We start from the raw sequence: 69,650 nt of genomic DNA, 5'->3' as shown, positions 1-69,650 counted from the left end.
CAAAGCAGGGGCATGAAACCAAAGACTCTCAAATAAAAACATCTTTAAACAGTGACAATAGTTCTTTTAAAAAAACTGTGCAAAAGGCACAATTTAATGAAAAGTTTGCTTCAAATGCTGCAAAGCTCACAAATCATGTGTCGTAATCATCATGTACAGTCATTGTAATAAGCATCTGTAAATGAGCATGAATCAGAACTCAGCAGCTATAAGACTACAACCACTCAGTAGCCAATTAGTTAAACTAAACCTGACAATTAACCATTTATATCATTATCAAGCAATTCAGAGACTCTAGCAATGATGCAGCCATCTTTGAAAATGAGCTTGACATTTTCCCACCAAAATGGGACAAAAAAACCCCCAGAAATGCCCCATTGTCTTCTGTTCCAGATACTGACATTTAAAAAGACAGCACCACTGCCTTTCTCTCACATCTTTCAATTAAGGCTGAGTCCATATTTTAGCTGTCTGTTTTCACTCACAAAGGAATTTTGATAATGGCCATTCTGGCATTTATGAGGAACCGGCTCCCAGGGCAGGAGCTACATTTACACACCATCTTGGAGCCTAATTGGGCAAGAAGTGAGGCCCCATTAAATAATGTGCTTCCACATAGTATATGCCAAGAGCTGAAAATGAAGTCCTTCCATGAAAGTAGCCCTATTCAAGAAAGATGTGGTTAAAAGCGCCTATTCTGCTGTGACAGAATCCTTCAAATCCAGCGAATTTTAGCTTCATGTGCCCACTAAGTAGCTTTTAAAACAGAGAACAAGTGAGAATTAGGAGAAGAAGTTGCTTAAATAAAACAAGAATTTCCAAAACATAGTATATTTTCTGACTGCAGTGCGATAGTATCACTGCAATTATTATCGAATGAAAAACGCCTTAATCACACACTGTTGCACGTCACTGGCAGTGAAATGGCCAACTTCAAGCTCTTCACGTCACCGACTGTCAACAGTTTCTTCAGCTGTTGTGATGTGTTATAATGAGGCTCTGCTGGATGACAACATGACACCTATTCATCTCGAGGCCTTCTAATTTCTCTTCCTATTCACTCCCCGCCTTGCATTCAGCCCAGGTACTTGTTTTCTTGTGGTTTCTAAACTATAATCCATTCCCGGGCTGCATACAACGCAAGCCATGCTACTGTAAACGCAGCACCTAAACACTGCTGGCAACATATGATTCATTTTGGGATTGGAAGATCAATAACCAATTTGAAGATGACCTGGTGGAGAGGTTCCAGATTGCGAGGCTGTGCTCCAATGTGCGGCGTAAATCTCGGGTTGGTGGATGTGTGTCTGGGCCTGCCACGGCTCCTGCCCCGGGGGAATGATTTATGCTTCGGCCCCGCGACAGGTCCAGCAGCGGTTGGGCTCTCATCGAACAGCCACGGCTAATTTGAGTGGCCTTGGCGAAAGAGGTTTTTCTGAGTGAATAGTGGGGACGATAAGCGAAAGGGTCAGAGTGTTGCAGTTGGAGAAAGTGCAGAAAGTCGGGATTGGTGTAGAAGAATCATTAATCATTAGCTTTATCATTATCATAAACACACTGTGCAGCTCAGGGTAGCAGAAATGCCTCAAGCAATCACATGCACTTCATAGATTTGAGAGCATAAACAAAAAAAAAGGATGTAGGAAGTGAAAGTTACAGCCCTGGAAGGTAAGTGGTTGTGCCAGGCCATCATCTGAAGACCAGAGTCAATCATCCACAAAAGCCCTGCAAAGAGACAAACGTTTAAACGTTCTCCTCACATCGGAATAACAACCATTCGTCCGCCTGCACGGCCTCCTGATTCAGGCCGAGAGCTGGTTGTATAAGCGCCCGATATGAACGGATTCGAGGTGACAGGAGGGAGAAAAGTTAGATGGAAGGAACTCATTAGGAGAGCTGCACTCTCCTCACAAACCCCATCTCAGTAATGCAGGGAAATTTGTGAACTGGCCATGAGTTCTGAAGGATATCTCATAACAGTTGACAAGTGCAAAGCGCCACCAGGCAGCTAATAGCTACACTGTCATGAGGGCAAATAAAAAGGCATGGCTTTGCAGGCATGTATGCTTTGTGGCTCTGGTCATGTGAGACACAGTTTTGCAAAAAGGCAATTCTCTCGCTCCCTAAGTTCCCCTAACAGATCTGTTCTGCTGCCAGGGCCAGATGTGAGATGGAGGGTTTACTGGCCTCAGGAAAAGAGGTTGAATGAGGAGAAGAAGGGGTAAAAAAGGTGTGCTTCATTAAGTGCTCGGCTCCCAGGTGGCCGTTTGTCCCAGTAGCATCGTCCCTGTGGAGCCGAGCTGTGAGGGTTGGTGAGGAGATGAACCGAGGCCCACAGTGAGCAAGAAAGCAGCATCTTGGAGAACACAGCTGCCAGTGACTCCATCACTCTCCAGACTCCAGCAACTAAAGCACACACCATGCAGCAGCGCTCGCTTCCTGCCAATTACAGTGACCCATTAAGAGGAACAAACGCCGCTTCAACAGATGGGAAAATGGAGGTGTGTTCATTTGCTTGTTTACGGAAAGAAGAGACAAAGCTGATTTTGACACAGATGGGCTTTTCTTTGGCCTCGTGTATAACGGACGAACAAGGAGTTTTTCTTCAACTTTCTATTTCTATGAGACATCATTTCTGTGGTTAGTTTGCCAGAATGTAGTTTAACCAAGCATAAATTTAAAAAGTTACACTGAGGTCCTGAAGAACAAAAATGTCCCCATCAAAAACAATGCCAGAAAAACAGTATATATTAACATTATTTTAGATGTCAGTGATTTATTTCTTTAGATCTACATCAGTCAAGATCAGAATTACCGAGTCATTCAATTTCAGGATTATAGACCTTTCAATGTCAGTTATTATGTCATTGTTATTTTTTTTATTAAAAAAACAAAAAAAAATCATTACTTTCTATGAAAGAAGTGCTAAAAGCATGGAGTAGTGAGAGTGGCAAATTCCAAAAATAAATCTATAAAAATTGCAAATAAAATTGGAAATATGAAGATGAATGACTAATAAATGAAAAATAAATAATGCTGCTATATAAAGAAATATTAATCAAAGAATGAATCCATAAAAGAAAAGGCTAATAAACGTAGAAATTGAAAGACAAATAAACAAAATAATTTTAAAAAATAAGAAGATATGCACTTGTAAATAAAATTAAAAATGAATAATGTGGGAATACAAAGCAATATTAATAAAAAAAATTAATTCATAAAAGAAAAGGCCAATAAAAGTAGAAACATAAAGACAAACAAATAAGAAATGTGTTTTTCCTTTGCTTTTAAAAAACAGTAAATGTCGCTTTAATAGCAGAAGGATACAAAAGGAATCCCAATTGAGGAGAAACATGGCGTTTCTTGTAATCAAAGAAAGATGCATGTTTGACCTTACACCTGACAATGACCCTGCATATCTGTCATTTTGAGAAGTTGAAAAGCTTTAAACGGAGTCTTTAAAAAAACACTTAAAATAAATCTGCTAATAGAAAAACATGAGCAAATACCCTGAACTACCAGAAATGAGTAAATGAGTTCTGTTCCCTCTTACTGATAAAGCAAATAACACAGCTGAAACTCAAACAGCACCACGGGGAACACACACACGATGATCACAGTAGTTCACAGGGGAGCTGGCTGTGATATAAACTTAATCCAAGCACTAAGAGGCATTAGGAACTTTATGAGCCACACAGCTGTGAAGTAATTCTGTGTGGCCACTTTTCACAAATTCTGCTTATGTGTTTTTCTTTTCCTTTTTCATACATTCCTTAGCTCATTTGTGTTTATTTACTTCCAGGGGGGCTGTGCAGGCAGATGACTGGGAGGAGGCGGGGGAAAGCAGAGAGAAAGTAATGGTTCCACGTTTAATGAGCTGCTGGAGATCGCAATATCTGGTGACAGAGAGAATCCTTCTGCCGGGTCTCTGTCGCAAGGGGAAGGGCTCATCCTAAATCTTGCTCGTATTGCTACAAGCAGCGCGACGATATCTCACACTGGAGACAAAACTTCAGGTTTTTATGGGTGCTCAGGTAATTGAACAGCAGGAGGGGGGGAAAGGTCTAATCCACTTATCTGTAAAGGAAGTGTATTCAAACCAAATGACTGGTGAATTGATACTGGGAGTTACTCTTTACCCTAACTCTTAGTAATTTGTCAGTGAGATATGTTGGTGAACCAGCAGTGTCTGGCACCGGAGTGATGGTATTATCTCGGCTACATGCGTCCTGGTGTAAATAAGCCTGTCAGTTTAGCCACTAGTTCATATGTAATAGAGAACAGGGCTGAGGGATGGCGGCAGCGTCGCTTTATGGCTCCTCTAGCCACACTTGTCAAGGAAACTAGCCCTACAAGACAGCTCAGATGCGCACAACAAATAGGCTTTGTCTCTGTAGTTTACAATTACCTAACGCAGAGACAAACTCTACAGCATCCTCAGTCTCTGAGCTGGCTCAGAAATATCAGCTGACCAAGAATCAGAGTTGCCAGTAAGAAAAAAAATCTGAGTTTTACTATATGGACAAGTATATGGAGCATTAAAATGATTCAAATGTGATAACTACCAAAGTGACCATCAAGGTGCTCGGGACATGATGAACTATTGTACACAAAGAAGAATATAGCACATTTTCATCTGAATGACGAAAAGAAATGTGCAACAAAAAATCAGTTGTAGCTGTAAATGCACCTAATTGCCCTTTTTTTGGTCTGCTTTAATCCTATGAGCCTCTTGCAGCTATCAGTGTAATTTCCCTGGCTTTACTTTCAAGCTCTTGTCTTGTCATTTTGGTCTGCATCTTGTTTTTTTGTCCAGGCTGTCCAGATCTTTTTCAGCTGGCACAATAATACTTGTAGATGAGATTATTAGACTTCATATGAAGGAAAAATGCTTTGTATGATGAAACTATTATGGCTTACCTGTACTGTCAAGATACAGATCTTGACATGAAATGTTGAATCTCTAGCTGATAATATCGTAACTGTAGCTGAAACTAAAGATGCATTTTCATAATTGTGTAGAGGAGGTTGTCTACAATATTTCAGTATCTAAACCATGAAGGTGGGATACTCTTTGGGGAATTGGGAAAAATATATGTGTTTAATGCCTAACGGAAATACATTTCATTATTTAATGTACATGCTCACATACCTACTTGCGGAGGTGGCAAACCAGGCAAATATTTAATAGAGCATTGCAATGACAGGTTCATGAGTAATTGTGGAGATCATATCAAAAAGTTCTCGGCCTCATCTGGAACTAAGGGGCGGAATTCCGATTTTAGGGCATAACTGTGTACTATAAAGCTTTATATCACTGTCCACAAAGACTATGATGACAAACAATGCAATCTTTCTTCAGTGAGGCTTTCTGGTGATGCTGAGAACTTTTTGAAGAATCCTCGTTTGCAGGTTTTAGCTATCTTTAAAGTTGATTTAAATTAAAATTAGTTTCATTCGACATTGATTTGTCGCACTGGCAAGCAAGTAGAATTGTTGGAAAGGTTAAGTTGTGCAGTTTTATTTCATATGCACTACACTTTGCTGCAATATAATTACGCTAAGAGCAACTTAGCTAAGAGACGGGCATATGAATTTGGGTTCCAAGTGCATCCGTTCAGCTGCATAGTTTAAATGTAGTTTTTGTAACTAGGGGTCTCACAATTGAAAACAATAATAAAAGACATACTTTCATGTTGTGGTGAAGCAGCTTGGGATCATGGGAGTTTTTTTACTGCAGGGCAGATGAGTAAGTTTATGCATTTGTATTAAGTTTAGTCACATACATTTGCATGACATCATTTAATTCTAATTTAATAGTTGCAACTAATGTTAGCTATTATACTATTGATGGCTAACTTACATCACAGTAGCTTAACTTAAGTTATAGTCATCTGCGATAAAAATAATAACATTTACAATTTATTATTTACCAAAATAATATATACTTTTACACTGAATAAAATGATGGACTTCTCTCAACTTGTAAATCATTGCAAAAATTTGACATAATCTAAATGTGCAAATCAACAAAATATGTAACACTGATGTAATGGATTTTAGACATTTAAATGAAGAAATATTCCATATTATAGCTTTAATATATCCTCTTGATCCCAAATGGAGAACTTGATCATGCATAAGATGTTAAGCAGAGTGCAAAGATAAAAGAATCTATCTGCGCACTTCTCCTCTCAATTAGAAGCCATTAATCCCCATGAGTTATGATATCACGTTAGTATGTCTCATTTATGTTGTGATTAAAAAGGATGTCTCTTTATGGACTGGAGGGCTTTTGCAGATGAAATCCAATTAATACTGAGCAAAAAAAAACCCAGCAGGGATTCACTTTTTAAGCCAGGAAATCCTCAACCCTCTGTGCAGCCTCACTGGTGAGCCAGCGGTGCATGTTTAAAAACACTGTAATTACAGCTCTGTTGTGGAAAACCAAGCGAGTTTCAGGTTTCTTAAAGTATCTGTGCGTAACAGCTAGCTTGTCCAACGTCCAGGAAAGTGAGTGCTGCATTTGTGCGCTGCCACCCTAACGGTGACAGCTCCATAACAAGGCCAGTGCACGACGGAGCCTCGAGGTCCATTCTGCCAGCGCTGCTCTGAAAAGCACTGAAAGCACATGCAGACAGCTCCGTCCTCTCTATGGACGCTCAGAGGCAACCTGCGACACGTGACAGGCCTCTGCCTCCAGTCATTCTGCTGTTCTATTCCCCACAGTCCACTGTCAAAGACTCCTCACATACATGAACAAAACAACATATCAAGCACTTTGGAAGCCCGCAGTTATGGTTTTCTTGAAGATCAAATGTGTGTCAAGTTAATGTCAGCTCTGTGAAGCAGTCAAAAACCTCAAACATCTTCAGTTGACAGTGATATAAAGCGAGGGAAAGCAACACATTCTCGCCCTTGAGATACTAGAATCAGCCGCAGTTTAATTCATCCAAGACTGAGTTAACGAACCAATTTAAAATATACTCAAACTTATTCTGTTTACTTTGTTTTTCCTCAGTTAACGGCAGCTGCCATGTGTTGGAATCTAATCATATCCTGAAAATGATCAAGGCCAAAAAGTCAGTAAAATGTCTCCTTTGAAATGGTTGGGAAGCATCTGTCTCTGGCACCTTTGAAACCCAGTGAGAGACATCTGCTTGATGCAATAACACAACCCAAAGCAGCCTAAAATCAACAAATACATAGATACACATCGATATGTCTCACTTGAACGTGCAGCTCTGTTTAAAATAGTTTTAAAGCAAATATAAAACGTGCGTCTCATATTCCTTAATAAGCTTCCTGGAGCACTTTGAAATCTCTGCCAGGGAACAGAATATATTTTTCTCTTTTTGAAATTATGATTGGTCTTGCGCAGACGCGAAACAGATGGTGTTCTCTACCTCCTGGGTGAGAAGAGCAACAAGTGTGCAATTAAAGGGCCTGAAGAGATGCTTCGTTCAGAACAGATAAACTCTGGAAAGTAAAACCAATTCGGCTGCATACCACGAAATTAATAGTTCCTACATGGTGCATTTGGAGAGTAAAAGTTGATGTCTAGAATCCTAGAACATGGCAACAATGAAATCAGCAAGAAAGCATGAAAGCTAATGACTAGTTTTTACGTCGTCAGCAACACGAGGAGGACTGTCTTTAAATGAGCAGTTTTTGCGATTGGAAGTGCTCATCCTTTTGCTATTGCCAATCTAGCAGTTTTGTTCTCCACAAAACATGCTGAAGTTGTGAGTTTTATAAAGAAAAATGAAGCACAGAGCTCAGACAGTGGATTTTAAATGAGAATAAATGAGAGACGATGGAATATTAGTAGTTAGCTCGGGCCTTTTTCTCTCCTTTAAGAGCATCTTTCATACTAGTCCTCACTTTTGTGTGCGAGCACCGATGGCCTTGCTCCATCTTTCATTCAAGCTGAGTCAGTATCAATCACATGACACCCCAGTGATAGATAGGCAATCTAATAACACTAGGAGCCGGAATAACTTCACTCACTCAGTCCTTGACCTTATGGAGCGAGCAGTCAGTTTGCTTAAAAGCTACAGCTATCACATAAAAATGGATTTTTCTTTTGGATCAATTGCAGTGGAAGCATTCGAGCTAAAATGGCCATAGAAAGCTGTCACTAATAAAGAATCGCTGTTGTCAACGACTTATACGCCGTCTCCACTGCAGGCTATTTAACCTCAATAAAAGACAATGCAAGCAGGTTTTTTCAGAGCGGTGAAGGAAACGCCGAGTGCAACCAGGAACCATCTCAGCATGTGTAGAGCCGGAGGAGAGCCGCAATTACCGTCGAATGATAGAGGCGATGCCACTGCTGAGGCGCCACACAGGACACAGAGGAAGTGGTGAAACATTTAGGTCACACCGAGTTCAAACACGGATACAGCAGTGTGAATCGAGGACATTTAGAGACAAGGTTTCTGAATTGTGACGGCACAAATTTGATTTAACAGAAGAGCAATGTTGAAATTTCAATAACTCGAGCAGGCAAACATCCTGTGGAACATTATGATTCATTGATAGTTTATTAGACTTAATGATGTTCAGAGGAAAATATTAATTAATGTGTGACAGAAAATTGTGTTTTGTCTTAGAGACTGTTCCAAAGCAACACATATTATATTATATTATAGCTGTTTCTTTTGATTAGTCCTAGCTTTACAATCACATTTTTGTGTCTTGCTGAACTTTTGTAACAGCAAATAATGACAGATTTGCTGTTAAACTTCACTGTGTCCCTCTCCAGTAATGTAACTGCTGTAACCAGATGCACCTGTGCTAAAGGGTCTTGCCAAAAAAACACCTCCTAATACATCCCTTTGAAAACTGCAGCACACAGATTAATTAGAGTAGGCAAGGAATATAAACACCTTAGAGGGAGCTTGTTGATGTGTAAAGTTTAATTTTCAATTTTCTGTAACAGGTGTCAAATTTACCAGCAGAAATTTACTGCGACGACAAATTTGGATCTACTACTTAATGCTAAACTGGTCAACTTGATCGAATTTTGTGTTGGACATATCTTGGTTTTCATCTATTTTAATGTAAGCAGTGACTACTTGTGCCAAAAGTGTAAAACCGCGATAATACCCAACTAGACGAGCCCCCAGTATAGAACCACACCCATGCATGATACTATGCATCAATTTTGATCATCCTACATATATCCCTTCCTACTTGATCTGGTGACCTCTAACTCCACAACTGAGCAGGGGACCTTAGACTGATCTTCAGTGCCAAGTTTGATTATCCTGACTTCAGCACTTGCAGAGATATCTGACCGGACATACCCACACACATACACATACATACTTACCCAGCCAGATACCGAAACGAATGCAGTAACCCCGCTGACGTACGTCAGGCGTGGTTAACTACATGTTCCAAGGTTAGAGTCCTTTGCAAATCAGCTCCATCCCACAAGAATGCTGATGTCCCAGGTGTATTTACAATATTCATCTTTTCATTTTTCATGGGATTTTTATCATGGAAAGGACAAAGTAATTAGTTGCTCATGACAAGGAATCCTATTTTTGTCTTATGTCTTGAGTCCAAACAAATGTAAGCCACAGCTCCCAGGGTTTCTACAAACATATCAATATTCAGCTGATAATGCCTTTAATCTCTGGCCAAGAGAACCTTGCGTAACTCCTCCAAACACTGCAGGGAGTTGCCACTAATGATCAAAAATGATACGGAAATACGATGTAAATACCTTGTAATTAATTTAAATAGACCCTTTCCATTCATAATAGAGCACCCTAGATTATCAGAGCTGACCTTCTTGGATGGAAACAAAGAAAAAGAGGAGAAGATTACATGGCAGCAGCATTCCAGTTTCAACAAGAATACAGTGATGAACTGTTTGATATTTGTCTGGGGTTTACTGCTATCTCAGTCAGTAGACTAAAGAAAAGTCAACAGTCTAAAGAAAAGCTAGAATAAATATAGTCCAGTATGTGTATGATCTCTCAGTGTAAATGTATGAGTGAACTGTACCTGTTCAAGTGCAGCTTGAGCTCCTTGTTGCACAACTCAAATACAACTTGGCCACTTTACCAGGTGACAGCTGGAAAGTCCGAATTCATGCTGCAACACAATGTTCCACAATCACACAATACAATGTTCCTCAAATGGAGAAAACCCATTTTACAACAACTAGAGGAGTAGCATTAATCAGATGGGGTTAAGGTGCACTTGTCACTAGCTCACTAGGCCAAAGATGTTTCTGCCACAACATTTACCATATTTAATCATACCATTAGTAGACACCTATAATAGCTTTAATTATGTTGTCACCAGACTTACTAAGATTCATCCTCTAGAGGCCGTGAATGTGTGAACAGAATTTCTTGGCAAATCTTCCAATAGTTGTTAGGATATTTCAGTCTGGACCAAAGTTGGGAAATGACTAACAGATCTCCCTTTAAAGCCATATCCAGAGTGTGGCCAAAAAAAAAAAAATTAGAAAAAAGAAAGTTAATCGATAAAAAACAAAGGATTTTAATCATGAATTAATAATATGATTACTCAAGGGTGGTAAGTTAACACTCACCGAGGAAACAGGGCTCTCACTCACACTAGAAATTCAACAGATAAATAAAAACAACAGACAGCAAAGAAGCATTTTTTCCATCATGACTTGCAACTACCACTTTCCACTGAGCCTTTACAGTTCAAAGTCCTATCTACAAAGTGCATTTCTATGTCTTCTATTACTAAACTGCATTCTAGTGATTATGCTTAAAGGACTAGACCCTGTGCATGTTCATGACTTTAGAACAGATGGCAGCCTAAAGGTCAAAAACACACATGAGGCTCACTGTAGAGGGATCAATACACTGGGATGTCTGTGGTGGATCCCATTGGGAGAGACGGCACCAAAGGCTTCATTTGAACTCGGCAAGCTACAAAGAGAGACCCCCTGCTTCTGGTCCTGATTCCATGAGGGCAGACTGTAGCATTAAGCACAGAGACGCCTGAAAGTCATTCATTCACTTATAGGCTCCCAGGAGCCCATTCAGTACCGCAAACACAACTAATTTAACATTTAGCTAAAAATACTCCTGCTAAGTGGATAATCTGTGAAATGACCGATAACAGCTCATTAGAAAGCAACGAGATAATCAAAGAGAAACGAAAATTTGATTGAAACACAAAGCATGTGTATTAGTGAGCATGCGAGGCAGAAATCTTGGACACCTTTTTTATTGAATGCATAACCAGGTTTAATTGTCCATCTATCCATAATCTATACACCGCTTAATCGTCATTATGGTCGCAGGAGATGGGAGTCTATTCCAGCTGACTTATGGTGAAGGCAGGGGACACCCTGGACAGGTCACCAGTCTATCACAGGGCTACATATAGAGACAAACAATCACACTCACATTCACACCTACAGATGGATTTAGAGTCACCAATTAACCTCAGCATGTTTCTGGACTGTGGGACAAAGTCAGAGTACCTGGAGAAAACCTATGGATGTACAGGGAGAACACGCTAACTCCATGCAGAAAGATCTCAAGCCCAGGCCAGGATGCGAAGACGGAATCTTCTAGCTGCAAGGTGAAAGTGCCACCCTGGGTTTAACTGTGCTCAGTTAAATGAAAGGTTACAAACACATTTGTTACTACTGTGAACTAAGTATGTTGTTATGTGCATATAAATGGCACACACAAAAAAAGAAACCCCAGAATAATGAAGTAATCGTCAAATTGTAAATATTTGAACTGAATGCTGTCGTTTTCATTCACCTGCATAGAGACAGTTGGTTGAAACAAACACAAATGTCATTCAGTCATTGTTGTCATGTTGTTTTCCATCATTTGCACTCTCTTCTTCTGCATTTTTAAAAAAAATATTACCATCATGGCTTTAGCTTCAAAGCAGAACACCACATCACCACTGTGGGCACATTCTGGTTTTAAGCCAAATAACAAAGAAGAGTACAATAAGTGGGGGAGGATTTTGATAGATTTGCAGCAAAAAGGTGGTTGTCAAAGGAAATAAAACCACTAATCTAGTACTAGTAAAGGCAAAGAGGCAGAAAAAGACATTTGAATTGCTATTATTAGTGTGACAATTAAATGTCAGCTGAAATTTTATGATTGTGATGGGCTTAATTAAACCTAATTACAAAGTGCTAATGGTTTTACTGCAAAAGAAGCTGTCTTCTGTCCAACAGACAGAGAATAACACAGGAGCCCCACTGCCCAACTCTCACATCTGACTGGATGTTCCATGATCTACTCTTTAACTTAATGAGGTGTCATGTACAGTTTATATAAAAGGTGTGACCTTATTAAACTGTGAGTGAAAGGGTGAAGCAATAGCTGGGGAAAGATAAATGGCAAGGCTGTATGGAAACTCATTTCGCCTGTAACGTCCATCAGAGAAGAAGTCTTCATTCTGATTGATTAGAGACACTTTACTGACATTTGTGGCTCCATTTAAATGTGGCTGTTGAATAAAATATATGCATCATTAAAAAAACAGGCTAATTTAAAACTGATTTTATTTAGACAGAAAAACAAAGTCTGTCAGAAAAAAAAATCTCATTTTTCATTGTAGTGCACCTTTTTCTTTTTTGGAAATATCAATTTTGTACAAAGATTGTTTGAAAAACATTGAAAAAAAATCTTAGTAATATGTCAAGTGCAATCACATACAAAAATGAACCCAAAAAAATGTATTCAAAATGCAACTAATGATTGTAACTAAGAAAATGCTGAAGTTGGGAGATTATTTCTTAAAGAGCCTGGCTGCTCTTTATATCAAATCACTTTTCCTGGGACTGCTCCAAGCTTTCCAAACACCGCGCTTGTTATTCTTTTCCTTTAACTTGATTTCTGACAGCCAATTCAATTAGGCTGGATATGTGTGGGTGTAAAAAAAAAAAAAAGCAACATGACAAACCGAGAAGATGGATGGCAACCTTTGCTTCACCATTAAAATCACAATTGCGTCGCACTGAAGCTCAATCTATTGCCGTATTACCAGCTGCAGTAAAATGAACACAGCTTGGACTGCAGCGTTAGACAGGGTCATAACTAACCACCGTCTGCAGTTCAGCTGCTTCTGAAAACGATCTGCATGCTCGTTGTTTTTATTTTCAGCGGCCACTTGTCAAGGCCACATTTGGTATGTCCTTCACAATTTAATAAATGTTGATGAGCAGAAAAAATGAGTTATAAAAATAAAGCTAAAGGCAGAGCAACAGAGCGCTGATTCCGAGGTTAAGGCACGGTGACTCATCGGCCACCTGACCTTAATGGCAGTCTGTGGGTTTGTGTTGTCTGGCCGAACCCCTGTCGGAGTCGTCGGGCGCCAGGGAGGAGCTGACCTGTCGGTAGATGAAGGAGTAGAGGCTGACGTCAGGGCGCCGACCGAGGCAGCTCTTACACACCGAGCTGTAGTACTGCCCCAGGAGATCATACACCTCCCCTGTGACGGAGACAAGGAGATTGTGTATATTGTCTTTTCTAAATGGTGGACAAGTTGACAAGTTTTCAGGATCAATAATTACCCATAGACTGCTTTCGTTAGATCACATCATTTACAACAAAATCGTAAGAGGATATATATTTTTTTTGCTCCACGTCCTTGAGAGTGCAATCGATAAAGTGCAAAAAAGAAAGGCTTAAACACAGTTTCATTAAAACAAGAACCCGACAGGATGCTTTACCAACACTGATGTTCCTCTGAGTGAGGAAAGAGTGCATGTTGTGTACATCTGTCATGAGCTGGCTGTCACCAAAGGTGAAATAGGCTACATCTCGGCCCGCCTCGGCAGCTGCCAGCATCTGGAGCAGAGCTGCAGAAAAACAAGACTGTGATAAACCTCAACAGTGAAAGTGACACAAAATATGCTTGCAGTGTATGGACCAACCAAGGATTTCTATAAATGATTTAGTAGTTTAAAAAATACATGAAAGAAAACTACAAAAGCTGAAAATAATCTGAGTGTACTTTTTCATGTTTTTCCGCATATTTCCATTGTCTTGCTTGAAAAAAATACAACAGAAAAAACATAAAGAGATGTCTGAAAATCCATCCAGTAGCTGATATCTTTATTAAAACTCAGTGGCACCAGCTTCCCCAGCCGTTACAGTAATGTGTAAGTGATTGGGGGGAATAGGTCTCACCCCCACTGAGAACTCTGGATTAGTTACAAAGGGAGGCCAGGTTTGGCTCCGGAGAGCTGTGAATATTTTAAGAGACGGGAAATATGTCTGCTGATTAATGAAGGTTGGGATGCCACGTTAATGAGCAAAACTGAATCAACATTTTCAAAAGGAGGCTAAGCTGAATATCTCCACATTTCAGCAGTTTCTCTCCCCTGCTCTGTTTGAACAGCTTTCTGGAGAAATTATTTGGCAATTAAAAAATACAGGTGGTGATGTGAGGCCACAGAAGCCAAACCCAGGCAGAGAGCAGCATCTGAATTACAAAGCTCTTCCCCGGAGACATGTCATTAGGCAGACGGTAGGTGACTGTGTCTACAGAGGGCTATACATTGCTATGGCTAATTAATAAACGTGCATGGACGTATGTATATTTGTACGCACAGGGGCTCTAAGCGAGTGAATGGGAAGCAGGGCTACTACAGCAAATGGTGAGCAAAAACTCTCATGAAGCCTCCTGCTCAGTGACAGTGATACAAGGCACAGACAGAAAGCTGTAACAGATTGATGGACTCAAGCAAGCGATCAATTTCACTATTAATGAAACATATTAACTTTGACGTATGATCAATAGGAGGAAGGCGACGAATAGGCCTTAAGTAAATGAACGCATTCCTGGAAGACAAATGGATGCCCACACTGATCTGCTCAAGCTTTTCAACCTGAAATTTATTCTGCTATATCCAGGAAAGAGAGTCCAATTACGCCGCAAAGTGCCCGAAGATGATCCGAGGCTTTTTCTCCACAAGATCCACTGATGGCAGCGTGACGTCAGTGCTTACCTTTGAGACGCGTGTCACCTCCAAAAACCCCACAGCCCCAGTTCCCTGTCGCCACAGCTGCCAGGTTTTCACTTTGTTCTTCGGGGCGTGCAAAGCCACAGTAAGCCTATATAAAGACAAAGTAAAGACAATATTGAAGGAAGCAAATTCGAGAAAAGGAATGTAAAAACAAAGAAAACCACAAACAACAGTCTGAAATCCGTTACAATTACAGTAATTACATACTGAGATTCTGGAGAAATATGTATTATGACCTTTATATAGTGTCAAATAAAAGTCATTCCAAGCACAGAATTGCACAGCAGGATATTTAGCAGGAAGCAGAAATTTCAATGGTTTATATCCTCATAATAAGTAAAGAACTCAAATACATTGAGCCATCACACATATGCTGCCATGTCATTCCAGTGCATGGGGAATTATAATTGTCATTTGGTGCATAAACCTGGAATCAAATCTGACAAGAATCAGGTCTCAGGATTGCTTTATTGGCCCAGATCACTGGTATGTTTGATAAAAAACCAGGCCAACTGAACATCATCATAACCTCAAACATAAATGGATTACACAAAGCAACAAACTAATTGCATTTTCCTGCAGGCCTGCAATTGGTATATCATAAAGGGTGGTTGGCCTCAGTAAAAATACTTCTTTTAACATGACTTTATTTGGAAGCATTGCACCACTTCATGAATCTTCACTCCCTTTCATTGCAGCTGGAGCGAAATTGATATGGATTTTACAGATTAATAATTGGACTAAATCCACGTAAGCAATTGAAATGGCATGGCAGGTGGGTTGTAAGTGACATGAGATCTAATTTCTAAAAGCAGAGCATGTTAAATTAAAGATCTGAAAGGGTCCTAGACATTAATTCTCACATAGGAAATGAAGTGCATATTGAAAATGAATTGTAAGTGCCCATCCTCTGGCTGACCGGTCATAAATTCTCCCTGTGAAAGGGCAGATATGACAGTTTTCTGAACAAAATTCGAACCGGGATTGATCTTTGTGGAGGTGCATTCTTCACACCCTTGTCAGAGCTGTCAAACTCCTCCATGTTTTCTGACGGCAGTCTTGACAACATCAACATCTTGATTTTGTATTACGAATGACTGCTGTGGAAGGATTACACATAAGGAAGCGTAACTGTTTTTTAAAAATTGTGATGTGAATTTAATAACTGTGATTAATTGCGGTGAGGTCAATTATGTTCATTAAAATTCATTCTGAGCCTAATGATCAATGCAATGAATGAGATTATGCTTATTGTCTATAAATAAAACAATCTATCAGTACATATTACAGGCATGCGACACGTGTCCGTAATTGATATATTTACCCTTAGAAAAGTAAACACGAATCAATATAATCTCAGCTGACATTTGTGATGACACGTTCCTTCCATTAGCAACTAAATGGATTGACAGTTTAACCATTAAATCCGTGCAAACCAAACATGAAGTGAAACAACAAAGTAAAAAATTACACTACTGCAGCTATAAACTCTTACGTAGACGAGACTACAGGAGATTAAAAAAACATTACATAAAAGAGTAATTGTAGAATTATCCCAAAATTACTGTTCATCTGTCTGATAAAACAAAAAAAGAAATTCGCATTTACACTCGCTGCGAAGCCAATACGTGTTTTCTCATGAGACTACATAATGTTTTGTTTTCAGTTATTTAATCTAAACCAGTGTCAAACACAGAAGCAAAATGCAAAACACAGTACTTATGTTTTGTGACGAGCACACCAAGACAACAGAAAAACAAGAGAAAGAAGCAGAGTTAAAGAAAATTTGAAACATAACCTTGTTAAGTTCTCGGTTTATTCTGTTTGGGAGAAACTGTTCAAGATGGTTCCTGAACTGCAGCGCATCGATGGCCACTATCTCAGTGCATTTCCTCTGCCAGGCGTCACTGAAACAAAGAAAAGAAATGGGAATGCACAGCTTTTGTACAACAAAACAAGGGGGGGTTGAGTCAACAGGGGCAACAGTTTCTATTAGTTATGTCCACACAAAAGACAGGAAGTCACACAAAATGAAGTCAACCCAATTTGAAGTAAAATTGTGTCTGAATTTAGTTTCAATATATGATATGAAGATCACTCCCATTTTAACTGGGCAGGGACAAGCTGCAATTTACAGTAATGCTCGCAGCTTTATGATGGCTACATTTAGAGTGCTAAATGTCAGTATTAACACGCTGACAGGCTCACAACAGCATTCTAACATTTTAATGTTGAGTAGATAAAAGTTTCAACCTGATGATGGCGCTAGAAAAAAGACCAATTGATCAATAGCAATTATTGAAACAGAAATATCAATGCAGAATCTGATTGTAATCCATGCATAGCTGGTGAGGTATTTCATTGAAAACAAAAAATGTCAATCCATGGGTTGAAAAAATATCATTGAACTCCATCTAATAAACATTCTAATCACACCAAGGGGTTTAAGTGGCCGATCGACCGAAGTAACTGGTTGTAACATGGTAGTTAAACACAGTACTTATTTGTTTTTTAGAAATTTTAAAGCATGCAGAAGCAACACGTACCTTGGAGTGAGGTCCTGATGGCTGCCACTCCACGTGTAGGTCTGAGCATAACCGGTGTATTTACTGTACTGCTGCGTTCCTAATCAAACAGTAAAAGCCAGTAACAACATCAACATATTAATACAGATTTTTCCAACATTATGGGAAGTGAAGAGATCTTCCAGTTGTATTTAGGAGGCAAAGCTGAAAGGCAGGTAATAGGACACTGTCTTAATCGGCTCAACAATTCCGTGTCCATTTTGGTGTCATGATGGTAAGCAAGCAAACTCTGATATCACTGTCATTGGGTTATGATTAGTGGCTCATACATTTTGCTATAAAAATGGAAAACACCACACTGTAAAATAACAACAGGCTCATTTCTAAGCCAAAGGCCTCCTTAAATATATTTAAATATGTATCCAATAATCAACCACATAACAAATACAAAGAAAACACATTACCTAAAAACAGCCACTTTTGGACAAATATAGAGATTTATTTAAAAATTATTCCAATAACACACTTTTCAGATGGTGTGTCAGTAACAAATCTGCCCGAATGAACCAGGAGCAGCTGTTTCTGACAAGAGTAAGGTCAAGTTATTACCCTCCTTAAAACGATGTGAGAAGCAGCGACTGACCGCCTGCCCACAGGGGAATACTCTGCACCCGTAAAGAGGGGGCAGGGCAGCGGGGGGAGGAGGGAGGCAACTGCACAGTCAAACAAATGAGGCCACAAATTAACTTCCCATTCATTAGCATCATTAGTACCTGACTGTTGAGAGCACTTGCGGAGACGCTTCATGCTGCAAAGTGAATAAACCGAATGATTAGCAGTGGAGCCTTGGTCAGCAGGTTTTAGGAGTTGTACATAAGCGGGGAGGGAATCTCTAGAGTGCTCTCCACTTGATAGACATTTCACTACTAATCAGCCAGCCTCTTATTTTTTTCTAAGTAATAGGAAACTATTACCTGATTAAGACACTGAAGTACCTAATCGACATTACCATTTAAACAAAACAGATTAGCAAAAAGCAGAATGGGCTCAAATGTCTATGATGTAATACACTTCAATCATGAATCAGTCATGTATTTGCAAAAGCAGGGACAGACTACACTGAGAGAATACTGAAGCGCAAACACACATACACACTTCTCAACTTGCACCCATGTGGGATGCAAATGAGTGCTGTATTTGTATTTACATTAACAACAAAGCTCTAATGCCACTGTCACAATAATCAGACCAGAAAAAGACAAAGAAGAGATGTTGGAAGAGATTTAAATATGCAAAACATTCTAAGTCCACCAAAAGACTAAATGGGCTTGTGTTAACTATGCATGTGAGTGACCTTTACTGCTTCTCCAAACTCTAAGATTAGCCATTTCTGGATTTGAAAGGACCATTCTTCGGGAACAAAATGAATTATGCTTTTGATTTTTATGCACCCATTTGTCATTTGTTATTTTTAACGAGGAAGCAGATCAAAGACGTGTCTGCTCATTGGAAATTATTTGTAAATAACAAACACGTTGAATAAAAAAAACAGCAGGTATAATTCACAATGTCTTGAAGGTTGTTCCATTCATGTGGAAATATGGTAAAACAAAGTGTCTCATATTTGTGGTGGACCAGATACTGAAAGGTCAGAAGCGTATCTCATTGCTGTGTCAAGGTGCCAGCTTCCATCTTAAGGAAGAGACAATAATAAGATATAGCTGTCTACGATAAGGACACTATAGAAATGATGCAGCAAAAATAGATTTCAAACAACAAAATAATAATCAGAGGTCAGCACTGGTTTTACCGATCACTGTTTTCCAAAATAAAAGAGTCGAGAAAGACTTCCCTGCTTAAATCATGCAGGCAACGGATTTTCTGGTCAGCACTGCAATCAATGAATCATATGACTTCTCCTTGATGCTATTTATACTTTTGACCGCCCCAGTGGCAGCTAGATATCTAGCAATCAAGGAAAATTCAATTAGGCATAGGCACTTTTGCAAATTTCTGTGCCGAGGTAAGATCCATTACCTCCTGTACTGTATGCCAAAACGCATCACAGGGGAATATGATTTACCACATGCCCACGATGCGGCTAACGCTCAGACTTTTACAGTGGGGAACAAGAGATACAGGCGGGGTTTAATAAAGATGATGGAATGGAAGAGTCCATTAGTGGAGCGGGTCTTGGGCAGGTCTTTCAGCTATAATTAATTCTGGGGCTCAGTAATAAAGTTAAGTGGCGTAAGTGGAGGCATGGGAGAGATGGCCAGCGAGAAGTCTGAAGGTGACTCTGCCAAAGCAAGAAGCTTATATATTGCAGAATTATGGGTTATTGGGAGGATGGAGTCTCGGGTGTCGTAATTCCTGTTCTAAACCACCAAGCCACATGTTATGTACTGTTAAAGTCCCCCTCTGGCCATCAATTAAACCCCGTAGAAATCATCTCTGTGCATCAAATGTTCGTATTTAGAAGTTTTTTTCCCATGAAAACAGCTCCCTCATTCATTAAAATAGCTTGGATGTATTTCTACACTATTGCTTTCTTTAGAATATACAGATCTATAAATACCCTGCCTCTCTCTTCAACCACCACTCCCTATTCACTGCAGATACAAGACACAAGCTGTGAAAGTATTCTGCGCTACGCAGTGGCAAGTTGTAACAGTGGAGTGATTCTACCACATATGTTGTAAACGGAAACTGAATCTGAACAAGAGCATTGATCCAGAAAGTCCAACCCTCCAAGCAGACGTAACTGCTTCCTTGGGTTTGTTATGTATGAAATCCTGGTTGTCTAAATATTTTTCATCAAGCCGCAGCAGCTTCAAGCCATGCTTTAAACTGCATATTTATGCCATAATCTGTCTTCCAGAATATAAAAAACACAATAAGGGCACCTTAACAAGATTTTTTTTAAAAGTACTTTTACAAGAAAGGGTCATTAAAGAAGTTTCTCTATTTTTGATTGAATGTCCTACAGAAGTAGGACATAAAACTTCATATATTTAGACCTAAATAGATACAACATACATCATAACGTAACATAACAGATGTTTTTGGTGCAACTGGACTACTTATGTATAGATAGTTACCCTGAACCAGAGCAGATCAGAGAAGTTGAATATCACTTATGAAAATCACGAGTTTACTATCACTTATGTCTTGGCAGCACTCAGAATCCAACATGTAATTACTGGTATGATACCTGTCTTGACAAAAAATGTGTTTGACAGGTAAAACTGAGGGGAAATTACTTGATTTTTACAAATGGAAAGAGAAAAACAGAAACCTTTAAGTGGCCTGTGTAGACAGCTGGATTGGTTTAGGTAGGAATTTATCTGTTCCACCAGATGAGCAAAATAGAAAACTAAAAAAAAGCTGCTGAACCGTCTCCTTTGCAGCCTCTATAGCAGCTCTTTCCATATTTTTGGCCACTTAACTCATGACAGTTTTAACATCTATTAAAGCAAGAGTGCTTAATTATTTTCCTTGCTACAGAATGAATGCTCGATTTGAGTAGGCCTTTTTTTTGTTTTCACTAACTTTTACTATATTAGACAGGATGTCTAAGCTTTTCATCAAATACAATCAAGCAGCTACAACAGTCTGGACAAACAGTGTGAGACAGATAAAGGGGAAAAAAAGCGAAAAACCAGACAGGTGCCATCAGCCTCCTGCTGGGACTCCTCACATCTAGCCCATGTTATTGGGTCTGCTGGCTTGTCCCAGCCTTGTTTGTAGCAAACACTCAATTCAGAAGTATAGTCAGTGGGAATTAATCAACAGAAAGATCCAACAGCGCAATCAGGACACCCTGGTCTGTAACTCCAGACTCCCTTGTAGCCAATCAAAAGGAAACATGACAAGGACTGATACAGAAACCAGGCAATTGCTACAAACATCCTTTAACCTCTTGCTGGGTCAGAATGGCGTAAATTGATGCTGTGTGACTACAAATGCATGCAATGTTTCTTTGGTCAAATTATAGGATAAGCGTGAGAACAGTGAATTCAGGGCATTATTGATCCGATCTGGATCAAAGGATTAAAACATGAATAATCAAACAGTAGGATTTCTTTAGTGGAAATGATTGTTTAACAAGGAGAGTCTGTTATCACTGACCTGTGATGATCAGACATTCATTATGATCCAGGGCTTCAGTGAAGAGACGAGAAACGATTAGCTCTGGGTTTATAAGAAAACGGATTTCCTCTTGAACGAGACCAGAGCTGGTGACTCCTCCTCCTACAAACCGATTGGCAAAATCCACCTGCAAATCAAGACAGATGGGTGATGATTATGGAACGCACATGCTCTTGTAGCATCGATACATTTTTTAGTTGTGTGTGTATTCTTATCAAACAAAAGAACATTAAAGTTGCATTTTCTCAGATGGTCAAATGTACAGCTTCCCAAACTTGGACAACAGAAGGAAAACACCTCACGGAATGATCTCCACCCTTTTTCTTTTATTTGTGACAGAATCCCTGACAGGCTGACTGGGAATGTAGCCTGAGGTGCTGGCATTACTCAGACATTTGTCCTCTATGCCAAAATAAGCTCTCCCCCACAAGCAGCATTAAAGTGTGGGCTGCCAGTAGCAAATATCAAATCAAGAGAAGTCCTCCAGTCTTCCTCCAGTCATAACATGCTGCTAAATTGATTTTCTTTTAAGGTTCAAAAGAAAATATGCATCTCATTGTTTCAGCTCAGACAGACGTGACAATTGATTGTTTTACACAGGTAGAAAGCAGCCACGTGGAACATATAATCTTACAATTTCAGGACTGACAGTTGTTGCTCATTGGCCTGTAGACAGCCCAGACCAAACCCCTCGCAACCCCCGGAAGAAGCTGTAGAAGGGTGAGCAGCAGAGAGCAGATCTCCCCAAACTGGTCACTCAACTCTGGGACAGCGAGCCAGCCTCCAAAGTCTGCTTTGACAAGCTGTCAGCACCTCACCACCACCACCCCCACCGCAGCAGAGCATCCATCAATCGGAGCTGCAGTGCGCCCCGGAGCTGGTCATGTGTGCACATCAACTGTCAGTTTGTGGCAACTGGAGGCAAACAAAAGGTGAAAGCCGGAGCGGGCCGTCCTGACAGTGAACAGGAAGCATGGCCGACACAGAGAGCAGAGGAGGCTCAGAGGCCTCGACCCCAGTCCCAGCACACACTGCCTCCGACGTGTCACCGGCTCCCTCAAAGGCCTTTTCAGCAGTAGTAAGCAATCTGTGTGGAAGACTCCAGAAAGAGGCGGCTCAGTGACTGACTACGACAGAAGGGGGAAAAGGAGTGGAAACCAGCCTCAAGAAGGAACATCTTTCAAACTAACAGCTCCTTTGAGCAAACGAAGACGATTCTGCAAATTAAAGTCCCTAAAAACCACACCACCATGTTACCTTTCCACAAGTGAATAATACTTAAAGGGTCCTCCTCTGCGTCTCACCTGAAGCATTCCAGAACCATCATCCTCAATGGTCCCTTCACAAGTAATGTGGAGCTTTGTTAGCAGAGTCTGCGAGCTGAAACACAAAGATCGTTTTCAAGTTATCGACCGTGATTAAGATGATGGATTTTTGTTTACTTGCGAACAACTCATCGGATTTAACAGTGTGAGAATTTCTGGAGGAAATAAATAGCACACTTTTCCTTCCACTATAATGATAATATTTTTATTATATCATAAAAATGCCAAACCTTTTCCAATTCGGCGGTTTATCCAACCCTTTTCGGGTGAACGTTACGAGTCCCGTAGGCTCTGAAAGACAAAAAGGCAAAGGTAAAACATATCTGCTTTAAATCTTCAAACAATAAGTTTTAGTTTAATCGTAAAAATAAAATCTGATCACCTACTTTGCTCAGTGACACTCTTGAAATAGCACATCAGGGTTTTCAGCTTCTCAATCTTCCTTGAAGAGAATCCCTCAAACAGCCTGCAGGCAACAACAAATGAAGGATTTTATTAAGTCATTGCTGATATATGGCATTTTATGTTCCTTTCAGAAATGAGAAGCTTACTTTTTAAACAAGCAGACTTTACTTGGCATTCTAGCCAACCACCAACTCTCACAATCAGAAAACTATACCCTGGACCAGGAAAAATTACACTCTCTATAACCAGTGGTGTAGAGACACACGACCTCCACTTTAGCCATGTGAGTTCAGTCATGCTTTAACTTTTGATATGAATTAGTTCATCTCTCACTCAGCCTCCTTTTCAGTCACTATCCGATTATGTAGGAGCTCCTCCGCTGTTACGACAACGGAGTTGCCCCAGGCTTTCCATCACAGAGCAACACTCATGTGCCACTTCACAGCACTCATACAAAAAAGGAAGAGAGAAGGATACAGGGCTCCCGCTTTGGGGATACATTAAGAAGTCCTGTGTCCCTTTTAAGAAACAGAGTCCTCAGGAGGCAAAGTGTCAGTCCCCCTGGAAACGCACATAATCACACACAAAGCTGCTAGCAGTGAGGTGCAGTGGATGGGTCTGAATGCACTTTAAACACTAAGCCCACCACCACTCTCAAGCAAACTCTATAAAGAACCCCACAGCCAGCCACACATGCCACAACAAAAAGAGAGAAATTTCATGTGAAGGAAATGAAATAATGACAAAAGCTTGATGCACTGAAAGCCCTTCAGGGGCTGAGAAAGTCATTCATCGAAGTCAACTCAACCATTCATTTCTCTTTTTTGTCAGAGTGGCCCCTAGAAGCAACCATGCCTCATGTAGTCCTCAGGGAAAATGCCTTTGACATAAGTTGGCCACTAGTGAGGGTAGACTTTTAGTAACAAATCGCAATATGGTTTTTAGGAGGGGGAGAATTAATACACAGTTATATAACATCAATATACCTCCTACAGATGTACAGAAAGCTATGATGCAACTCAGAAAAAGTATATATATCACTACATTTGATAGAATAGCTAGATTTCGGCATCATCAGTAAAAAAAACAAAAAACATTCCTTTTTTAAGAAAAATGAGAAAATCAGTCTAAAAACTCTGGGTTTAAACACATTAGGGTAAAATAATACAAAATATTGCTGAATAATAATGTGAAGAGCAGAGCTGATGTTCCAACATGTGAAAAAACAGTCTTAATAGTCACTTTTATCTCAATGCAAATAAGAAGTCTGCACTGAGATAAAAGAATATTCTCAGATAAAGGCTTTTTATTTCCTATACCTATCCTGTGACTCTCCCTGTAAAATAAAAAAAAGAGTGTAGTTCTATCATAACCCCTTACCAAAAGTAATGAAACAAAACTTACATCATAATTTCTAAAAACAAAGGTCAAAGCATTTAATATCTGGTTGTACCACACTGTTGACATTTTTAAGGAGGGAAAAAAATGATGATCTATTGGCTGTCAGTTCAAGTTACAACAAAACCCTTTATGTGAATGAAATTCTGATGCAACTGAACTCTTTTACTGCCTTCTGCAAAATAGCCAATGGCCTTCTGTGTTGTCAAAAGCAGCCATCTGAGTCAATGTTAATCTAATTTCCTCTTCCATTTAGGTAATTACAATGTGATGCCAACAGAGATGGGGCACATGACAGAGCAGTGATCTGCAGACTGATTTTACATTACACCACGCCGACAACATCCACTGGGAATGTTTTCAGGGATTAAGAAAATACCGTACTGTTGGTCAGAGTCAATGCTTTTGAAGGAAACGGGTTTGATTTTAAATACTCATAGAAAAAAGGCATTTCTTATCCTGGTTTAACCAAAAAGAGTGAATCTCAAAGAGAAAGATACGATGATGAAGAAATGGTGTGCCCAATAACAAAATAATAGAACTAAAGTAAGAACTGAACTGTTTAACAATTTAACAATGTTTAACAGATTTAAAGCACCACTTTGTTCAGAAAATCAACCCATTAAAAGGAGGTTTTATTAAAAGAGTTGACTCCCACATGGGCTGCACAGTGGAGTAGTGGTTAGCACTTTCGCCTTGCAGCAAGAAGATCCCCGGTTCAAATCCCGGTCTGGGCCTGGGATCTTTCTGCATGGAGTTTGCATGTTCTCCCTGTGCATGCGTGGGTTTTCTCCGGGCATTCTTGCTTCTTCCCACAGTCCAAAAACATGCTGAGGTTAATTGATGACTCTAAATTGCCCGTAGGTGTGAATGTGATTGTTTGTCTGTATATGTAGCCCTGAGACAGACTGGTGACCTGTCCAGGGTGTCCCCTGCCTTCGCCCGAGTCAGCTGGGATAGACTCCAGCACCCCCCGCGACCCAAGTGAGGATAAAGCGGTGTATAGAGAATGGATGGATGGATGACTCCCACATGATAAACAGAAGTTTGCCATATTCTATACTGTTTGTACCATTAATGTAAGCAATACTTTGTTGATGAACTCTTAAAAAAGCAAATGTGCAATTAAAAATGGTTATGAGGGCATGTACCTACTCAGTTTGCCCTTTTCTCAAGAAGTTGAATAATGAAGTACCTCATTTTGTAAAGACACACTGCACCACTCTAGTTGGTAACATCTCCTGTAATCCTACAAATAAATTAAAACATCTGGTTCTGGCAGGTAGAGCAGGCTTAAGACTACACATTTACACTGTAAATGCTGTATGCTTCAAAGTCTAGCCAGAAGACAAAATGATTAGTTAGAAAAGCATATACAGTAGTGCCCCCTCATGGAAATGAAGCTAGTTGTCACAGCAGTGTAATTTACACATTGATTATGTAACTTACATGAACTACATTCATAGATTACCTGAAAAAGTTGATGTCTGGGTAGTTGCTGTACTCAGTCTTTCTGGAGTTCCGTCGGGGGAAGGTGCAGAAGAAGGCGTTGGCGAGCAGACATGCCACCTGCTCCTGAGACATGGTGATAGAGTGGTTCGTGCCTTTCTTGAGGAGGGGTATCGGCTAGAGGAGGAACAGAGGTACAACCGAGGAAGGTCAAAACGATTTGTTTTGTCAATTTAGCAAACAAGACATTGAAGCATGCTGCGTAAATGTAATAATTTGGCACCACTCTGTCGTTCTTGAATCAGCCAATACAATTATAATCAAGGTCTGTTCATGCACATGAGACGTACTCTCAGGGCAGCGGGTTTATAAATAAATGATAAATCTGTATAAGCAATACAAAGAGCATGTCATACTGATACAACAGGCCAACAGGAAAAATGACTTTGGCTATGGACTGCATAACCAAAACATTTGAAACAATACAGCAAAAAGTGTTCTCCAATCCACTCAGTTTCTTTTAGTACTAATCAATCAGTTTCAATCAGAAATGGTATTTTCAACAGACACATTTTTCTATGGAAAATTTTCTGTTCTTTAATAACAGATTTCTGTAATCCTCCTCAAAATAACCAGTTGCACAGATAATTACAGGAGACAGAAACAAACAGTTACAATGCAGCACATAACAGAATTGTCAATATTACAAATGTGCTCACTTGATGAGGTCGCCACATGGAACCATGATTATCGTTCAGTCGTGAAACTGTTTGGAAAACGCTTTTATTTGCGCGGGACACTTTGGTTGTTAAATTAATCAAATTAGAAATAAAATTAACACACAGGGGTCAAATTAAAATTTATAATAATTTACTGCTTGACCAAATGAATACAAAAACCTCTTTAATGAGCTATTTTCTGGCTACAGACACACATTGCTGTTCATCATCTACATGCTGACAAACCAGAAGACCAAAAAGAAGATAAAACGTCAATGACCATCAATAGCTACATGCCCTGACCTCACCATTTTTTACTGCCATTTCACGAGATTATTTATCATGCCGTGACCTTTGGGATCAACCTGCGGGGCTGATCTATGCCACAGACCAGTGAGTCAGGGTCCATTGGTTAGTGATGGGTGTTACCTTGGTGCACAGCTCAGATGCTCTCAGTGCTAATTGCACCATGTCTGGCAGCAGAGAGTCAAACAGATGTTCGGCAGCATCAGGCTCCAGGACCTTGGAGAGAGCGAGAGATCTGTTTATGTTTGTTGATTTGCCACAAGACTCAGCTGTGACATTATTAGCTGTTTGGGCTGATTAGTTTGAGACAAACAGATAAAATTCACAGCTCTGATCCGCATCAAAATGTTGAGACTTCATGTTCAGTTTCACCGAAAAACAAATGTTGCTAAAATATCCGAAATGCAGCACAATGTCATGCATGTAGGTAGAAAGAGCTAGTGAAAACTGATCAGCTGTATGATGGACTGTTCTTTCATGTAAGATATTTCAAAGGGAACGTGGAATCAATGGATAAATATAAAATATATCTGGTTTTAGTTGGACAGCTCATCTACAGTAATATCCACACAATCACATTAACATAAATAACACACTCATTAACCATGACACCACAACACTTACAAATCTTAGAGAAAACAGACATTATATAATACCAGTATTTACACTCATATTGGCTACAAAATGTCACAGTGATCAATCACGTTGCCATTTCATCAAGGTTGCACAGCCATGCCAACTGATTAAACAGTCTTCCTGGAAGAGATGCAAATGAACAAGTATGTGAAACAGAAAGGACAGTTTGTTCCCAGGACAAAGAGCCTTGACTGGTAATTTAGCCCAGGACATTTATATTATGGCAAAAGAAGCCTGACTAAACACTGTCATAAGTAATGACCTGGCTGACATCATAAACTGCTCCTATGGGCGTAATAAATGACGCTGGTTGACAGCGGGAGACAGTGGATATAGCTGAGGTAGTATAAGCCAAGCTCTTTAAATCAGCACCGGACAGCGCATCAAATCAGCTGAACTAACTGTCTGTATGACTTGATACAGGTCTGTACATCACACCAAAACTGACAAAGCCATTAAGCAGGATGCAGGGGCGTGAGCAGCGAGAAACCAGAGCTCCCAGACAGATTTAACACTACACTTCACACTCGTGTTCCTGTTCCCCGCAGATCCAAGCAAAAAAAGCAATCTGCTTGACTGAGTCTGTGGACAAACATGCGACTGTGTTATAAAAAAACACTTGTGTGCCCATAACTGTAAATACAGCACTGGTTGCGCTGGTGAAAGAGAAATGAACAAAAGTGGTGCTGTCCTTCAACAGCTATTCAGTTATTCATGAGGTACGCGTGCTGAGATGAATATTCAATGAAGGAGCCTGGCCCGTCACTCCATGCCATTCATGTTTACTTTTCTCTGACATTCAAACTCCAGCTTCAAATTGGCACGGGGCAGAGGAGCAGCAACAAAGCGAAAAATGGGTACGTTACATTGCATTGCCACGTTTTACTCAAAAAATGAAACTTGTTTTCTTATTAACACCATTTTCCACCAGCTACATGCGACTATTTCTGTCTATATGATACAAATACTGTACTCGTTGTCTAGTGTCTGACTTCCCCTTCAGCATATTAGACTATTAAAACAGATTTGTGACACAGGCAAGCTCTGAGTAAATGCTGCAAGGCACAGATGCAATAAAGGTTCGATACGAGGATGCTGCGTACGTGTGTCAACTCTGCAATGACAGAGTGCATAAATGAAGCAAATGTATTTTGTCTGAGCAACAGTGAGATTTACGCGGCTTTAAAAAGTTGTCCAACATGACACAAAATTATACCAGATTTTTACAATTTAACAGTCAAATACATACACAGGCTTGGTGATGCTGACATCTTCATTTTAAAAAACATAATAGTGATTGATGAAATGTTTGATGCCATTAACTACAATTTATATGGGACCTCACTTTAAAGCCAACTCCATCTTAACATTTCCAGGAGACGTGACACAATCCAAGTCCAGCTCCAATCACAAAATTTAGCCTTTGGCTAAAGCCTCTCAACATGTTGAGATTTTCTCTAACAGGTTTCCCTTTTATAACATAATTTATGAAATCCACACAGCGCACAATTGATGTAAAAATATAAAGCTGGGGAAAGGCATTCTCTGAGCTGTAACGTCAGCCATTTTCCTTTCTGACAAGTTACTAAATGTGACCTTTTGGCAAAAGATTAAATTATTTCTCTATTCAACCACTTTGCCTGTAAAGGGCTACAACATTGGCCCACGCTGTAAAACCCATTACTGTTCTTCTGCAAAATGACAGAAACACATATGGCACACTGACATTCATGACGACATTTTCAAGTGAAATGTGAGACATCATCAAAACATGTAGCTGATGTATTCTAGATGATGCCACGAAGCACTGGGTGAGCAAGCGCTCCCTTACCATAAAGAAAATAAGGTCTATTACTTGTCTAGTCTTACATGCTCTGTACGTATTAAATGAGACACTCTTGTCACAAAACAGCCATCTCTCCAAATGGAATATTCCCATCCCCTTCACCAGCCAGACAATAGTACAGCCCTCTGATTCTGTACACAGGATGACGCAGAGGGCATTAAGACAACAGATGATGGATGGCCTCCAAACAAGGCTGGAGAAAACACTGACAACTCTGAGCAACGACCAATGAACCAGCAGTGCTCTAAACATCATAAGGCAATTTGGGCTTATTTTAGTCTCAGAATGTAAAAGAAATTAATTAGCTAGGGACAAGAAAAACACCTTAAAACATGCACAAATTAATCACACCCAATTGTTATATTTTATTACATTGTAATTTATATAATACAGCAAAAACAAGGTGTGAAAACACCAACTGAGAGACAGCAACACAGAGCAAGCACTTTCAAAAAAATATCTTTCCTACACAACTTTTCTACACTAATCCGTGTATTCATGATGGCATCATAAATTATGTAAAGCTTTTGAAAGTATCTTATATTCTCCTTAAGAATGTGATATGTTGTTTTTCTAAGTCGCAGGTACAGGCAGCCAGTTAAAACCTTTCATGTCTTTATTACACGCACCCTTTGATATAACATTTCGAGTGCTGGTGGAAAAGGTAAGTCAACACTTGGATGTGTTAACTGGTCAAAGCTCTAACAATATCCTCAAGCAAGTGTTTCCAGTTGGTGCACATTTCAGACAATCCTTCTTTACATAACTGCTTCAGTTCTGCACTAAAAATATTACTTTAGAAAATAAATAAATCACAATCACTCTTCATGTGAGGTTCATGTAGGAATTCACGATTGTCTTCAAGTAGGAGAAAACCAAACACATGAAATATGGCTGCACAGGTGTGGCCATTACGTCTTACATATTGAGCTGTGAAGCTAATAGGTCTGTCTATTTGTGTTGATTCACAACGCCATTTAATACTGTTTATATACCATGCTAATGAGGAGCGCCAACACTAGCTGACAGTGCCTTCTGCTTGGCAATTAAATGCCATGATTGGACAGCTGATGTTTCATTAGTCCGCAGCTACTCCTTTGACTTATTCAACATGTGTGCTCATCTGTGTTTACACGCCGGTATGCCAGTAATAATGCAATAACAACTCCAGAGAAGGATTTTTTTTTTTTTGGTTTTGGAACGGAAGGAGCATCACTCACCATGCTGAGGATCATAAGGATTCATAAAAACTGTAACCAATACATCATAAAAATAGATTTACAGATATATTTCTTACTTTAGTGCAGTACAAATGCAATGCTGTGAAGTCCCATTTCTTGGCATGTGAGGCACTGTATTTTAATACTGCATTCTGTAACACAAAAAAATAAACGTATTACAAAAACAAACAAAATCAATCTGAATAATCATTTAAGACACAATTATTAACATATGTGGATTAAAACAACAAATTGTTCCACAGTTTAAATTCTGAAGCTGTCTCTCTCCGTTTCTGGGCCCATGGCGCCATCTTATGGCTGAATCTGGTAACAACAACTACAGTGGTGGAGATCCTCAGCATTGTAAAACTGTACTAGGTGCTGCTACTTCTTTTGGATATTTAATCTTCATCTTCACCTATTCTACTAAATTTCTACCCAGGAAACATCATGCTTGGAAAAATAATGTTACACTAGTTTAACCCAAAGTCGAATAGTTTTTCTCTGAACATGTAATTTGTTCAATAAAAGTAGCAAAATTGTGAAATTTACCTTGAACTCAAGAGGACCTGTAAATTGCGCATCTAAAGTTTCCTTGATCAGCTCCCATCGACTCTTATTCTTCAGCTCTCGTGTTTCCTGTTGAAACAAGAATTTTGTTGGATCTTTGCAGGGTGAATTCAGTTCGGTTTTAATGCGCAAAAACACATAACAAAACACTGTGTTGTTTGGCAGGGTTCTTGTAATTGTGTCTCATTACAATGAGGTTTTATTTCATGCAAAAACAGAGACATAAAAAAGGAATCTTACCTAAAGTGTAATACTTTAAAATAACATTTTGAAATTTTAAAAAAATCCCTAGACTCATCCTAAAAACCAATATGCCCATGTTTGTCTCATTATGTGGCAATATAGAATATTATTTAAAGTGTAATTTTACATCTTTAAAACATAAACCATGACTTCAATGAGTTTTTATATCAACATTAGCATGTGTATAAACACTTGAAGGATTACCTCATCTTGTACAGGAAACAAGTTACTGCTGGAACAGGGCATCTTGACATGGACATCATCCCAGGCATCCTTGAACACGGTAGGATATGGAACTGGAACTTTACCTTTCTGAAGGAGGTCTGTCTATCAATGGGAAGGAAAATAAAAGGTATTAGCACATGCAATACCAAGTCCTATGACTAGTACAACACATATCTGTAAAAAAACAAAACGAAAAAAAAGCCTACAAATAATTGACATATTAAGGACTGTGTAGCTATATATTAAGATGTTACTTTTGCATGAATATACAGTCAACAAAAATATAAATGCGACACTTTTGTTTTTGCTCCCACTTTTTATGAGATGAACTCAAAGATCTAAAATTTTTTCCACATGCACAATATCACCATTTCTCTCAAATATTGTTCACAAATCTGTCTAAATCTGTGACAGTGAGCACTTCTCCTTTGCTGAGATAATCCATCCCACCTCACAGGTGTGCCATATCAAGATGCTGATTAGACACTATGATTAGTGCACAGGTGTGCCGAATCTGTGCTGTGGTGTGTATGCAGAGGAAAGAACAGCTCTAACCCTTATCATCACAGTGTGCTGGCCAGTAACATCCTTCAGCCGAGGAAGTGGTGCACCACATGCAGGCATTCTCTTTAGCTCACTGATTGGCGTGCCCAGCCATTTGACATCACTAGAGGTAGTTGCCTTGTCTGCTTCTTGTTTTTGTGGAAACTTATTTGACTTTCGTCGTCTCATAGGTAAAGCGAGTGATGGCAACCCTGAAAAAAAATCTGTTATCTTTTTACTGCGTTTGGCAGGGCCCTCTGAGCTTTCTGGGTATGTTTCCATTTCTTGTTTTTCTAATCCACCGTCACTTCGAGGCAATGTCTCAGTAAGCTCGCTCCCTGCAGAATCCTGGGAAGATGGCGACACGGGATAGTCTTGATCCAGGTCTTGTGGTGTCAGTGGTTGGGTGTCTTCATCTGTGTCAGATACTGGGTGTTGATCAGCAATTTTGCGGTCCACAGACTGAGCTGAGGTGCTTTGACAGTCACCATCATCAGTTATTTCTTCATCCTCTTGGGTTTGGCACACGTCAACTGTACTTGGGTTTTTGAGGGCTTAACCAACCATCGGTCAAGAGTGCTTTTGGACTGTTCTTGCTTTCTCTTTTGAAAGGAGCCTTTTGTCTTTACATCTCGCAAAATCCCTTCTCTGGGCTTTGGCTGTGCATCCATCTTTGCTTCAGCTTTGTTTTCTCTTCCTCCTTGATTTACAGCTTCATTACCCCTGCTCTGACTGCATAGGGATGGGCCTGAAAAACAAAAGTTATATTAATAAGGATACTGAAAATGAAGTCAAAAACGTGTCATATACACTGAATAAACAAATTACCTTTGTGAGAAGATGAGGGTGATGTTGGAGCACTTGATTCAACCCTTAGCCTCTTCGCTAAAGGTTCAAAGTCTGTCAGTGCAGTCATTCTATATTTAAAAAAAAAAAAAAAAAAAACATTACATGACACGTCCATTTACAGCAGAACAGCGGTGCAATTTTAAACATAGAAATGCATTTTATGTGCACTCACAAAACAACTTGAGCAGAAACGACTAATGAAGTATTATGTGACACTGTCCAGACTTGATTCTGCCGTCTATTCAGTAGACAAGCAAATCTTAAAATCCGGTGCGTAGCCATACAATATTTCAAGGAAGCGCATACCTGTGGTTTAATGGCATGATTACTAGAGTTGATATGTGAATGATTAACAAGTTTTATGACAAACAAACGTTTGCTGAGCACTTAATGATGCAGGGAAATGGCTGCTTGTATATTAAGTTAATCAACCGTTTGTCGAAAATCGTAATTAGTCGCTGACAAAGTTTTGACAGACTATCCAGCATCCAACTACTCATTCAGCCAGGGATTGTTGATTAGCTTGCGTGCTAACTAGCTTTTGACTACACCTGCTTGGCTTGTGAAAACAACCGAGAAACAACCCTTGCTTTAAAAAGCGTTGCACATTTGAGCAGGTTTTGTTTACGGTGACAACTGTCTATTAGAAAAGAACATTTGTTGCTCTTCTGTTATAGTTAAAACCCTACTTTTTACTGTTACAGGTGCGTTGCTACAATTCATCTGCGCCGCTGTTTAACTCCAAAACACTTCCGCATGCGAGTGACGTACCACATACTGAAATAACGCGATATCTTCACAGCTTTTTTTTTTTAACGTTTGTAACTTCTTAAAGTGAATTTTATTTTTGGTGTAAATATGCAAAAACTCTGACTCAGAAGCCATCAACAAAAACTTAAAGTTTTAAAAAGTTACATGATATCTTATTATTTACAACCCAAATGAACGCAAGAATGACAAATGACGGTCAATTGGGGTATAAAGCGGTAAAGAAAATATAAATCAACCACATGTTAACACTCACAGTATTGCTTATTGTGTTTAAAACCCTCTGCTGAATATTTTCCGTGTTTCCACCGCACCATTCCATCACGTTTGTTCTAAGGTGAGTTTACCTGTCTTCAGACACGCCCAGCGTGACGCACCTGACCGCAGGAGGAAGCAAGAAGGCAGACACGAACATTGAATTCATTTGGCTAATAGTTGGCATTCCGTATTCCTAATGGGGACATAACCTCGGTACTTCAACAAAGAATCATGGTCAGAAAATACATCCTATTCGCAGTTTTCTTGCAGTGTTTTATTTCTGGGATTGACAACAAAGGTGAGGCGCTTTGAGCTGTAGCGTGGTCTGTCGATAGACAGAAAAATGTCCTTGCTTTTCTTCCTTGATGCACAAGCCAACAGCAATGACTGGGCATTTAGAAGTTAGATAACATTAGTTCTGCTTGTGTTATCCTTTTTGTTTTAAATTTATCCTGAGAATGAAGCAAAAAGGCTTAAATATTGCTCTGTTAATTTTCCTTCGAGTGTGTGCTTGACTTGTGTCTTGAGAAGGGATGGCATTAGGTCGTCACCAAATACCTTCTCAGTATTTACAGCTTGTCTTTATGTTCTCCTGTATTCCAGATGTATTCAGTGACATTACATCAAAACTTTCCAAGTACTCCATTGTAAATCCTCAAGTGATTCACAGAAATATAAGGAGCAGTCGCAGCTCGGAACAATCAGAAGAGGTAGAAAACTGATTTGACTGTCTTTTTAACTGAATTTTCAATATGACAGCATTTAACAGTGCTTTCTTGTTGTATGTAGAAACACAGAAATGAGACAATATCGTATGCATTCAACATAAATAACAAAAAACATGTCATTCATCTAAAAAGGAACAAGTAAGTGCAGAATTAAAAACACACTGATTTTATTCTAAGACCTTGTTTATGCTACATATGAAACATCTCTTGCGTTTTTCCTCTTATTTTCAGAGACTTCTTACACCCCAAATTTGTCCAATATTCACGTGACGCAGCTGGTCGCTACAACTCATCATATCCAAGACCTCATGTAAGCTGATGATTGTGTATTCTGATTTTGAAGGCTGGTCTGAGCATTTTCCCCTCAAACCTGTTTTTACTTTTCTATTTCCAGGTGCATTGCTATTACCACGGAGAGGTTGAAGGATATGAAAATTCATTGGTAGCACTGAGCACCTGCTCTGGCCTCAGGTTGGAACATTTTTCTTTCAAACCAGTTGGATTAGGCAGGTGCTGGTTTCTAGTTCCTCCTTTGTGTGATAAAAGGGGCTGGAGCAGGACTCCAATTCAATGTTAACACTTGTTGACCTTAAGTTTTGTCTCACTGGATGTTTAGCACAGTTAATTATGTACAAAATCAATCTGAAAAATGAGATTATGCACCCATTTGCCATATCATCGTGTATAAGTGTGTTGAATTCATAAGGTGTGATCAGTCCAAACCTTCACAAGTTAGTCTCCATCTCTTTGTTCCTCAGTAAGTTATGCCGTACCACAGGTTTGCAGCACCACATCCCTGCTTTGATGGAAAGCATTTATCTATTACTATATCTGATAATTCACTGCTTTCCTGCAGGGGTGTGATCCTCCTCGGAAATGAGACGTTCGGACTTGAACCTGCACCACAGTCTGCCACCAATGAGCATCTTCTGTACCTACTGAAGGACATTCAGTCCGAGCCCGTCACCTGCGGGGTTGTGGGTGAGGCCCAATCAACGCCGAGCCATGAACCCTTTGAACCTGGCCAATCTCTGACTTCTCTGCTGCGGGTTAGGATTTTGTCTGTGTTCACTTATTCTTACTGTGTAAACGGGTTTTAAAATGAAAAGTGGATACCAGATCTAACCGGCTTTTTGCTCTGAAAAAATTTGTTTTAACAGAGGAAGCGAAACTTACCACAAACCAGTTATGTGGAGCTGGTGCTGGTTGTTGATAATCAGAGGGTGAGTGTTCACAATGATTAGCTTTTTTTAACTTGTAAATCAACACTTTTACTTTACTCACTGACTCTTTAGCTCTGTAGTAGTTACTTAATAGCAATCCTTGCATTATTTAGTAACCGTTTTCTTGTTCATTTTATTGCCAGTACAATTTCAAACAACAAAATGAGACAGCAGTACGCGAGGAGATGGTGGAGATGGCTAACCTACTGGATGGGGTGAGATTTTTAAGTAGTTTGTAAAAGAAAATATGCTAATTTCTAATGTTATCTAGTGTGCGAGTGTACTGTGCTGTGTTGTATGATGTTCTGCTTTTATTTTCTATTTTATTTCAGTACTACAAACAGCTGAATATCCGCGTTGTGTTAGTGGGCCTGGAGATTTTTAAGGATAGTAACCCCTTCAGTGTGGACGGCTCTGCAGGAGAGGTGCTGGGAAGGTTTGTTAGGTGGAGGAAGTCGACTCTGGTACCGAGACTCAGACATGACATTGGTCAGCTCATTGTGTAAGTAATGTGTATGGTACTTTATTTTGCTTTTTCCAGAAGTATGTACCTTCAAATTATATTTCTCAGTGGAAGCCTCAAAGACTAAAATGTTCTGAAATGTGAAGCAAAATTTGTGACTTGTATCTCGGTCCACAGTGGTCGATCAGGGGCGTTTGGAGGAGGCGTGTTGGGTATGGCCTTCGTGGGAAGGGTCTGCTCTGTAACGACTGGTGGAGGGATCAACGTGGTTAGTTTAACTCTCTTTTAACTTCTAACACCAGCTGACACTATGGTGCTTTGGGAGCATGAGCTTTTGCATAGAAACTGATACATCTACATTATTCATGAGACAGTATGGGAGGACAGCTCCTTCTCACATACTGTTAAAACAGGTTCTACTTGAAAGCAGTCCTACCCCATGACTAGGCAGTTTTATTTTGATGATTAGATTCTTTGCATTTTTTTTTTTGCTCTGTGACGTTTTAGTGTCTTTAATATTCAATTAGAAAGTACAGATAAGGAGCTTTAAATTATTTTAAGGTGTCATAGGTTAGTTTGTTCTAGATTTCTGTTAAAAAAAAAAAACAAGATGATTAACAGCATTTCTGTTATTCACAGGTTAATATCATTTGGAATTATTATACCTGTATGCAAAAAAAATTTAATCAAATGATATTATTGAACTTGCTTTTCTTTCCTTCTCAATAAGTAAAAATGGAACTTAAATTCAAATAGATTGCACGTTTCTTTCATGCCCAGTTTCTTCTGTAAGTTCATGCATCTTTATTCATGTAAGCTCTTTTGGTGTTTTTAAAAATATTATTTTTAATCATTTTAAATTCAAATTCAGGATCTTATTTTTAAATGCTAGCACTAAATCCGATATATCCAATGTGTTTTTTTTTTTTTTGCAGTACAGCAACAATGCCTTGCCTTTTGTCTCCACTGTGGTGGCCCACGAGATGGGCCACAACCTGGGAATGAATCACGATAATTCACGCTGCACCTGCAATGGAAACAGCTGCATCATGGGAGCAAGTGCAACGTAATACATTTTCCCACAAATGATGGCTCCATATTTTGATAATATAACAAGTTTCCTTTCTTTTGTTCCGTTCGCTACAGTTAAAGTTTTAACGTGAGATCGGTCCAAATGGATATTTCCATTATTGGTTTATTTCCCCACAGTGGTTCCACTACTTTCAGCCGCTGCAGTGCAGAAGACTTTGAGAGGCTGGTTGTCCGTGGAGGAGGCGTGTGTTTGAGGAATCAGCCTTCCGAGTCAGATGTCGTCGGTATTGCTGAATGTGGCAACGGCCGACTGGAGGAGGGAGAGCAGTGTGACTGTGGCCAACCAGAGGTAGAGTACTGCCTGTCAGTCACACTTTAAACAGAAATGAACAACATAACTTGATGTTATTATGTATTGCATGAGTGTTTCTGATAAACTTTACTGTCTTTGATAGTTTTCACAGCTTTCATTGGAATAAATTATGCTTATTTGGAGGCATATCAGATATGACAAATAATAAGCACTTTGCAAATACATGGGTCAGCCACAACATTAAAACCACCTACACCTGCTTCCAAATCAGCTCTGATCATTGTTATACAAACATGTTACCTCTGAGTGTCCTGTTGTGTCGGGCACTGGATAAACAGAAGTGGATCCCTTGAGTCCACTAGGTTCCTGGAAGAGGCTTCGATGGAACAGGCTTGTTACAGTAAAACCTGTGTTGGTACAAACTCCAGATTTAGCCCATCCAAGCATAGAGGTTTTTGATCTGGGTCTGATCTAACGTGTTCCAGAGACCAAAAAAAACACATTAAAATCTCATGTTTTTACATTTTAACACAGGAAATAATGGTTGTACAAATCAAAAATTATGTTTTAAAGAGTCTTTAGTGTTTGCAAAACTTTTTTTTTTTTTTTTTTTTGCATTTTCACAAATAAAACAGTTTTTCCAAACAGAAACTGTAGATTAAGTCTTCTTCAGTCTCTGCATGACAGTCTAGTCCAGAAGATGACTCATTCACTACCTGTTAGTGGTTTTAATGTTGTGGTGGATCGGTGTATATACCAGACACTATTACAGCAGTAAGCAGTGTGAGTGTCCAGTTATCAAATATGAGACAGTGTAATCCAATATTTTGAATATGAAAACAATATTTGAAAATTAACACTGTTTAGAAAGATACTGTGTTTGGAAATCAGGAAGACGTTTTTGATGGAACACAAATGCATACGTTTGATGCATTCTACACAACAGAGTGCCTTTATGCTTAAAATGCTGTTGCTGTGTATTATTCCTGTTGTTTTTAGTGTGATTGTAGCCATAGTTTTTTCTTCTTTTGTTTCTGACAGGAATGCGATAATAGATGCTGTGACCCTGCCACATGTACATTCACACGTGGGTCCACTTGTGCTCAGGGAGACTGCTGCAACAACTGTCAGGTCTGTGATATTCTGGACTTTCGCTGAGGTTATAAAGCTTGGGGCTGCACTGAATAAGTTGTGCATTGGAAATATTCTGAAATGTGGTGGATTTTTGTTTTAGATCCAGGTTGCTGGAACGCCATGCAGAGAGTCTGTCAACACCTGTGATCTTCCTGAATTCTGTAAAGGCGACGGTCCATTTTGTCCCGATGACTACTATGTCATGGACGGCATGCCCTGTGAAAACAATGCTGCATACTGCTATGAAGGCCGCTGCCAGACATACGATTACCAGTGCAGACATCTATTTGCACCAGGTACATTCAGTGACCATGACTTAACATTTGGGTCGTTACAGTTTTTGTACTTTTTTGCAGTTGTGTTTGAGTTGCACCCTGTACCATTTAAACGTACCGCATGATAAATCTGTTTCTGTGATAGTCTGTGGATAATGTAGTCTAAAATACATTAGCCAGAGGAGGCAGCCATCACCTAGAAAGACATTAATTCATTTCTTCTGTCATTAACAATTTATCTTGGATATTATTTTGCTCTTTTGCAGATCCTGCAAGAAAGGCAGCGGATATTTGTTTTTCACATGCAAATACCATAGGAGACAAATTTGGGAACTGTGGAATCACCAGCACAGGAAACTACATAAAATGCACTGTAGCGTAAGTACTTAAGTCTTAAATCTCTTATTAATCATCATTGGATGTTTAACTGATTCAGTAATGGATTTTATGTAAAGTCTGTCTAAACTTTGGGGAAAAGCTGCACCAGTTGTCATGTTGCATTTACGATCACTTTTTGTAAATATAGCATGACTATATTAATTTATGTTTGAAAGAGATTTATTGAAGACATTTCAGGCAAAATTAAGGTTTCAAATTATTCATCTTGCACATATAATTGAGCTATAATCCACTAATGTGGATACAATTGCAAAGAAATCTGTAAAAACTGTATTCTTTTGAACCTGCGCCACAGAAATTCCATGTGTGGGAAGGTGCAGTGCACCGATGTGGACGTGCAGAACCCTCCTGACGGTGCCATAATCAGCATCCAAATGGTTGATGGGTCAACCTGTGTCAATGCAGACTTCAACCTCGGCCCAGATGTGCTTGATCCTGCCTACGTCAACCCTGGCAGCCCTTGTGACAAAGGAAAGGTGAGCAGACTGAAGAATGGAAGCTATTTTGAAAAATGTCCATGCCAAAGAGAAGGAATGTAACCAGGAAATGGAAAAAGTGACTCACTGACTTCTGGTAACTGTATCAAGTTATGTTTCCTCTTTTAGACCTGTTTGGACTTTCAGTGCGTGAACGCCTCTGCTCTGCTGCCCAACTTGGATTGTGAAGCTCAGACCACCTGCAATGGCCGAGGGGTAAAACTGCATTTCCTTTACTTTCACTTACCAGCCGATAAAGACACATCTGACTTTCTTGTTGTAACATATTTTCAGGTATGTAATGACCAAGGCAACTGCCACTGTGATGATGGGTGGGCACCACCTAACTGTGACAGAGCGGGGCCAGGTGGCAGCATAGACAGTGGTCCTGCTCAGATAGGTAGGTTTATGTTGAATCTGCTGGTTTAATTTTCAAACTGAAGTACACATAGTCATTTCCCTGTATACAGTTCAGAGTCATCAGCACTAATCGGAAAAACGTTTACCAGTTAGAAATGATGTTCTTCTCATGCATCCCTATGCATAGGGTAATGTAATACAAGACCATGTGACCTACAGTAGCCCTTTATCAGAGCTTCATATTACTCATATATTAATCATCCCATCTTCTTGGCATGACTGTGGTAGCTTGTGTTGTAGAGTCTGTATGAGGATGGTCTTGGATAGTTTTGATCATATTGACAATCTATGCATGTGTACTGCATGTGCACAGTAGACATCGTTTTTGGCATCCCTTTCTCCAATTCTGATGGGTTTGTGCATGTCCTATTGTATTGTCATGTCTCTGAAGTGGTTCAAAGAAATCAATGAATCACCAATGTCTGTCGATTCTCAGTCATACAGGTCGTGGTAGTCGCAGGAGCTTCAATAGACATCAACTGGGCTTCTCTTTTAGGCTCTTGAAGATGTTTCACCTCCCATCCAAGAGGCTTCTTCAGTTCTAACTGGCTGATTGGGAGTTTTGTAGTCACTCCGGCTCTCATGGTTAAATGCCCATTAATGTCCCAGGACTCATGTGACTCATGGTGTAAACTGTTATGAAACCAAGTGGTCAAACGGCAATCCTGGTGGTGGAGCTGCTAGTTAGCAAGAATCAGCAATGAGATGAGAGTTGAAACGTCTTCAAGAATCAACAAGAGAAGTCCAGTTGATTTCTGCCGAAACTCCTAGAATAAGTCAGTCGTTTATTTGTAGGTAATTAAGTAGAACTACATGTTGACTTTTTTAATGCAAATGGAACTTTTAAATATCCACACATAATCCTCTTTGCCTCAGACTACTCCCTTAGAAATGGCCTGTTGATCTTCTTCCTGCTGGTGGTTCCTGTCCTGGTCTTCATCGTTCTGGCGCTGCTCTACATCTTTAGGAGAGAATCCCTGGACCCCTGCCTGAAACCACGAAGTCTTAAGTAAACAGTCGCTCACGTTAAAAATATATATACACATATAAAGATATTTTAAAGTTTGATTCATATTTGTATTAAAAAATGATGTTGATTTTGTCTTTTCCAGGTCACGTAATGCTCGAAATGCAAATGCACAACCAAACCACGCAGTTGAAACAGATGTCACAACCCAGCCTCCTGTACGAGCTCCTCCTGTTAGGGTAGATATGCTTTTCTTCATAATCGGCACTGCAGACAAAGCAGTGCAGTTTTTGTTTGTTGAGATTTTCATTAAAAATGCATTCACAAAATAAGGAAAGAGCTCAATCTTTGAACTATATGTTAAGGTTTGGGTATGTTTTTTAAAGAATGGCTCATTGTAGGGTGTTTTTCCTTTTCATTCTAGCCTGGAAATCGACCAGCTACCTCAGCTCCAAGTTCTGAGTATGACCTGACTTTAACTTCACACAATAAATATTTCTCTTACACATAAATAGAAGCTTAAGCTTTAATTAAACAACCAAGCCTGTTTAACTGGTCTTAACTTAATCTAACCAAAACCTGTCAGTTTCAGGTACGAAGAACTGGACTACTGGAATATGGACGCAAACAAGGCTCCTGTGCAATCACCGGCTCCTACGCAAGGCCCCGGAGTGCCCAGACCAATCCCTCCAAGACAAGAAGTGTGATTCTTTTCTCTTTATGTGGCTTTTTTTTTTTTTAGCTGTATGGTGAATGAGTTGACCACAGTTCAACATATTAACAGAGAATTTTAAAACACTGTGATGATTATTCACTGTAACCTGGTACCTGCACCTTCTGTAAGACTGGCTGTAGTATTGTGGTGGTGGATGAGGCTGGAAAATACTTAGTGGAATATGTTTGTTTTATTAAATCATTGTTTATCCCACTTTAGATATACAAGGGGAAAAGCACTTTTCTACCTCGTTCTATTATGTTTTTTTCAAAGTATTTTAAATATTTTTGATTCTGTGGATGTTAATTGTAATTAAAAAATATACAATTTGTACAAAGTTTTTTTTTTTTTTTTTTTTTTTAAAGTATGCCTTTCTCAGGCATGAACTAACGTGACGTCACCCGTTGGTTTTAAACACCAAGAAAATGAAGCCCAGATTTTGCTACTTCCTGGTCGCCATTTTGGATTTTTTTGGAGCCAGTGACGTAAAAAGCGTCATGAAACAGGCTGGACCAGAGAGCAACTCGGGGCAGGACAAGTCAATGGGACTGTCAATCAAGTATAGCCACACCCCCTGGCTCCGCCAATTTTAACGATTTATTTAAAATTCAGTATTGATTTTTTTTTTTTTTTTTTTTTTTTTTTTTTTTTTTTGAAGATCGCCCACCTGATCTCTCATTTTGACCATGAAAACTAACGGGAAAAGAATCCTGAGCTGTAGAAAATCAGTCTATGAAATTTTATTTTTTTTCAAAAATGAATTGGGGTCTATGGAGCAAAAGCTTTTTGGAGCCAACCCTAGCGGACGGCATGATATTGCAAGTTTTTGACACTTCTGGGTGGCCTTCAATTTTGGAGCCAGATGCTACGTCCATCTTTATATACAGTCTATGGCCTTTCTTGGCCTTTTTTTAATTCTTGAAGTGTGTTAACAGTACATGAAGGACACAAACTATGCAGGTGTTCGATCTAAACATTATGCAAGAAAATGCTTCAGGAAGTGGTTTTACTTTTGGCTTTGTGATTCAGCGGTTCTAGGAATAATTGAAAAGTACCTCAAGAGAAGTGATCTTGCCTTGTTTCTTCTCCTGTTTAGGCAGTTTAGCCATTTGCATTCACTGTTCACCTAAAGGATAAATGACTTTAGCTTCCACATTGACAAAATGTAGTGTGTTTGGGATGTGTAGCCAAAGAAAGTTTTACTTATAAAACAAAACCACCTACACCTGGCTGTCCTTAGGCCAGTTGTTCAGAACCTCTTTCATCTGTGAAGTCAACCTAATACCCCTCAATATATTGTGACTGTGGTTTTATTGTTTTAATAGTTAGGGTTTTTAAAGTTGAAATTGGAAATGTTTTACAATAAATTGAAAGTTCACAAATGTTATTCCAAAGAGCTTCAGCTTCCCTTTTTTTTTTTTTTTTTTTTTTTTTTTCAAATACAAGAGTCCTATTGATGCTCTCACTGTTAACATGACCTGGTTGACTGAGAATCTACACAAACATTAACCCGAGTTTGTGGAATAGTTGTTGGCTATGCAGATTTGATCTCTTCCAGGTTTGCAGCCAGTGTTAAAAAATGCCCCTTTGTATCACACCCTTTCAGTTTGGAAAAATAAAAAACAGTCTAGTTTGGGACTGCTTCCAAACTGTGAAAGTAATCCAGGCGCCCTATTTCCACCATTTACTTAGATATATGGTTGCAAGATGTGTTGGACTGAAATAATAATAGCAGAAATTTCATCAACTTTATAGTGTAGGTCATTTAAGCTCAAATTTGTTTTTTAAGATTTCGATGTAGTGTCTCTAAATACACAACTGCAGCTAAAAAAAATGTATTAGATATAACTTTGTTGAATGAATTCTTTTCTTGAAAAGTCACTATATTAAAATCAAATCCAAAAAATAGGAATATCTAAGTAGAGCAATTTAATGTTTTGAACTAAAAATATTTAGATTGCGGAGGAAAAGATAATGTAGATTATTGGTTGAAGGTAATTTTAGTAGAATCAGAAATCTAAATTTAAAAAAAGATGCAAACTGTGGAGTTGCGTTATTTATTTATTTACTTATTACAATGAAAACCTTGGTATTTTTCGCATAGAATGTGTGGTTTTTGAGTTTCTTTCATAGACTGCATAATAAAGATATTTTAAAGTCTTGTTGCTTCACTTTGTGGGATCCTATTTTGAAAGGAAGGAAATCACGAGTCACGTGTTTCACTCACGTAGTTCTGACGTGACACAATGCGGAAGTCAGCTCACAGCACAGCTGTAGCCATGGAAGTGCAGCACAAGAGCTGAGTTTTAAGGCGGTTCTCTGGAAGCTCATGGCAGCAAAGGAGACCGGGAGTGTCGCTCAGGCTCCGGCTTGTCTGTGTGTCCTCTGCGGGCTGCCTGCTGCCGGGAAGTCCACTTTGGCCCGCAGAGTCCTCAGCACCGCCGCACAGCTTGGATGGAGAGCCACAGTGGTGCCGTATGATGACCTGATCCCAGAGGATGCTTTTAGGACCAGAGTGGTGGAGGAGAGTGTCAAACTGCAAGAGATGGTAAAAACATCTGAGGTCAATTTTTGTAAATTATTATTTTTTTTACATGGAGTTCAGGATTATTGATTACGAAACTGGTTACTAATGTTGATCTGATGACACAACCATACACTTTGTACATTAGTGTGTACACTTTCCCTAAAAGAGTAACATTAAATTTCGAATAATATTTTGAATTGTATTATGAGGATCAGCAAAGATTAATTCTGCAGAAATGTTCAAACCTAAAATCACAAAAATCATGTCTAATATAATATGTTTAAGTAAATTTCTAACAAAGTTTTTGCTTTAATCCGAGAGACAGCAGGTCCGATTTGTGGCACTGGCAGCTAGCAGTGACACTCATACTGTTTAATCCTAATTATGGGGCAACACAGTTCCTTATGGAACTTGAGTTCATTGTTGGTAATTTTCCCCTTTTGGATTTTTGTGTGAAGTGCCACTCATAAATCATTTTTCAGAGCTTGACCAATGTTGGATTTTTTTGGCCAATAGCAACTTTGGAGAGTAACAAACCCTGCTGCCAATATATTAGCTGATGATGTTTAAATTTATGTCAAAGTTTTATTGTAAAGGGAAAATTATGGGGTTGTTGTTCATTAACTTTCCTGAAATGTATTTCCATAATTTGCTACAACTTAGCACGAGGACACCATGTGATTCTGTCCTATCCACCCCCTAATGTTCTATTAAAAAAAAGTAATCATATTGGTGCATATTTTGCCAATGCATATACCAGTGTATCTGTGACAAAATTTTTCAAATGATATAGTGATCGGGCTCTAAAATTTCCATTATTTTTCCACCATACCAGTGTTGTTTGATGTTTCATTGACTGGGAAACTTGTGTTTTTCTTTTCCAGCACACTGAATGGAAATCTCACAGACAAGCAGTGTTGCAGTGCTTAGAGCAGTTCTTGAAGAACCCTAAAGTGTTTGCAGAGCTACCAAGCAGCTCTCAGATCAACAGCACCGCATGGGAAAAATGCATTCAAGCCCTGCAGCAGCCTGAAGGTTTGAAATCTGACCGGGCACCACTTCTCTTTATGCTGGATGACAACTTCTACTATCCAAGCATGAGATATGAAGTGTGCCAACTTGCAAGAAAGTGTAAGAACTCTTTGTCGACAGAATATCCCACTAACCAACATTATGCTGCTTAAATGGTGGTTGAAAGCTGTCAGCTGTCATTGCAGATTCACTGGGTTTCTGCCAGGTGTATCTGCAGTGTGATGTGGAGTCCTGCATCAGCAGAAACCAGAACAGGTCTCAGCCCATTCCCACTGAGGTGATATTGGATATGGTGAAGCGTTTGGAGTTTCCAAATCCACAGAAGAACTCATGGGAGATGAGCAGCATTTCACTCAACACCACAGACGATCTATCCGAATCTGATATGTAAGACAACAGAACAAGCAGTTATTAACAGTCATTGCTGAAGTTTACAGTGCATAAAATCAAATGTTTTTTTTTTTGTGCTTTCTATTCTTCTTGTGTGATTTATCCTCAGCCAGAGGGTGATGGAGTTGATCTCCTCCGCACTACGTAACCCACTGAGCCCAGCTGAAGACAACACTGAGCAAAAGGTGTGTCATCTCAAATCTGCTGCCCGTGGTAGAGAAATTTAAGCCCCCAGCTACAGAGGAGGGTCATTTTTTTGTTTCATACAGGAAGCTGACCGTCTGAAATGTGCCACAAGTGTTGTCCATCAGGCTGACCAGGCCTGTCGACGCCTCATCTCTGAGGCTATGAAGACTGCCAGAGGTCAGCATGTAGCTTCATAAATATTAAATATTCCACATTCATCTGAAGACATGGTCATCTAAAGTCAAGCATAATGATCACTCTGCTGTCCTAATTCCAGAAAATCACGTCCCCTCTGAACATATGAAGTCATTGGCTGCTCAGCTGAATGAATCCAAAGCGACATTTCTTCATGACCTGCGGAAACAGTTCCTTCAGGAGGTACCTTTCTCTCAAGAAGAGGAGATTGATGTGGAACGTGTGGTGAAAAGAGCAGTGGACATTTTTGATGACAGGAAGAAGGAAATTCTGTCAAGAATCATAAATGACATCGTATGACTTGATTTTTAACAAATCACATCAAAAATTGCATCAAACTGAATGCTCTGTGTGTAATTAAATGTATTTTTTTGTATTTTGTAGACCATTGTGACACTAAGTACACAAAATGCATTTATAGGTTAATAATTTTATTTGGCAAGTAAAAACCTGAAAGAAATGTTTACAAAAAATAAATAAAGAATTCTCAAAATTCAATGAAAACATCTACATGATTGTTGCAAATATAGTAATTAAAAGTAAATGGTTATTTAGTATTCTCAAATTCCCATTTTCGGTGTGGAATAAGATAATCGCATACAAACAAATTCTGGTTGATTAATTCTTTAGACCAAGATTTGCACATACCAAAAGCTACGAACATCACTTCACAATACATGTAAAAATGTTGGGGTTGCACCCAAGCTTTAAAGTGTCTCAACATCAGCTACTATACAAACAGATGGCGGCTACAGTAAATTCAGATTTTGTACTATGAACTGTTATGTATAGTACCGCAAGACTACTCAAGACAGTTATAAATATTGGGGATAAAAGTTAAAAGACAATAATGAAACGTAATTTAAACGTGACTGATTAATTTGGCTGATACATTATGCAGTCTTTAAGATGAGGTATAAGTTAAAAAAAAAGCAAAAGACAAGATTGTAAGAAGTCTGTCTGGATACAAACTTAGTCTCTGAACATCCCACAGATGATTGAACTAAAATGGAAACTTTGGTGTAAAACTAGACTAACAAGCAACATACTGTACAGACGGTGGTCAAAATGACAGATGAAGCTGATAAAGCTTGTAATGTTTGGTGTTAAATACTATTTTGGTGTTAAATTATTTAAATGTAGCAGTTTCTATGTTTGTGATTTGCTCCAAGGGTTGAGTGAAACCAATCATTTGAACGCCGTCAGACATTACAAATCCAGAGAACTGCAATGCAAACACTACACCAAGGAGAACTGCAGTCAGATGGCATTGTCTAACACTTACTGTGAAATGCTGCAGACACTGCTGTGTCGCAAGTTGTTTCTGTGGTTTTGTACCTTCACAACTAATATCAAAAGCTCACAGTTGACAGTAGCGTAGAAATGCAGTAAAGCAACAGGATAATGTACGTAACGACTGTAAGGTAAAAAGTAATAAACTACACATAGCAAAAATATCAAACCTAAAACAGTGTCACCATGTTTAGTTTCTATACTGTATAAACAATATATTGAAAACTCAAAGATGCATCTATGCTGCACAGAATCACTTTTTATGTTGGCCACGAGCAAAATGGCATGAAAAATCATATTTGTCTGTGCACATATAACCACAGATGTTGCACTGGAATGGATGTTCATAGCCATGGCAGCCCATGTGAATAGTGTAGAGGATATTGTCAGAAAAGTGAATATCACAATGCTGGCATTTATGCAAAAGCTGTTGGTCAGGCACAGTCAGGGCAGGATTGGGCGTGCTGGGCTGGCTGTTGCTAACACTCGCAGCAAGAATGTTCACGTTGTTCTCAAAGCTGAGGCCGGGAACAGGACTACAACTCCCTTGGCCTGAGCCAGGAGATTCCTTTTTTGGTGGTGATGTCTGCGCTCCATTAGTACACACTGCAACCTGTTCACTAGAAACATGCTGAATGAGAATGGGCTTCTCATCTTTGAAAGACTCCCTGTCTGGGGAAACAGGAGTCTGAGACTCAGGGTGAAGGTCGGCCAACTGGCCGGCAAGTGTAGACAGCTGGTCCAGTGGGTTTTTAAAAGTCAAACCATTAGCACTCCTGTTGCGACTTTCACTTTCATCCACCTTGGGAAGGTTCTTAAATTCACTGCTGTTCAAATGGTGGATCTTGTGAGACAAGTCACTCAGATAATCCGACTTTGGCAGTACCATGGAGGGAGGGTTGAAATTGATGAGGAGTCGCCGGCTGAAGCCCAGCGAGCCTGTCCTCTTCTGCAGAGCGCTCAACATCCTCTTGTTGGAGAAAGGAGACCGGACAACCCTGGTGGGCAGAAGCTTGTGTCGCCGCCGGCGGTGGTGTGATAGGTTGCTGCGGTCGCTACATCGAAAGGCGCAGAGGTCACACTTGTACGGCTTCTCTCCAGTGTGTGAGCGCATGTGGGCTTCCAAGTGGCGCTCATATGCAGAAGCAAATGGGCACAGCTGGCAGCGATGAGGCTTTTCTCCTGGGTGAGGAAAAAATAGCAGTTATAATACTGATACTACTAAGTGTACTTTACTGTGAAAGTAAACGGAGTGTAAGGAAGGTGGTACAATGTAGTATGTGGACTACACAAGGCATTAATAAAATAGAGTGCATACACTTCAGCCAATGCTGTCTATGTGTGAAAAAAGATTAAATGTAAGGGACATATACAGAACATAGTGTAGCAGGTAACTTGAAATATTTCTAACTAACTTTTACTACTGCTACTCCTTCCTAATAATCCCCAGAGCTACTGCTTTATCAGTTTGTCAGCAGTATGCCTACAGTCTTTAAAATGCAGAGATAACACTGACCTGTGTGGATGCGGATGTGTTCTATTAAGCGAGCCATGCCTTTGTTGGCATAGCTGCAGTAGCTGCACTTGTACTTTCCATCGCAGGTTCTCTCCAGGCCATCCATCTGGACATCCGGCCCGTCCTCCACTGGCAGGCTCACCTCCACAGATGGGGGGTCCAGACCATTTTGCTCACATCTCGGGACAACTGCAAATAAAAATAATAAAAAAAATAGAAACAAGGAGCATGACTTTACTGTTTGACCGTTTACGTATCAGAGACATAATGTATTCCTTTGTTGTGTATTGTACGTCCTCCCCACCGGCTTGAAACGCCTCCACTGTCTCTTTCTCTCCACAAACAGAGCCTGAGATCATGTTGACATGCTGGGTTTGCTGCGTCAGGTATTCTTGAAATTCCTTTACAAAATCCACAGGTTCCGTCTTTATCTCTTCCATTTTCCCTCTTCTCTATTGAACCTAAAAATAAATAAAAACATTTATTAGTGAGACGACTGTTTTGATATCTAACAGCTGGTAAGCTATTGTAGCTACCGTTAGCACACTTAGCTGTATATAAAATACCTTCATAGCTAGCTTAAAGCTATTAGCAGCGGCGCTAACGTCACCGAGCTATCTTAGCCTTTACGGATTTTTAAAATAATTCTAACACTCGTATTTAGCATAGTTTAACATCTTACCTTTGTTTGTCTAAACAACATTACTGTTAATCAAACAGAAGAGAGATAATTAATCTACTACAGTCGTTACCCGGGGAACCTGTGACTGCTTCTGTTGTTTTCTGGTACGTCTGTGTTTAGTTTACACCCAAACGCAACTGTTGACTTCAGTGACCATCGGAGAAAGTATAATTTTACTGTCATGCAGAAAAAGTTAAGGACGCTTTTCAAACACGTTGTACAACTTTTCTGTGTTTACAGCTGTGTAAGACTTACCAATTTAGTCTCTTGTGCTTTCCATAAATAAGAATATGGAAATCTCAAATCTCATCTTTACAATAAAAATGCCAATCTTACACCCGGAAAATATAAGTGTCTGACTTTTACGTAAGGTTCGGAAAGGCAGCATTAGCCCTCTGCTGGAGACACGCATTTAAACGTTTTGTAACAAACCATGGCTGCTCCGTTGGTGAGGATTTTCTCGAAGGTGAGGCTGGATATTATGCGAGTGTTCGTGTAGTTTACTAGTTTTGGAGGTTTTACATTCATTTAAATATATTTTCCACTGTTACAGTTATTTACCCTTAAATTACGTAACCTGGCAAGCTCTTGTTGATATGACGTGATTAGCTAACATGCTAACGTTTGCTAGGGCACAAACTAACTTGTTTGGTCATAGAGCAGGTTTGCTACTGAATTAAGCGTTCACTTGGTTAACTGACAACAGTAGTGATAGACATAATTGCCTAGCACTCAGTCAGAATGTGTTACCACCCAAAGACAGAAGTACATATTTTTATTGTTGTTTGTTTTCAGTCTTTCAGACAGATCTCTCGACCATGGGGGTCTTGCCAGGCTGCATGGAGGTACAGTTCCAGCAGAGCTGCCCCAGATGTGGCTTCAGACCAGGCAACTACCTCCTCCTTCCCTCCCCTTCAGACTTACTCAGAGGAAGAGAGCATGATGAGAGACGCAGGTGAGCTGAAGAACTGTGTTCACGTTGCTGCAGACGGCTGGTGACACAAATTCCTAAAGCACTAAACATATGTCTTGTTTTTTGACAGTGAAAAAATATGCACAAGAGCGTATCGCTCCATTTGTGTCAAAGATGGATGAAAATTCTGAGATGGATGAGGAAGTCATAAAATCCCTCTTTGAACAGGGTGTATGTAATTCATTTAATAGTGATTCAACAGCTGTGTCATTACAATTAAATCACTGTCAGTTTTCTAGCTTAATCTTATGACTCATTTTCTTTTTTATTATTATTATTGTAGCTCATGGGTATTGAAATTGATCCAGAATATGGTGGCACTGGCTCCACATTCTTCTCCTCCATCCTGGTCATTGAAGAGCTGGCAAAGGTGGATCCGTCTGTGGCTGTGGTCTGTGACATCCAGAACACACTGATCAACACACTGTTTGCCCAGCTTGGTACCCCAGCTCAGAAAGAACAGTACCTGAGCCGACTGTCAACCGACATGGTGAGCAGTTTCACATTGCAGCGTAACAGTGAACTCTCCAGTGTCCAGTATAGTGGTGTTTTTCTCATTGCACTGCATTTGCTGTAATCTCATCTTGCACCTCCTCATATACCTGTGACAGGTTGGAAGCTTCTGCCTCTCTGAAGCAGAGTCGGGGAGTGACGCTTTTGCTCTGAAGACACGAGCTGAAAAACACAAGGACTATTACATAATCAATGGATCCAAGATGTGGATCAGTAACGCAGAGCATGCAGGTGTTTTTCTGGTGATGGCCAATGTGGATCCTTCTTCTGTGAGTCCCTGCTTATGCTTCTATTCTCACTGTGTTCTCTAGAGCCTGGCAGTTATGTACTTTTTTAAAGCTGATGCTGCTGATGATTTTTTTTAAGTTTGCAATTGCAATGCAATAACACATTGATTTAATTACATTTGTTTGACAAAGGCAAAACATGTTTTTTTATTTTAAATTCATTTACAAACAAGTGGTACAAAGAGATTTACTAGGTTGGACATTTCACAGTAAAAAGAACTTGTTTTGTGCTCTCAAGCTTAGCTTTCTGAAATAAAGTCAGTTGTTGAATACTAGAACAATCTAAATCCAGTCTAAAACAACAGCAATATAAATTCTACATTTGATAATGGTAGGTTGAAATCAAGACCTGTGTCATTCAGTTTCAGCTAAAGCTGAAGTTTATGAGCAACACAGTTTTATCTTATATTCCTGGGATTTTGTATCCAATTGCATAACATTGTAGTGCTGTCATTTTATCATGTATTCTCCACTCTCTTGTAGTTTTTGGTGGCACAGTTTGTTACTGAAATGTGTACCTCTGTGATGCACTAAAGTAAACACAAACTATTCTCTGATTGGCAGGGATACAGAGGAATTACCTGCTTCATTGTGGACCGGGACACTGAAGGGCTCGAGATTTGCAAGAAGGAGAACAAGCTCGGCCTGCGTGCGTCCTCTACCTGCCCGCTCAACTTTGACAATGTCAAGGTGCAGTCAAACGCGTTGTGTTGTCTGATGGTCAGGCAAAGCACATACTGTAATTTTTACTAACTTTCTGCTCTCTTGTAGGTACCAGAAAAGAATATTTTAGGAAAGATCAGCCACGGGTACAAGTATGCTATAGGAATGTTGAATGAGGGCAGGATTGGAATTGCAGCACAGGTAAACTGTGATAAATTTTTTGTTTAAATTATGTACTTTAAACAAGTTAAACATGTGCTATCAAACATTTTTAAAGTGTAAAATGGCAATGATGTGTGTGTTGTCTCTGTGTTTCAGATGGTTGGACTTGCACAGGGTTGCTTTGACCACACTGTTCCTTACACCAGACAGAGGGTGCAGTTTGGAAAACGTATCTTTGACTTCCAGGTTAAGATCCGCAGTAGACTCCATTCTTCTACATAACACCTTGGTGATTATTCACATTTTTCTGGAAGCCGTGCATTGTTCAGTGGGCTCTTATGTTATTATGGTGCTCTGTATTCCAGGGCATGCAGCACCAAATAGCTCATGTAGCAACACAGATTGAAGCCGCCCGACTGCTGACGTACAACGCTGCTCGTCTGAAGGAAGCTGGGAGACCTTTCATTAAGGAGGCCTGCATGGCAAAATACTTCACTTCAGAGGTGAGCTTCTGGATTCATGGGCTGTGATTTAATACAAGGATATTTGTGGACCTGCTAATGTACAGGTGGGGTGACAAATTAAAGGAAAAACCAGCATTAAGTGTTGTAGTAAGGAGGTAGGTTAGTATGTGCTACCAGAACAGCCTGAGTGCACGTTGGCATTGATTTTGAACTTAACTGGAAGGTTTTAGAACACTGTTCTCACCTCATTTTGTGTTTTAATGATGATGGAGGTTAACGCTCTCGAACATGTTGGTCCAAGAATTCCCTTACATGTTCAACTGGGTCGACATATGCTGACTGTGAAAGCCATAACATATGCTTTGCATCATTAAAATACTCACCAACCCACTAGGTTAACCCTCGTATCTCATGAATTGGTGCATCATAATCCTGGAGATCATTCATTCAACCTTTACTCAATTCATAGTACCTTGAGGTATGAACTCCTCATTTGCAATGTGATCGAGTAAGAAAATAACAGATGGAGGCACACAAATAAGGAATTTTAAAGAGCAAATTGAATATAATAATGAAAACGTTAATTACCACATTTAAGATTTAATAGCCAATAAATCCACTAAAACAGGAACAGCTGCAAGCTGAATAGAAGATGAAATTATAAACCTAAATTGTCCTAAGGGTATTAATGAGTCAAGCTTTAGATTGCTCTAAAGGTTATTTCAGGTTGCACTTGCACAGCAAGTAAAACTGGATCCTTCAAGCTCAGTAAAAATTTGCCAACAACTGCAGTGTAGTCCAGTCATTTGTGTGTTAGGGCTATGAAGGTAGAAATGTCTCAGCACGGGATAAAAGTGATCAATCCTAGCTACTTTGTACTGATTTGCAGTGACGCCTTCCTGTAAGCCGACAAGGGGACCCAAAACATACCAGAAAATGTGACGCACAGGGTTCAGTTTTTTTTTTTTTTTTACTTTATTTTGTCACCTTGTGTATAATTTCATAGTTTATAGAGTAAACATCAAGGTTATCTATTTGATTATTGGACAGTTTCCTTGTAGTAGAACTTAGCTGTTTTATCAGTTGTACATTTTCCTCTGATCCATTCTTTGTTGTTGAACATTTACTACTCTCTTCATATTCATTTATTTGTCTGTTATATGCAGTGTTATTTCTGTGTTATCTTTACCATTAATCCTTGTCTACAAACTATTTTCAGTTTCAGAGATGTTGATTTTTCTATAATCTCTTGTGTTTTATCTTCATTAGATTCTATTTTTACACTGTATTAGGCCTTTTTCACTTTTTTTTTCAATTGGAAATACTCACGGTTTCGCATATTTATGGTAAATATCACCAGTTTATGACATTATTTCTTCATCCAGCACAACTTGCTTGTTTATTGGATGCTCTTTTGTAGGCTGATTTCTTTATCTTTCATGAATGTAATGTGTGTGAGCTACTGGAAACCTTAAATTTCCCCAAAGGAATGAATAAAATATCTATCTGTCTATCTGTCCATCTGTTTATCCAGATTGCAACTCTAACTACATCTAAATGCATCGAATGGATGGGAGGAGTTGGCTTCACTAAAGACTACCCTATAGAGAAGTACTACAGAGACTGTAAAATTGGTAAGTGTGACTGTACATATGTGTCACCACTTGGAACCACTCCACAAACACTGACTTGACATTGTTTGTGAGATTGTTGTTTAGATAAGATGCAGTTTATGTAACTGAAGCTGCACTGTGGGAAGGACACAACTCAGGAAGGTCAGGTGTCAGTGTTTGTGATTGGACCAGAGTGGGGCGGAGAGAGGGCCTGATAGCGGTGGCTGTAATCGGACTCTGCAGGAATTCCCCCTGTCCGACCCCTCAGAGTGCCATTATACCGGCACACAGCCAAGGAGGCTGCCAGGGCAAAATGTCACTTTTCCTTTCATCACCACCATTTTGGCTCCCCGGTTCTCCAGGTGGAGCAGCGGCAGACTGAGCTGCATAATAAAGCCCCTTGTCTGCTGCCAGTGAAAGCTTCAGATTCATGCACTGTGCAGGACAATTGGACAAAATGGACCTTGTTTTGTACGGCAGGAATTCATTCTAATGCTTTGTTTTGTCTCCTTCTGCAGGCACCATTTATGAGGGCACAACAAATGTCCAGCTTTCCACTATGGCCAAGTTCATTGATAAGGAGTATGACTACTGAAACCATCTAACCACAGACTGATACGCTGCACTTTGCTTTGTCCCACTCCATATTTTTTCCCTCGAAAGACTTTAGTGGATTCAATCCAGCAGCATCAGGTTGCTGCATGTTACTAGAGTTTGGTAGGAACTTGTGTTCTTGTTAAGTAGTTCGTGTTACTGATGTTGTGGTTGCATTACCCTTTCTTTTGGGTTAAAGTTGCTCTGGTTGTAATTATATAGATTTCCTTTATATTCCATTTTCTTTCCACCACTTGTTTAAAAAGCAAGTGCTAAGACGGTACCTTTTCCACCCGTCTCCCTGATTTGTCGTCTTCTTATTGAGACGTGGTGATGAACTATGTAACATATCTGATCCATAGGGGATGATCCATTGGGGATGATTTAGTGCCTTCTATTACTGAGATCAGTAATTTTCAAGTGTATTTTCTTTGCTGGATGCTCTAAATAACAGGTGGAATGTTAGAGTTCACGCCACACATACTGTACAGCGAGTGATTTCACATCATGAAATGTCTGTAAAGAATCATCATTTATTAACTCGTCAGTATTAAATGTGAAATATACTGCAGTGTCAATGTTTGTTTCATGCAGTTCCAGGTTAACGCCAGGTTCTCTCACTAGATGGCAGCATTTTCCTGAGTGACAGCAGCACTCTTGAGTTTGCAGCAGCTTCACACTGAAAGGCCAGTCAATTACCATGTCTTTTACCAGCCTGTCACCTCTAATGACATTTTATATCAATTTAATTATGCTGCTGCTTCAAATCAAAAGAGCCTGCCTTGCATAATTGACTCGCTGATAATTTTGTAGGTTAGACTGATTCAATTTCAATGAGCTGCGTGTTCGGTGTAAAATAAAGTCAATTGTTTAAACAACAGACAGGCCGTGTTCAAGTATACGGACCCATAAAAGTTATTACCCATGACCCCTTACAGAGAATTACTATTGAAAATAAATGAAGAAATATGAAATATGCAAGAGAGAATATAGTCCCAGAGATAGGCAATGTCTTCATAAGCTTAGAATAACAAGACTTTTGTGCATTACTATGATTAAACTTTATTTCAATTCAGAAAGAGAGAGAGAAAATAACTAAAATAAAGAACTGATAGAAATATTAATCACACTATTTACTGGATATAATCTTCTGTTTTCTGTCACCGTAGACATCTGAGATATAGGATTTTACTTATTGTCACCTATTGACACATCAGCTTTTGAGTATATTCTGATTTTCTGAGTGAAATTAGCTGGAATGTTGCTAGTCCTCATGAGAAATCAGGATAATTTGCACATTTCTGACCAAACCCTGTCAAATAAATATGTTAGACGCCTATAGTGTGGGATTTAATTATCTATATGTCCCGAAACTTTAAATCTTCCCCTGAATCTGATAGCTGGGGATAATGTTGTTGCTTCAATACCACAGTAAAATGACAGGTTGAACAGATGTAGAACAAATTGTTATTAATATGATCAGTCTGATGATTGCCAAGATATTTCCAAAATCAATTAAATGACAAAAGGGAAACTCAGGCCCGAGTTTGCATCAGCGATGGAGTGTACTTTATTTTCCCCTCTGATCCATCCTGACTTGTGGAGGCCCCTAGTTAATGAACATAATCTGATGAAAAAAGCACAGCTATCTGCTTTTCCCTTTGCCTTGGCAAATGCAGCTCAGCTAGCCACTTTCTCCGCCCCCATCTTTAACACAGCTATGAGACCTCTAATTATGCAAAGATTCAAGTAGCTTTTCACAAAACACAGTGTTGTCCTTTAGAGCTGAAGAGCGCTCCATGAGCTAAAAGGACAGGCTGCATATTTGTAGGTTGAGCAAATGCAATTTGTTTGATTAGTTCTCTGCATCTGCTTCAAGTTTGGTTGATATGATGAACCTTAAATGCATCCCACGTTGTGATTTTTGTCTTGTTATTTTTTAAATTTTATTATAAAGTACAAAAGCATATATGTCCAAATAATGTGGGCAAAAATGTTAAGGTCTTTTGTCATCACAGAGTGGGAGGTATATATTTTTGTGTATTTTCAGATTTTCTTAGTGGCATATGTTGTATATCAAAATGCAGTGATTGATTCAAGGTAAGTATCTTCTTTTTCCTCTTTGTTTTGCTTTTATTTTCTGCTAATTATAGTCTAATTTGATCACACTTGATGACATGGCTGCTTGACAAAGCATACAAACAATCCGCTTCATCCAAGCACCAACAGAACAGTTACAAGTGACAGAAACATGACCATTGTCATCCTCGTGCATCAGATCACCTGCTGCCCCTGTGGGTTTGCAGGCTTTTATACAAAGCTGATGTGAAAAGACTTTATCACGATGGTAAGCATTCAATTTGATGTTTGCCTGCGGCACTTCCTGGCTAATAAAATTACACTGAAGTCAATGAGCTCCGGTGCAGGTGAAATGCACAGTGGATATTGCTTTTCTGTTGAGCACAGGTGGAACAGAGGATATTTAAAACGCAACAGATGAATGGAAGGTTCCACCCCAATATTTTAACAGATTAGAGAATAGAATGAATCAATAAATGGTCCACTATTTATATGTCCTTTTTGTCTTTTAAGAAATACACTATTTTAAGTCAGATATCCTCATTTTTATGATTGTACACATGCTTTTAGAGGCTTACATTCGTGCTTAAAATGTATGCGTAATTCTCGTAATAAGGCCAATGTGCTTATGCTCCACGTTTAGGTGTGATTATCTCTGGACCATTTATTCAATTTACTGACAGGTGATTGGGGCCCGTGGACGCCCTCCCCAAAAACCCCGAGACATTTTCCTCTTTAATCTAATTGGATGATAAGTGGGTGCGCACTGCTGCGCCCGGAGCCAAAACGCTTGCGCGGCCTTTTTTCTCTGGAGTCTATTCTCGTCACAGCCCCTCGCGGTTTCATCTCAAATCCCATTTGCTATTGTACCTGCCCAATAGCAGAGACCGAGCGTGTTTTAACTCGGATGGCATTTTTATTTCATCATTACAATCCGGCGCAAGTTTGACGCAGTGATCCCTGCGCGCTCTCTCTGAACATCCCCAGGAGGAGCTGGACGCAGAATCGAGCTTTTTCTGCTGATTTTTCTCCCTCTTTTTTCTTAGTATTTTAACACAGATTCTAAAAACCAGAAAATCTGTTTCAGGTGTTTTTCCCCCCCACTTCGATACATTTTGATGGTGATCCATATCGGACCGTAAACGGTGATGGCAGACTCTGATGCGCAAGAGACTCGCCAACCCGCAAAAGACTCACCGTTCTCCATAAAGAACCTGCTGAATATTGAAGACAAACCCACGAAGCCGAAGACCCTGCTCGGCTCGTCCAAAGGCGTTTTTGAGGGCAGCTTCTTCTCTCGGTTCGGTGACTTGTCTTTCCCTCGACTTGAGTTCCCCACTCAGAGAATTGGACTATCGGCGCAGTATTTGGAGAGAGCGTCTACCTGGTGGTACCCATACACGCTCGGGACGCATTTTAGGACTGGAGGTAAATTATTGTTCAAATTTTACACAGCAGAATCATGGTGTTTTGGTCTGGAAGCAAATGAATTGAATTTAGAGCAAAAAAAAAAAAAGGGGGCCTTTTGGTACATGTAGTATTATAGTAAAAGTAAATGTTTTAATTCATAACCTTAAATTAAATCTAAAAACTTTAGCGAAAGTAAAACGCATGCTCCATCAATAAACTGAATATCCAGAACGAATTAAAATACAGAATTGTGACTCCATCATTTTATGACTTCAAACACTTAATTTTGCCATTGTGGAATATTTTTTCTGCAGGTTCTGAGAAGGTCAACGTGAGGGAATCATCCCCGGCACTGGACAGGCGCTCCCCGGATCTCCAAAAAAGTGACCAAGATGCCAAAGAGGAAAGCGCTGACGACGACATCGCGCTGGATGAGAGTGACGCGGAAGAGCCAAAGAAAGAAATAGACCAAGAGGACGACTGGAAGAGAAAAACGGACGAGCTGGACTCCGACAAGAAGACCTGTCGGAAGAAGAAGACGCGCACGGTGTTTTCCAGGAGTCAGGTCTTCCAGCTGGAGTCCACTTTCGACATCAAGCGCTACCTGAGCAGCTCGGAGAGGGCAGGCCTGGCCGCGTCCCTGCACCTGACCGAGACGCAGGTGAAAATCTGGTTTCAGAACCGAAGGAATAAGTGGAAAAGGCAGCTGGCCGCGGAGCTGGAGGCGGCCAACCTGAGCCACGCGGCGGCGCAGAGGATTGTGCGGGTTCCGATACTTTACCACGAAAACGGAGCCTCGGAGAGCAACGGGGGCCCCGCAACAAACTCACAGGGCAGCCAGTCCCTGCTGGCGTTTCCCCACCACATGTACTATTCCCACCCAGTCCCATTGCTGAGGCCTGTTTAACACTGACGGTGGCAAAACGCACTGTACATATGTTTTTAGCTAAACAAGAGTGATTCATTGAAAAAATAATATTTTGTATATTTTGTAGATTCACAATGTTAGGTCACATTATTATTATTATTATTATTATTATTATTATTATTAAATGTAACCAGTCTCTGCTGACGTGTCCTTGAGCAGAATCCCACTTTCAGCTTAGGAAGAGAGGAACAAACCAAAATTACTGTTATTATTATTATTATTATTATTATTATTATTATTATTATTATTGTTATTGGTGAGTCTTTAAAAAATGGGTGCATATATTTTATTGTATTCAGTTGAGGGGTAAAGGAGGCTTGTTTTGAACAGGGTTTGCTGTCTATATGTATTTTACAGAGACTTGTGTCAGTGTTTGTCGCTAAAATGTGGAATTGAATATTTTGATATTTTTGTGCAATACCGTTGGCTTCACGTTAGGCTACCAGCCTTTGTCACCTATAGCTCAGTCTGAAAGAAAACAAAATATCCTTTTTCTCTTTGTTACAGTGAGGACAATCATGTGATCCTTAAAAGAATTATCCTGAAAAACTGCAGGTAATACAGGCAACTGTTTTTATTATGACGCAATGTTTGGCAGTTATTTTAAAGCCATGAAAGAGCCAAAAAATAGCCTCTGTTTTTGTGTATGTTTTTCTTCTGATATTGTTATTGAAATTCTGTATATTCTATGGTCTTACACTCAGTAAAGATTTGTTCCAAAAAGAAATGCATTTATCCTTAATACAATTGTGATGTACAAGCAAAACCAATGCTTTATTTAAGTCATGTTGTAGATTTTGAAACATTTGCGAGGATGAAATTATCTTTCATATTTTAAACAAGGCATTAAATCACATTGTGACTCTGCGGTCATCTTGGTATTAAAACAGGTATCAGAAATAGATCCTGAGTTACTCATGGCCATCTTTCATAGATAGATGACGTGTACAAAAAAATGTACAGCTTAATTTCGAACTGATTTTTTTTTTACATTTTGATTTTTTAGGCTCTCATTAAATACCCGATACTCTAATTTTCAGAATTCTAAAAATGAAAACCAATAGACTGTCTCACAGAAATGCTAGAATTAGATGGCCACAATTACAAGGCAATTCTGAATGATCAGTTACCCTAGGAGCCAGTCTTGTTAATTTTTCATAAATTCAACCATATTAATATTAGGTTTAGAGGGTTGAATAATTATTCATTTATGGCTCGCGTTTGAGAAAAGGACTAAAATAGACCAGGCTACATTTGACCTGTTGGCTCAGGCTATAAGAGACTGTCTTTTGAATGTAAAGGGAAGCAATATAAAATAAAGTGGTCCATTTCATAGAATAACATAAATCTCCTTTTAACAAGCTTGTGGAAATAGTATTACTTCAGACAGTTAACCTGATGAGAAACCCCTTTGATATTCCTATTCTAGCAATCAACTGTTTGCCCTTAAAAGCACAATGCCCCGTTGTTGCTTTTATTTTGCATTCTGTGCGTATTCATTGTACATTACAGTGTTTTTATTATACCTGCATTACATCTGTCCTCAATGAAACACATGGTTACTCATATTCAGAAAAAAGGCTGCATCAAACGATTGTACAGATTGTACAGAGAGCGACGGAAGCAGACCTGTGTCATGTGATCTGTATGCAGACAACGGAAACGTCCATTGAGGTAAAATCAACCAATGAAATCGCAGGCGCGAACTTGAATATTCGTTTCAGCCAATCAGCATCCTGCGGAGCATCAGCAGCACTTACAACGGAGCTAGCTTCTAACAGCCACCTGGCTTTGGAGCATTTTCTACGTTATATATTTGATATTTTATAGCAAACCAAGGCATTATATTTGGTCTCGTCATATAAGAGAATCGTTTGCGTCTCGGCGACATCAAATTGAAACGGTAAGTCGAGTGAAAGGTGTCATGTCACGGCTTGTAGTTGTTATCTTTACCGTGCCGAGCTAGCGTTAGCACACACACCGGTGGCAGTAGAAGTGGGCTTGGTGTAATTGCTGGATTTAACGGAAAAGCGTGTACTCGGTGTAAAATATGAACTAATGCAATCATGAATCTACCAAAGTAAAGCCATTGTTAAATAAGCTTTCGAAACAGGACTCGACGCGTTATTTAACATAAATTGTAGCAAGCTAAATAGCTAAGTGAGCTTGTTAGCTGTAAATATGTAGCCCCTATCTGTCACTAGGCTAAATTAACAACAAGGTAGTGATTTACTCCCAGTAAATTTCTCTAAGATGGAAGTAATTAGATGTTTATCTAAACAAAAACAAGACGCATGTGTCATAACTCATTTGCCTGAAGCAATACATGTCTAACTGTATTGGTAGCTACCTCATATCATTCGTAAATCGATAAAAATTTGCCAACAACTGTTCCGTTACTCAGCTCTGTTACATTATTTAATATTATGAGAAAAGTTGGGGAACGTATTTTTTTCTCTTTACGGACACCACAAAAGCCTGCTGTTATGCACAATAGTGAACGTTTGGGTTTCAAATCACAAATGTGAATGTTTTGCTGTCAGTCTAACTTGTCAAAGTGTCAAAATAGGCCATCAGTTGTAATAGATTAGTCAAAAATCTGTACTCACCTTCAATATAAGACTGTTTATTTTATAAATGAGTGATTTGCCTTCTTTTCTTCAGCTTCAGATATCTATATGGAAAATGTAAGGTCGTTTCAGACAAAGTCCATACAGTAAATTTGATTTCTGTGAAGCATCTTTAGAGATAGAAATGGTGACGTAAATGTTTAGACAGTGCCAGAGTTGTTCCATGTCAAGTCTCTAACATTTTTTAAAAGCTGTAGTTTGTGATTGAATAGAATTATGTGGTAGTGTAGTATTCCATCCTGAAGTGTTGTTGTTTATACTGTATCTTGAATGTTATTTATTATATCTGGTTAATATGCGTCAATTAGGTTTTCCTCAAAGGATCTTGGGGAATCACTTAATTTCAGGTCAGAATTAATGGGCATTTTTTTGTCTTCTGCAGATGACTGGCTCAAATGAGTACAAGCTGAACCAGGGACCAGAGGATGGCATCTCTGCTGTCAAGTTCAGCCCCAGCACAGCCCAATTCCTCCTGGTTTCCTCCTGGGACTGCACCGTCCGTCTCTACGATGTCGTAGGAAACACCATGCGGATGAAGTACCAACACACAGCTCCAGTTCTTGACTGTGCTTTTTATGTAGGCCACAGATTTCTTCTTTAGGTTCCACATTGTTGTGTCATAGCCTGGAGTTGTGGTACATAGAGATAATGTCACCTTTTATTTGCAGGACCCAACACATTCTTGGAGTGGAGGTTTAGATGCACAGCTGAAAACTCATGATTTAAACACAGACCAAGGTTTGTCGAAAGCCTCTGGGACCCACATGAAATCAGTTAAATCTATCACAAAACTTTCTAACTCCAATTTGAATGTATTGATTTTGTTTATTTACTTCCCATTGTCTAATATTCTTCCTATACAGATACAATAGTTGGAACACATGATGCCCCCATTCGTTGTGTGGAGTACTGCCCAGAAGTTAATGTCATGGTAACGGGAAGCTGGGACAGATCGGTTCGTCTGTGGGACCCACGGACACCCTGCAACGCCGGCACCTTTACTCAGCCTGAAAAGGTAGAGCAGCAGAGTCACACTGGTGCTGAACAATGTTGATGAATCAAACTGTGTCCTAAAATATTTTGACATGTCAGAGTCACCTAAGTCCCACAAGTAGCGTGTACCTGACTATAACAGGTATCACAAATGTGAAGGATTGTATTGTTGACTCTTTTTTTTTTTTTTTTTTTTTTTTTGCATGAACACAGAAACAGCCAACCACCTGCTAGTTTCTCTGGATGTTTTTGTTGCAGGTTTCATATCTAAACCTCTTTGGAGATGGTAATTGAAGTCACAATGACATGACATTTTTGGGAATGTTCAACAGTCATTTAAAATAATACACTGATTGGACTTTAGTTGAAAACAGAAATATACTTTACGTTCTAATTTGACTTTTATACCTACCACTGGTACATAATACGGTCACTTATAGATGCTTGCCAGAAAGCTGTCTATTCAAATTAAGTATATAAGGAAAAAGAAGCTTGATGAAGACGGTGGTTTTTCATTGTTAGTTTGTCATGTGTTTATGTAATGCTGTTTTTGTATATATCAAATACTTTGGACATTGCTAGTGGTATGTCTTTCTCTGGTCTCATACTTATTGTGTTTGTGAAAGGTGTATACCCTCTCTGTGGCTGGAGACAGGCTGATCGTTGGCACAGCCGGAAGACGAGTCCTGGTGTGGGATTTGAGGAACATGGGCTATGTACAGCAAAGGAGAGAGTCCAGTCTCAAGTATCAAACTCGCTGCATTAGAGCCTTCCCCAACAAGCAGGTAAAATTTAAATTAGAATCAAATAAAATGTACTCAGTCAGAATCAAAGATACAGGCCTTGTTAATAATTTGCTCTAAATGGAGCATCATGTTACAGATACACATTCTTCATGTGTGGAAGTTAGATGGTAACCTCATATTTTCTGTGTTGGCTTCAGGGCTACGTTTTGAGTTCAATCGAGGGACGTGTAGCTGTGGAGTACCTGGACCCAAGCCAGGAGGTTCAGAAGAAGAAGTATGCCTTCAAGTGCCACAGGCTGAAGGAGGATGGAATTGAGCAGGTTTACCCTGTCAATGCCATCTCATTTCACAGTGTTCATAACACCTTTGCCACAGGTACGATTGGCTAGTTCATACTTGACAAAAGCAAATGTTTGTTTCCTTTTGTTCTTTGACAAAGCTCTAACATTTTGCTGTGACCTTTTATCATTGAGCTGCCAGAGTTTCTTATGGAATTCTGCTAATGAAGATCCATATCTTGGCAGCAACATGACTTTTGAGGTTGACCTTGAGCCTCTCCTTTTGCCAGGTGGCTCAGATGGATTTGTGAACATCTGGGATCCATTCAACAAGAAGCGCCTGTGTCAGTTCCACCGGTACCCGACCAGCATTGCATCGCTGGCCTTCAATAATGACGGCACCATGCTTGCAATCGCCTCCTCCTACATGCATGAGAAAGGAGACATCAGCCATCCAGAGGACGCCATCTTCATCCGCCAAGTCACAGATGCTGAGACAAAGCCCAAGTGAGTCGTCCTCCCCACAGTAACACAGTAACGTAGTCTAGCAGGTTGCTACCTCCTGAATCTGTGAGCAGGTCTGTTTACAAGGAGCATGTCCAGCTGCAGCATATGCTGATCTATATCTCTGCCCATCCACTTTTCAATATCCGACAGCTGAAAGATAGACAGATGAGAACTTGAAAATCCGCCCTCCAGTTTGTGTATCTCTGGCTGTGTCACTGACCAGACAAATGGAAACCTGCTGTAGAATGTAATGCAATTCACTACAGTAAGCCTGTAATGAATACTACCTCTGTGAAACTAGAAACTTAAGATTTTTGCTGAAACCAAGACAGGCAGGTGGTATTTTTTTGTAGACAATTTGTGGTGGTGTTGAAATGGCTTGTATTCCAATTGACATTTAGACATTTTTTTCGTTCTTCAGCCTTTTGTGCTTCAGTACAGAAATAAAATAATGGATTTTACATTCTACTGGTTTTCAGCTCGGTCTGATTGAGATCAGTTGACTGAGTTTGCATTTGGCTGAATATAAGCTTTCATCCTATTGATTCCATCAGCAGTAACCTCATCAATAAATGGCAGTTTGCCTTTTCTTTCGGCAGACATACAATCCTAAACCTCAGCATAGCCCTCCAACTACCATCATTTATGACAGATGAGGTGAAATTCTATGGGTCATGCGCCCTTTCTTCTTATCCCTGAGCTTTCTCTTTCTTACTTTGTTCCACTGTTCTACTGGTTTGCCACCAGACCTTTTGTTCTGTGGGGGTATCAGGGGGTTGCGTTTCTTGGTAAATTCTTTTAGTTTATGATCAAGTATTTATGTGGAAATGAAACGTGTACCCCTACAGGCTGACCTGCATTCCTGATGTAGTCATTAAGGCTTTTTGGTTACCCACAGCACGACACTCGCAGGATGTTTTCTTTGCAAACCTGTTGTTCTTTTACAACATACCCAGCTGTTATCTCTGGCAAACTAACAGTATTACACTGTATGTCTCTGGTAGATTTCCCTTTTTTTAGCTTCAATGTTACATCTTGTTATTTCCATGGTCATCTCTTCACTGCTCACATATACAGATGCCTTCACCTCTGTCAAAGTAGCACCTCTAAGCTATGTGTGAGCTATGAACAAACTGCCAACCAACATTTTTTTTGCCATTGAAAGCTGAAGGTTTACATGTCATTTAATGTACTCTCTGAGGTAAATTGCGAAGCTCAGGTAACAAAAAATGTGTAATTGGCCAAAAACCTATTGTCTACACTGTGAATTGAAATGCAGTTCTTAATTTAGTGATTCTCCAAATAAATCAGTGAGGATATCTGTTAATGAATATTCTGTAAAATGTCAAATATTTGTGTAAAGCTCCCATCACGAGTTCTCAGAGTTGGCAGTAGCATCTTCAGATTGCTAGTTTTGTCTGATCAGCTGTCCAAAACCAAAAGATATTAGGTTTACGATCACATAAGACAAAGAAATATAACAAAGTGTCACATTTAAGAAGCTGGGATAAAAAAAAAAATGTTTCTAATATTGTTCAGACATGCAGTGTTTGGACAGTCAATTACAATTTTAGTAAACTGTAATCTTAATTAAAAGATGTTTACTGTAATTTGTTTTGCATCAGGTGTTTACAGAGTGCTGTTTGAACAACGGGTGGCATTGATAAATCACTGAGTGAAAGTAGGGCTCAGGAGTCCTTTTTTGTATTTAATGAGGAAAGAATTGACTGAAATGTCTAAAAAGCAGCTATAATAACACCCTCGCTAAATGAATATAAATGTTTGTACGCAGTATGTGCAAAGAAATGAATAACTCCAACAGTAAGAACTGGAAGTGCTTAGATTTGCATTTAAATACACCAGAAATTCTGGTTTGTTTCCCCCCCATTTTTTGGTTAAATTGTTTTCCTTCAAATTGACTTCTGGGAGGAATTGATTAGCATTTCCAAAAATGTTTTTTTCAGAAAAAACAAAAAGGGAAAAGTGTTAGTTTAGCAGATGTTTGTTTCTGTGATGTCGAAATGAAAGAATAGGAAGAAATCTACGGCATTTAAACTTGAATTCAGCTCTTTTACTGAAAGAATAAGCAGATTTATGAAATTTAGGGAGCAGCAGCAGTTGTTTTTAATCACTCCTACTTCAAAATGTTTGTTCAGACTAATTTCTCCATATTTATTGACTCTAGGATGGCTCGATACGCTGTAATCTACGACTGGGATATTGCTTATCTCTGTGCATCCATTCACTGATTGCTCAAGTTGATTGAATCTCTCCTCACGTCTCTGGTTTTCAGGTCAACCTAAGTGCAGCGTGGAATTGTTCCTTCTGCGTATGAAGCCTTTATCACATTGGGTTTATCTGCTGGCATCCAGTGTACCATAACTATACTGCTTCCTGTCATTTCTTTCCATTCCAATACACCAGTTTTTCTTTGTAAGTAATGTCTCTTTTCTTTTCTGGCTCATGTTAAGTATTTCATTGTTTCAAACATTGTCGTCTTGTTCTTTCTTGACTAAAACTGATTTATATATTTGACTTTTTTTTTTTCTCTTCCTTGGTCATTTTTGGTGTCGCATTTTAACACGACATTGTTGGGTCAGACTTTTAATATTGACAGATGACTGTGTTTGATACTGGCAGTGGAATAAAACGTTTACAAACATCACAAAGTCCGTTCGTATCCTGACATTTGTCACATGTGCTACCTGCATGAAAGAACACCTGAGACATGCCGGGAATGTGTCGGGGCAGGAGAGGTTGTTCTCTTGATGATGTGTTGAGGGAAAGTGATGATCCACTCGTCTTGCTGAGGGCTCCACTTGCCCCCACAGAGTGACCTGTGCTGATAGACATCAGAGGTCTGTGTCCTAAATGAGATCCTTCTTTATTACTGGTGGAAATTGTGGAGAAAACCACTAAAATGGATGAGCTGGCCGCATTTGGAGGACGAGGAAAACAAAAGGTTCACATTCAAGTTTAAAATATCTTCGGGTTAATTTCAAGATTTCTTATTTTTAATGATGAGAGTATCCTGGGTGGTAAATTCAGGTTTATTTCCAGCTCGTTAGATTAAGTTGAATACATAGACATTTTACTGATTTTTAAAGATAAAGGATGACCAGATGTTTCAGTGGGCTAGCATTTCTCAAAAATTCATTATTCCTGAGTTTATCTGCTCGTGTTTTTGCAGATTGTGACACTGGTGACAGAGTGAGATGCAACACAGACCTTTTTAATGCAGCGTTTGGCAATATAAGAATGAGAACCGTGAACGCAACTCAAAGCCCTGCAAAAGTCTAAGTGGTGTCTTTTTCCCTCGGTTCAGATTTTCAATGACAGCTAATGCAATTTCTGAAGCCCTTCAGCCAAAGCAGCAGAGAAGATATAGATGTCAATTATTCTATTTGGGAGCTCCAATTTTTTTCTAATGGCTCTATCTGCTTGTGCGGTATCCTGGAAATGATTAGTTCGGTTTGGTGAAATGATGTAACTAATTCCCATGATTGTCGATAATGAGTCTGCCTTTGACGTTGGATTATGACTGCAGCTTAATATGAAATGGCATTCATTTTGAGGCATAATTACTGCTCGTGAAGCAGACGGAGGGCGGCCAGGGGTTTGTTGTTGGGGGGGCTTTGTGAATTACCTTGCTTCCTGCCATCTTTGGCTTCTGCTCAAATTGTAAAATTGAATTCTTTGAGTGTGCATTAAATTGTTGAGGTTTTCTTGTCTGTTTTGGGGGAGCTGTTTTTCTGAAAATGTAATGTAGCAGCCAGTTTGTCAGGTGCATTAACGCAATTAGTTTTTCTCCGACCTTAAAACACACAAATTTCCAAATGTGTTACACTTTCATTCGATACCATAAAGGATTTGTTAAGCGCTGTAATTTAACAAATTGCTGCAGATAACTCTGTTGCTTTATCTGTAAACATCTTCCTCTAACCATGTCTCTGCAGAGCTCTCTCCTGGGTGTTTTTTTTTTCTTTTTTCTTTGGTTCCTTTAGCGAACATCCAGATAACCACATCTGTGGTTGTGTGGCCGGTCTCTGGTTTCCAACCACTGAAGTGTTGCAGACAGTTTGGCTCTACATGAAACCGTTACATGACAATTAAAATGGGTGATTGTGCTCCAACAGCCTGTCAGGTGCATTTAACCCGACCACAAAGGGCTCTTATATTCACTCAAGAGGGCACGGATGACCTTCAGCCAGACGCCTTATCTTTCAAGACCGGTTTCTAATATTATATCAAGCTGATGATACCGTCTTTCATGAGCTGTGGGGAAATGGGGAAATCACATGATGCATCAGGAAAATATTGACAGTGCTCTCTATTCTGATTTGTCTTTTGTTTCATTGCTGCTGACTGCACAACAGAGAAACAGTGACAGCACGCTGTAA

At 39.5% G+C, this 69,650-nt stretch overlaps 7 protein-coding genes across 10 annotated transcripts; 5 read left to right on the top strand and 2 right to left on the bottom strand.

Moving 5' to 3' along the window:
* Positions 1–11,213: 11,213 nt before the first annotated feature.
* On the bottom strand, positions 11,214–34,181 carry LOC110949098 (poly(ADP-ribose) glycohydrolase). The gene is given in 19 exon segments (XM_022190960.2): positions 11,214–13,467; positions 13,709–13,837; positions 14,990–15,095; positions 16,806–16,914; positions 17,554–17,632; positions 21,664–21,811; positions 22,989–23,064; positions 23,240–23,300; positions 23,396–23,475; positions 26,284–26,438; positions 27,410–27,502; positions 31,066–31,140; positions 31,541–31,627; positions 32,006–32,128; positions 32,582–33,106; positions 33,109–33,317; positions 33,398–33,486; positions 33,591–33,724; positions 34,108–34,181. Coding segments are annotated over 18 exon segments (2,430 nt in total). The 5' UTR covers positions 33,701–33,724; positions 34,108–34,181; the 3' UTR covers positions 11,214–13,291.
* Positions 34,182–35,028: 847 nt separating this feature from the next.
* zgc:174164 (uncharacterized protein LOC570656 homolog) lies at positions 35,029–42,937 on the top strand. Its single transcript, XM_022190945.2, has 21 exons — positions 35,029–35,154; positions 35,234–35,310; positions 35,404–35,482; positions 35,567–35,643; positions 36,029–36,221; positions 36,333–36,395; positions 36,539–36,610; positions 36,728–36,897; positions 37,036–37,126; positions 37,794–37,924; positions 38,068–38,239; positions 39,245–39,334; positions 39,438–39,633; positions 39,879–39,990; positions 40,307–40,487; positions 40,617–40,703; positions 40,782–40,887; positions 41,784–41,916; positions 42,020–42,113; positions 42,299–42,336; positions 42,461–42,937. Exons 1-21 carry the CDS (start codon positions 35,029–35,031, stop codon positions 42,579–42,581), a joined length of 2,409 nt encoding a protein of 802 aa, XP_022046637.2. The 3' UTR covers positions 42,582–42,937.
* Positions 42,938–44,817: 1,880 nt separating this feature from the next.
* LOC110949096 (L-seryl-tRNA(Sec) kinase) lies at positions 44,818–47,295 on the top strand. Its single transcript, XM_022190957.2, has 6 exons — positions 44,818–45,137; positions 46,001–46,247; positions 46,334–46,535; positions 46,648–46,723; positions 46,808–46,901; positions 47,002–47,295. The coding sequence occupies exons 1-6, from the start codon at positions 44,919–44,921 to the stop codon at positions 47,217–47,219; spliced, it is 1,056 nt and encodes a 351-aa protein (XP_022046649.2). The 5' UTR covers positions 44,818–44,918; the 3' UTR covers positions 47,220–47,295.
* Positions 47,296–47,333: 38 nt separating this feature from the next.
* Positions 47,334–50,582, bottom strand: LOC110949095 (zinc finger protein Pegasus-like). Of its 2 annotated transcripts, none has more exons than XM_022190956.2 (4): positions 50,481–50,582; positions 50,033–50,189; positions 49,729–49,917; positions 47,334–49,394 (listed from the first exon to the last, which is right to left on the bottom strand). In XM_022190956.2, the coding sequence occupies exons 2-4, from the start codon at positions 50,166–50,168 to the stop codon at positions 48,466–48,468; spliced, it is 1,254 nt and encodes a 417-aa protein (XP_022046648.1). In that variant the 5' UTR covers positions 50,169–50,189; positions 50,481–50,582; the 3' UTR covers positions 47,334–48,465. The 2 variants fall into 2 exon arrangements, with proteins under 2 accessions (XP_022046648.1, XP_022046647.1); XM_022190955.2 differs by having other exon boundaries at positions 50,411–50,559.
* Positions 50,034–56,245, top strand: acadsb (acyl-CoA dehydrogenase short/branched chain). Of its 2 annotated transcripts, none has more exons than XM_022190953.2 (11): positions 50,034–50,114; positions 51,206–51,365; positions 51,454–51,554; positions 51,667–51,873; positions 51,995–52,165; positions 52,748–52,873; positions 52,955–53,047; positions 53,165–53,254; positions 53,374–53,511; positions 55,007–55,106; positions 55,604–56,245. In XM_022190953.2, the coding sequence occupies exons 1-11, from the start codon at positions 50,094–50,096 to the stop codon at positions 55,678–55,680; spliced, it is 1,284 nt and encodes a 427-aa protein (XP_022046645.2). In that variant the 5' UTR covers positions 50,034–50,093; the 3' UTR covers positions 55,681–56,245. The 2 variants fall into 2 exon arrangements, with proteins under 2 accessions (XP_022046645.2, XP_022046644.2); XM_022190952.2 differs by lacking the exon at positions 50,034–50,114 and adding an exon at positions 50,752–50,876.
* Positions 56,246–58,556: 2,311 nt separating this feature from the next.
* hmx3b (H6 family homeobox 3b) lies at positions 58,557–60,823 on the top strand. The gene is made up of 2 exons (XM_022190958.2): positions 58,557–59,186; positions 59,483–60,823. Exons 1-2 carry the CDS (start codon positions 58,907–58,909, stop codon positions 60,073–60,075), a joined length of 873 nt encoding a protein of 290 aa, XP_022046650.1. The 5' UTR covers positions 58,557–58,906; the 3' UTR covers positions 60,076–60,823.
* A 1,007-nt stretch (positions 60,824–61,830) lies between these two features.
* On the top strand, positions 61,831–67,922 carry bub3 (BUB3 mitotic checkpoint protein). Of its 2 annotated transcripts, XM_022190950.2 has the most exons (8): positions 61,831–61,999; positions 63,109–63,303; positions 63,395–63,464; positions 63,590–63,741; positions 64,346–64,504; positions 64,663–64,840; positions 65,034–65,250; positions 67,544–67,922. In XM_022190950.2, the coding sequence occupies exons 2-8, from the start codon at positions 63,109–63,111 to the stop codon at positions 67,551–67,553; spliced, it is 981 nt and encodes a 326-aa protein (XP_022046642.1). In that variant the 5' UTR covers positions 61,831–61,999; the 3' UTR covers positions 67,554–67,922. The 2 variants fall into 2 exon arrangements, with proteins under 2 accessions (XP_022046642.1, XP_022046643.1); XM_022190951.2 differs by lacking the exon at positions 67,544–67,922 and having other exon boundaries at positions 65,034–65,254.
* Positions 67,923–69,650: the final 1,728 nt, after the last annotated feature.

Source organism: Acanthochromis polyacanthus, chromosome 19 (assembly GCF_021347895.1).
Source record: "Acanthochromis polyacanthus isolate Apoly-LR-REF ecotype Palm Island chromosome 19, KAUST_Apoly_ChrSc, whole genome shotgun sequence".
NCBI lineage: Eukaryota > Metazoa > Chordata > Actinopteri > Pomacentridae > Acanthochromis > Acanthochromis polyacanthus.
Note: the sequence above shows the minus strand (reverse complement) of the source record. Positions and strands in the feature narration are given on the sequence as shown.

Excerpts from the sequence above, each read along its gene's own strand:
- acadsb (XM_022190952.2), top strand. The coding sequence starts at position 50,844 with ATGGCTGCTCCGTTGGTGAGGATTTTCTCGAAG. Across the intron at positions 53,048-53,164 it reads GGATTGGAATTGCAGCACAG|ATGGTTGGACTTGCACAGGG; the intron begins GTAAACTGTGAT and ends TCTGTGTTTCAG. Across the intron at positions 53,255-53,373 it reads AACGTATCTTTGACTTCCAG|GGCATGCAGCACCAAATAGC; the intron begins GTTAAGATCCGC and ends TCTGTATTCCAG.
- zgc:174164 (XM_022190945.2), top strand. The coding sequence starts at position 35,029 with ATGTTCTCCTGTATTCCAGATGTATTCAGTGACATTACATCAAAACTT. Across the intron at positions 35,155-35,233 it reads GCTCGGAACAATCAGAAGAG|AAACACAGAAATGAGACAAT; the intron begins GTAGAAAACTGA and ends TGTTGTATGTAG. Across the intron at positions 40,704-40,781 it reads CCACCTGCAATGGCCGAGGG|GTATGTAATGACCAAGGCAA; the intron begins GTAAAACTGCAT and ends ACATATTTTCAG.
- LOC110949096 (XM_022190957.2), top strand. The coding sequence starts at position 44,919 with ATGGCAGCAAAGGAGACCGGGAGTGTCGCTCAGGCTCCGGCTTGTCTG. Across the intron at positions 46,724-46,807 it reads AAGACAACACTGAGCAAAAG|GAAGCTGACCGTCTGAAATG; the intron begins GTGTGTCATCTC and ends TGTTTCATACAG. Across the intron at positions 46,902-47,001 it reads GGCTATGAAGACTGCCAGAG|AAAATCACGTCCCCTCTGAA; the intron begins GTCAGCATGTAG and ends TCCTAATTCCAG.
- bub3 (XM_022190950.2), top strand. The coding sequence starts at position 63,109 with ATGACTGGCTCAAATGAGTACAAGCTGAACCAGGGACCAGAGGATGGC. Across the intron at positions 63,304-63,394 it reads TTCTTGACTGTGCTTTTTAT|GACCCAACACATTCTTGGAG; the intron begins GTAGGCCACAGA and ends TTTTATTTGCAG. Across the intron at positions 63,465-63,589 it reads TGATTTAAACACAGACCAAG|ATACAATAGTTGGAACACAT; the intron begins GTTTGTCGAAAG and ends CTTCCTATACAG.
- hmx3b (XM_022190958.2), top strand. The coding sequence starts at position 58,907 with ATGGCAGACTCTGATGCGCAAGAGACTCGCCAACCCGCAAAAGACTCA. Across the intron at positions 59,187-59,482 it reads GACGCATTTTAGGACTGGAG|GTTCTGAGAAGGTCAACGTG; the intron begins GTAAATTATTGT and ends TTTTTTCTGCAG.
- LOC110949095 (XM_022190956.2), bottom strand. The coding sequence starts at position 50,168 with ATGGAAGAGATAAAGACGGAACCTGTGGATTTTGTAAAGGAATTTCAA. Across the intron at positions 49,918-50,032 it reads AGTGGAGGCGTTTCAAGCCG|TTGTCCCGAGATGTGAGCAA; the intron begins GTGGGGAGGACG and ends TTTTATTTGCAG. Across the intron at positions 49,395-49,728 it reads ACACATCCGCATCCACACAG|GAGAAAAGCCTCATCGCTGC; the intron begins GTCAGTGTTATC and ends TTCCTCACCCAG.